General features: G+C 40.3%; 3 protein-coding genes and 1 long non-coding RNA gene across 8 annotated transcripts; 2 read left to right on the top strand and 2 right to left on the bottom strand.

The window, feature by feature from the left end:
* Positions 1-12,349: 12,349 nt before the first annotated feature.
* GARNL3 (GTPase activating Rap/RanGAP domain like 3) lies at positions 12,350-48,299 on the top strand. Of its 2 annotated transcripts, XM_021543758.2 has the most exons (29): positions 12,350-12,502; positions 14,614-14,683; positions 16,003-16,077; positions 16,893-16,992; positions 17,421-17,539; positions 18,174-18,238; positions 20,681-20,744; positions 20,986-21,012; positions 21,404-21,479; positions 22,069-22,167; positions 22,749-22,852; positions 24,049-24,157; positions 25,410-25,455; positions 27,881-27,987; positions 28,810-28,931; positions 29,595-29,699; positions 31,975-32,049; positions 32,964-33,075; positions 33,823-33,921; positions 34,839-34,955; positions 35,652-35,824; positions 36,136-36,294; positions 38,110-38,176; positions 38,942-39,049; positions 39,465-39,583; positions 39,810-39,945; positions 40,982-41,191; positions 41,492-41,603; positions 42,348-48,299. In XM_021543758.2, exons 1-29 carry the CDS (start codon positions 12,447-12,449, stop codon positions 42,499-42,501), a joined length of 2,985 nt encoding a protein of 994 aa, XP_021399433.1. In that variant the 5' UTR covers positions 12,350-12,446; the 3' UTR covers positions 42,502-48,299. The 2 variants fall into 2 exon arrangements, with proteins under 2 accessions (XP_021399433.1, XP_021399434.1); XM_021543759.2 differs by lacking the exons at positions 12,350-12,502; positions 14,614-14,683; positions 16,003-16,077; ... (1 more) ...; positions 17,421-17,539; positions 18,174-18,238 and adding an exon at positions 19,111-19,326.
* LOC110477696 (uncharacterized) lies at positions 38,166-49,550 on the bottom strand. 2 transcript variants are annotated; one of them, XR_004148996.2, is made up of 4 exons: positions 49,423-49,550; positions 49,098-49,243; positions 38,907-39,043; positions 38,166-38,392 (listed from the first exon to the last, which is right to left on the bottom strand). It is a non-coding gene; the product is annotated as an uncharacterized LOC110477696 (long non-coding RNA). The 2 variants fall into 2 exon arrangements; XR_002466623.3 differs by having other exon boundaries at positions 49,098-49,550.
* Positions 49,551-49,938: 388 nt separating this feature from the next.
* FBXW2 (F-box and WD repeat domain containing 2) lies at positions 49,939-57,889 on the top strand. 2 transcript variants are annotated; one of them, XM_021543756.3, is made up of 7 exons: positions 49,939-50,247; positions 51,720-52,229; positions 53,434-53,628; positions 54,406-54,539; positions 55,015-55,101; positions 55,749-55,918; positions 57,349-57,889. In XM_021543756.3, exons 2-7 carry the CDS (start codon positions 51,740-51,742, stop codon positions 57,635-57,637), a joined length of 1,365 nt encoding a protein of 454 aa, XP_021399431.1. In that variant the 5' UTR covers positions 49,939-50,247; positions 51,720-51,739; the 3' UTR covers positions 57,638-57,889. The 2 variants fall into 2 exon arrangements, with proteins under 2 accessions (XP_021399431.1, XP_077646780.1); XM_077790654.1 differs by having other exon boundaries at positions 50,131-50,247; positions 51,812-52,229.
* A 2,599-nt stretch (positions 57,890-60,488) lies between these two features.
* LOC110477693 (uncharacterized) lies at positions 60,489-67,833 on the bottom strand. 2 transcript variants are annotated; one of them, XM_021543754.3, is made up of 3 exons: positions 67,621-67,833; positions 67,025-67,175; positions 60,489-62,173 (listed from the first exon to the last, which is right to left on the bottom strand). In XM_021543754.3, the coding sequence occupies exon 3, from the start codon at positions 62,111-62,113 to the stop codon at positions 60,806-60,808; it is 1,308 nt and encodes a 435-aa protein (XP_021399429.1). In that variant the 5' UTR covers positions 62,114-62,173; positions 67,025-67,175; positions 67,621-67,833; the 3' UTR covers positions 60,489-60,805. The 2 variants fall into 2 exon arrangements, with proteins under 2 accessions (XP_021399429.1, XP_021399430.1); XM_021543755.3 differs by lacking the exon at positions 67,025-67,175.
* Between the last annotated feature and the right edge of the window lie 2,721 nt (positions 67,834-70,554).

Below are 70,554 nucleotides of genomic sequence, written 5' to 3'. Positions count from 1 at the left end.
ACAGAAGGTGGGGGCAGCTGAGAGGCAGCAGGGTCTGGAGGGGTAAAAAGGGGGCACAGGGACACTGAGAGGCTGTGGTGGGGAGCTGGAGGGGGACACAAGGAGGCTGAGGTGCAGAAGGGTCTGTAGGGGTAAAAGGGGGCTCCAGGGTGGCACAGGGACACTGAGAGGCTGTGGTGGGGACCCAGAGGGTGACACAAGGAGGCTGAGGGACAGAAGGAGTATTTAGGAGTAAAAAGGGTGGCACAGGAACACTGAGAGGCTGCAGTGGGGACCCAGAGGGTGACACAAGGAGGCTGAGAGGCTGAGGGTGCCTTGAGGACAAAGTGGGGGTGCCTGAGGGTGACAGGTGAGCCAGCCCTAAGCCCACCCCAAACAGCACCCCTGGAACAGCAGCTTTCCCCAGCAGCAGCTGCGGGCACCAATTAAAAGGTCGGGATGGTGTTTGCTGGTTAGAGAGCAACTTGTCTGGGTTGGGGAGTAAGCGCTTCTTTAGGTTTTTTTTTTGTGTTTTTAAAGGATATTTGAGGGGTTTTCTCACAGGAGCTTTTTAGGAACTTTCTGGGAATGTTTAGGCTACTTTTAGGGTTTTTTCAGGGTTTTTAAAAGATTTTTTTTAAGGTACTTTAAGGGCTTTCTTAGTACTAATAGAATTTTTAGGGGGCGTTTTTTGGGTGTTCCTGGGGCTTTTTTAGGATTATTTAAAAATTTTTAGGGTTTTTTTAGGACTATTGGAGGTATGTGGAGGACTCTTAGGACTAGGGTATTTTTAGGTGTTTTGAGGGAAGTTTTATGGTTTTTTAGGGTCTTAGTGTATTTTAAGGATTTTGGGGCTATTTTTAGGAATATTTGGGGATTTTTAAAGGTTCTATGGAGAATTTTAGGGGTGTTTTAGGGGCTTTTTAAAGCAGGGTAATTTTATTGTATTTTAAGGGCATTCTGAGGCTATTTTTATGTTTTTGTGGGGGTTTTAAGACATTTTGAAGTTGAGGGTTTTTTTTAGGGCATTTTTATGGGTTTTTAGGGTCTTTTCATGGCATAGAGGCTGAGGGGCAGCTTGAGGGGCACTGTGGGGCTTGAGGGTGACAGAGGCTGGGCCTGAGGGGGGAACAGGGGAGGGGACAGTGGGTGACACAGAGAGATGCTGAGGGGGGCAGGGGCAGCTGGAGGGTGACACAGAGAAGCTGGGGGCTGAGGGGCAGAGGAGAGGGATTAAGGGTGGCACACAGGAGCTGAGAGGCAGAGGAGAGGGATTAAGGGTGGCACACAGGAGCTGAGGGGCAGCTGAGAGGGGGCTTGAGGGGCAAGGGGGGCTCGAGGGTGACAGCCAGAGCCTGAGGCTGGGGGGCTGAGGGAGGGGTCAGGGGTGAAGGGAGAGGGTCTGAGGGCTGGACAGTCCAGTGGAGATCAGGGCTACAGGGTACAGCTTAGGAGGCAAGTTAGGGTACAGGTGCAGCACCCCTCACCCAGCCCTAACCTCACCCTAAGCAGCCTTTTCCCTTTTCCCCCCAACAACAGCAGCACAGCACAGCAAGCCTGACAGCGAGACCACACCGGAAGCCTCCCGCTGGGACAGGACTTATATAATAAAATATCCATATAGATATAATTATATAATTAAATATCCATATAGAGATGTATCATTAATACATGTGGATATATAAATATAAAAATTACAAAATAATAGGAATCAATATAGTACATAATGCATATTTTACTGTATATGTCTTATTACAACACATTACACGTCATATATATTATATATCGAAATATAGTATTTTGATATATTGTGATAGAATATATAAGTACTTGTAAAAAACAATAATAGAAATAAAGAAATATTTAAATATAGTTTAAAATAAAGGGGATTTTATTTTCTATTTGGTAGTAGGTAGGGGTTTTATTATAAAAATTATGAATAAAAATAAAATAGAATTAGAAATCTTTGTATAGAAATATATCCTATATACGTTAAGATCTATATAAAAATTCAAAGGTGAGTAAATATAAGTATTAGCAGTATGTACGAAATAGAATTTAAGTAAAAAATTATATATACATTTGTAAAGACATCAATATAAAGCAGAAATGCAAATGTGACTATAATGATGAAAAAATATATAAATATTCGAGTATCATTTATAGAAAGGGCTTTTTTTGTTGTTTTTATTTGGTTAGAGGCAGGGCTTTAATGGAAAAATATTGAATATACATTTTATTTTGATATCGTTCTAAATATGGAAATATATATATTCAATGTATACAGATATATATAAAAATATAAAATAGAAATAAAAATAAGTATTAGGAAGAGATAGACTATAAGTAACACCACACATCAATCTACATTTAAAATGTAAATTTGAATATAAATGTGAAAATGTAAAAATAAACTCTATTGAAATGCAGTTTAAGAGGAAAGGTTTTTTCTTTCGCTTCCTATCGGGTCCGAGGCAGGTTTTTTGTTCCGTTCTTTCCCGCGCGGATCTTTGGGGCATTCGCTGCTGACGGCGCAGTGCTGCCGCCGTGTGGGCAGAGAGCGGCACTGCAGCCCGCCGCCCGCGGCCGCCATCTTGGGAGGGGCTTGGCGCGGACTCGCTTGACCTTCTCGAGAGGGCGCGAAAACGAGGACGTTGAAATTCGAGGACCCGTGTCTGTTTTTCACACTGCCTGAATTGCCCGCACCGCCGGCGCCCCGCGACGGGATTTTCCGCGGCGGTTCCGGTGTCGTGCACACGGGCTGTGGGGTCAGCAGCGCCGCGAGCGTGCGGGTTTTTGGCGGGAGCCGACAGGCATCGGCAAAAACGCCTCTCTCCGTCAAGGTCCCCACGGGCCGCCATCTTGTCGCGGACTCACTTGACAAGTGCTGCCACCTTGTGGACACAGGGCGGTACTGCAGCCCCGCAGCCAGCGCGACCCCAAAACCACCGAGACGGGGAGGGAGGGGCGAGGGCGGCCCCAAAATTTTCAGGGTCTCAGGGGGTTTTTGGGAGGAAATTTGGGGGTCCCGAGTAGACTTCTGAGGGTCCTGGGGAGGGTTTGGGGTCCTGAAGGGAATTTTGGGGTCTCAGGGAGTTTTTGGGGGGGTCCCAGGAGGAATTTCGGGGACCCTGAAGGGAATTTTGGGAGTCCCAGGGGGGGGGTTGGAGTCCTGGGGAGAATTTTGAGGGTCTCAGGGAGTTCTGGGGAGGAATTCTGGGGGTCCCGAGTAGAATTCTGGGGGTCCCAGGGGGTGCTTGGGGGTCCTGAAGGGAGTTTTGGGGGTCTCAGTGGGGTTTTTGGGGTCCCAGGAGGAATTTCGGGGACCCTGATGAGAATTTTGGGCGTCCCAGGGGGGCTTGTGGAGTCCTGGGTAGAATTTTGGGGGTCTCAGGGGGTTTTTGGGAGGAATTTTGGGGGTCCCGAGTAGAATTTTGTGGATCCTGGGGAGGGTTTGGGGTCCTGAAGGAAATTTTGAGGGTCCCAAGGAGTTTTGGGGGGGTCCCAGAAGGAATTTTGGGGGTCCTGAAGGGAATTTTGGGGATCCCAGTGGGGTTTTTGGGGTCCCGAAGGGAATTTTGGGAGTCCCAGGGGGGTTTTGGAGTCCTGGGGAGAATTTTGGGGGTCTCAGGGGGTTTTTGGAAGGAATTTTGGGGGTCCCGAGTAGAATTTTGGGGGTCCTGAGGGAGGTTTTGGGGTCCTGAAGGAACTTTTGGGGGTCTCACGAAGTTTTTGGGAGGTCCCAGAAGGAATTTTGGGGACCCTGATGGGAATTTTGGGGGTCCCAGTGGGGTTTTTGGGGTCCCAAAAGGAATTTTGGGAGTCCCAGGGGGGGAGTTTGGGGTCCTGAAGGGAATTTTGGGAGTCCCGGGGGGGGGTTTGGAGTCCTGGGGAGAATTTTGAGGGTCTCAGGGAGTTCTGGGGAGGAATTTTGGGGGTCCCGAGTAGAATTTTGTGGGTCCTGGGGAGGGTTTGGGGTCCTGAAGGGAATTTTGTGGGTCTCATGGAATTTTTTGGGTGTCCCAGGAGGAATTTTGGGGGTCCCGAGTAGAATTTTTGGGGTCCCAGGTGGGATTTTTGGGGTTCTGAAGGGAATTGTGGGGGTCTCAGGGTGTTTTTGGGCATCCTAGGTGGAATTTTAGGTGTCCTGGGGATAATTTTGGGGTCCCATGGGGGATTTTGGGGGTCCCAGGCGGATTTCGGGGACCCTGATGGGAATTTTGGGCATCCCAGGAGGGTTTTTGGGGTCCTGAAGGGAATTTTGGGGGTCCCAAGGGGTTTTTGGGGTCCTGAAGGAAATTTTGGGGGTCCCAAGGGGTTTTGGGGGGTCCCAGAATAAATTTAGGGATCCTGAAGGGAAATTTGGGGCTCCTAGGGGGGGTTTTGGGGTCCTGAAGGGAATTTTGGGAGTCCCAGGGGGGGTTTTGGAGTCCTGGGGAGAATTTTGAGGATCTCAGTGGGTTTTTGGAAGGAATTTTGAGGGTCCCGAGTAGAATTTTTGGGGTCCTGAGGGAGGTTTCGGGGTCCTGTAGGAACTTTTGGGGTCTCACGAAGTTTTTGGGAGGTCCCAGAAGGAATTTTGGGGGTCCTGAAGGGAATTTTGGGGGTCCCAGTGGGGTTTTTGGGGTCCCGAAGGGAATTTTGGAAGTCCCAAGGGGGGTTTTGGAGTCCTGGGGAGAATTTTGGGGGTCTCAGGGGGTTTTTGGAAGGAATTTTGGGGGTCCCGAGTAGAATTTTGGGGGTCCTGGGGGGGGGGGGGTTGGGGTCCTGAAGGAAATTTTGAGGGTCTCAAGGAATTTGGGGGGGTCCCAGGCGGATTTCGGGGACCCTGATGGGAATTTTGGGCATCCCAGGAGGGTTTTTGGGGTCCTGAAGGGAATTTTGGGAGTCCCGGGGGGGTTTTGGAGTCCTGGGGAGAATTTTGAGGGTCTCAGGGAGTTCTGGGGAGGAATTCTGGGGGTCCCGAGTAGAATTCTGGGGGTCCCAGGGGGTGCTTGGGGGTCCTGAAGGGAGTTTTGGGGGTCCCAGGAGGAATTTCGGGGACCCTGATGAGAATTTTGGGCGTCCCAGGGGGGCTTGTGGAGTCCTGGGAAGAATTTTCAGGGTCTCAGGGGGTTTTTGGGAGGAATTTTGGGGGTCCCGAGTAGAATTTTGTGGGTCCTGGGGAGGGTTTGGGGTCCTGAAGGGAATTTTGTGGGTCTCATGGAATTTTTTGGGTGTCCCAGGAGGAATTTTGGGGGTCCCGAGTAGAATTTTTGGGGTCCCAGGTGGGATTTTGGGGTTCTGAAGGGAATTGTGGGGGTCTCAGGGTGTTTTTGGGCATCCTAGGTGGAATTTTAGGTGTCCTGGGGATAATTTTGGGGTCCCATGGGGGATTTTGGGGGTCCCAGGCGGATTTCGGGGACCCTGATGGGAATTTTGGGCATCCCAGGAGGGTTTTTGGGGTCCTGAAGGGAATTTTGGCGGTCTCATGGAGTTTTTGGGGGGGTCCCAGGATAAATTCCGGGGACCCTGAAGGGAATTTTTGGGGTCCCAGGGGGTGTTTTGTGGTCCCTGATGGGAATTTTGGGAGTCCCAGGGGGGGGTTTGGAGTCCTGGGGAGAATTTTGAGGATCTCAGGGCTTTTTTGGGAGGAATTTTGGGGGTCCCGAGTAGAATTTTGTGGGTCCTGGGGAGGGTTTGGGGTCCTGAAGTGAATTTTGGGGGTCTCTGGGGGTTTTGGGAGGTCCCAGGAGGAATTTTGGGGGTCCCGAGTAGAATTTTTGGGGTCCCAGGGGGTGTTTTGTGGTCCCTGAAGGGAATTTTGGGGGTGTCAGTGGGATTTTTGGGGTCCCAGGAGGAATTTCGGGGACCCTGATGGGAATTTTTGGGGTCCCAGGGGGGCTTGTGGAGTCCTGGGGAGAATTTTCAGGGTCTCAGGGGGTTTTTGGGAGGAATTTTGGGGGTCCCGAGTAGAATTTTTGGGGTCCCAGGGGGGATTTTGGGGTTCTGAAGGGAATTGTGGGGGTCTCAAGGGGTTTTTGGGCATCCTAGGTGGAATTTTAGGTGTCCTGGGGATAATTTTGGGGTCCCATGGGGGATTTCGGGGTCCCGGGTGGGTTTTTTTTGTGGTCCCGGGGGTGTTTTTGGGGGATCCCGCTGGGTTTTTTGGGGGGTCCCGGGGGTGTTTTTGGGGCCCCCCCCTCATCCGTCCATGGCCGGTTCCACTCCCCGGTTCCCGGTCAGCGCCAGCGCCTTCTCCCTGCGGGACCGGGGGGTCCCGGTTATTTTTGGTGGGTCCCGGTTATTTTTGGGGGTGTCCCGGTTATTTTTGGGGGGTCCCGGTTATTTTTTCGGGGGTCCCGGTTATTTTTGGTGGGTCCCGGTTATTTTTGGGGGTGTCCCGGTTATTTTTGGGGGGTCCCGGTTATTTTTTCGGGGGTCCCGGTTATTTTGGGGGGGTCCCGGTTATTTTTGGGGGGATCCCGGGGGGCGGCCGGCGCGGGACAGAAAGGCACAAAGAGTTCAGGTACGGACGGCGGCAGCCGCCCTCACTCGGACACCGCCCCGCTCGCCGCTCGCCGCCGCCCTCGCCCCTCCCGCCCCGTCCCGGTGGTTTTTGGGGCCGCTCTGGCCCCTCCCGCCCCGTCCCGGTGGTTTTTGGGGCCGCCCTCGCCCCTCCCGCCCCGTCCCGGTGGTTTCGGGGCCGCTCTGGCCCCTCCCGCCCCGTCCCGGTGGTTTTGGGGTCGCGCTGGCTGCGGGGCTGCAGTACCGCCCTGTGTCCACAAGGCGGCAGCACTTGTCAAGTGAGTCCGCGACAAGATGGCGGCCCGTGGGGACCTTGACGGAGAGAGGCGTTTTTGCCGATGCCTGTCGGCTCCCGCCAAAAACCCGCACGCTCGCGGCGCTGCTGACCCCACAGCCCGTGTGCACGACACCGGAACCGCCGCGGAAAATCCCGTCGCGGGGCGCCGGCGGTGCGGGCAATTCAGGCAGTGTGAAAAACAGACACGGGTCCTCGAATTTCAACGTCCTCGTTTTCGCGCCCTCTCGAGAAGGTCAAGCGAGTCCGCGCCAAGCCCCTCCCAAGATGGCGGCCGCGGGCGGCGGGCTGCAGTGCCGCTCTCTGCCCACACGGCGGCAGCACTGCGCCGTCAGCAGCGAATGCCCCAAAGATCCGCGCGGGAAAGAACGGAACAAAAAACCTGCCTCTGACCCGATAGGAAGCAAAAGAAAAAACCTTTCCTCTTAAACTGCATTTCAACAGAGTTTATTTTTATATTTTTCACATTTATATTCAAATTTACATTTTAAATGTAGATTGATGTGTGGTGTTATTTATAGTCTATCTCTTCCTAATACTTATTTTTATTTCTATTTTATATTTTTATATATATCTGTATACATTGAATATATATATTTCCATATTTAGAACGATATCAAAATAAAATGTATATTCAAATTTTTTCCATTAAAGCCCTGCCTCTAACCAAATAAAAACAACAAAAAAAGCCCCTTCTATAAATGATACTCGAATATTTATATATTTTTTCATCATTATAGTCACATTTGCATTTCTGCTTTATATTGATGTCTTTACAAATGTATATATAATTTTTTACTTAAATTCTATTTCGTACATACTGCTAATACTTATATTTACTCACCTTTGAATTTTTATATAGATCTTAACGTATATAGGATATATTTCTATACAAAGATTTCTAATTCTATTTTATTTTTATTCATAATTTTTATAATAAAACCCCTACCTACTACCAAATAGAAAATAAAATCCCCTTTATTTTAAACTATATTTAAATATTTCTTTATTTCTATTATTGTTTTTTACAAGTACTTATATATTCTATCACAATATATCGAAGTACTATATTTTGATATATAATATATATGACGTGTAATGTGTTGTAATAAGACATATACAGTAAAATATGCATTATGTACTATATTGATTCCTATTATTTTGTAATTTTTATATTTATATATCCACATGTATTAATGATACATCTCTATATGGATATTTAATTATATAATTATATCTATATGGATATTTTATTATATAAGTCCTGTCCCAGCGGGAGGCTTCCGGTGTGGTCTCGCTGTCAGGCTTGCTGTGCTGTGCTGCTGTTGTTGGGGGGAAAAGGGAAAAGGCTGCTTAGGGTGAGGTTAGGGCTGGGTGAGGGGTGCTGCACCTGTACCCTAACTTGCCTCCTAAGCTGTACCCTGTAGCCCTGATCTCCACTGGACTGTCCAGCCCTCAGACCCTCTCCCTTCACCCCTGACCCCTCCCTCAGCCCCCCAGCCTCAGGCTCTGGCTGTCACCCTCGAGCCCCCCTTGCCCCTCAAGCCCCCTCTCAGCTGCCCCTCAGCCCCTGTGTGCCACCCGTAATCCCTCTCCTCTGCCCCTCAGCTCCTGTGTGCCACCCTTAATCCCTCTCCTCTGCCCCTCAGCCCCCAGCTTCTCTGTGTCACCCTCCAGCTGCCCCTGCCCCCCTCAGCATCTCTCTGTGTCACCCACTGTCCCCTCCCCTGTTCCCCCCTCAGGCCCAGCCTCTGTCACCCTCAAGCCCCACAGTGCCCCTCAAGCTGCCCCTCAGCCTCGATGCCATGAAAAGACCCTAAAAACCCATAAAAATGCCCTAAAAAACCCCTCAACTTCAAAATGTCTTAAAACCCCCACAAAAACATAAAAATAGCCTCAGAATTCCCTTAAAATACAATGAAATTACCCTGCTTTAAAAAGCCCCTAAAAATCCCCATAGAACCTTTAAAAATCCCTAAATATTCCTAAAAATAGCCCCAAAATCCTTAAAATACACTAAGACCCTAAAAAAACATAAAACTTCCCTCAAAACACCTAAAAATACCCTAGTCCTAAGAGTCCTCCACATACCTCCAATAGTCCTAAAAAAACCCTAAGAATTTTTAAATACTCCTAAAAAAGCCCCAGGAACACCCAAAAAACGCCCCCTAAAAATTCTATTAGTACTAAGAAAGCCCTTAAAGTACCTTAAAAAAAAATCTTTTAAAAACCCTGAAAAAACCCTAAAAGTAGCCTAAACGTTCCCAGAAAGTTCCTAAAAAGCTCCTGTGAGAAAACCCCTCAAATATCCTTTAAAAACACTAAAAAAAAACCTAAAGAAGCGCTTACTCCCCAACCCAGACAAGTTGCTCTCTAACCAGCAAACACCATCCCGACCTTTTAATTGGTGCCCGCAGCTGCTGCTGGGGAAAGCTGCTGTTCCAGGGGTGCTGTTTGGGGTGGGCTTAGGGCTGGCTCACCTGTCACCCTCAGGCACCCCCACTTTGTCCTCAAGGCACCCTCAGCCTCTCAGCCTCCTTGTGTCACCCTCTGGGTCCCCACTGCAGCCTCTCAGTGTTCCTGTGCCACCCTTTTTACTCCTAAATACTCCTTCTGTCCCTCAGCCTCCTTGTGTCACCCTCTGGGTCCCCACCGCAGCCTCTCAGTGTCCCTGTGCCACCCTGGAGCCCCCTTTTACCCCTACAGACCCTTCTGCCCCTCAGCCTCCTTGTGTCCCCCTCCAGCTCCCCACCGCAGCCTCTCAGTGTCCCTGTGCCCCCTTTTTACCCCTCCAGACCCTGCTGCCTCTCAGCTGCCCCCACCCTCTGTGCCACCCTCCAGCCCCCTGCCCTCAGCCCCAGGTCCCTTTGTGACACCGTCTGGGAGTCCCGGGCACCCCTCTGGCTGCCCTGGCAGGTCTGGGACCCTGGCAGGGCTCAGGAACCCCCTGGACAGAGCCCCAGAGACACTGGCTGTGATCTCTGGCCATGGAAAAGAGTTTTCAATCTTACAGCATGAAGTACCAGCTCTGAGTGTTTGATATAAGAAATAATTAGTGTGGCACGGGTGCAAAAGTAGAATTTTAGGAATCTAGATTAGGGGTTCAAAGGAGGCAAGATGGAGGAAATTGGGTGTGCCTTGTCCTTTTTCTCCTTCTTCACGCCCTCCATGTCTCACTGTGGTGTTGGCATTTTTCTGTTCGTTCAGGCTGGGGACACACTGTCCAACGTAGGTGACAGATATTGGCACGTTCTTGTAAATCCAGCCCAGGGAGTTTCTGGTATTGAATGTTTGTTACATCCCACAGAGGGCAGAGCCCCACACGCTGCCCTGCAGGACAGAGCTGGGCAGGGCAGCAGAACATGTTAGAGATAAACAGAATAAACAAATTTGAAAACCAGCAGAGACTAATTATGACCCCTTCTTTGGCAGCGGGGCTCAGAGACTTTCTACGATCTTGGAATCATCAATGCCACAGATTCCCACAGCACCGTGCAGCCCACAGACGTCGTCCCTGCCTGTTTTATTTCGGTGCTGTCCTCCATCCAGGGCTGCAGTATCCGCACGAGTTCGGGCTCCCATGTGCGGCTGAAGGGAGCCAGAGGTGGGCGGTGGGGGCAGTGAGGGATGGGGCAGGGGCGGGATGGAGAGGAGTGACGGGTGGAGAGAGGGCAGGAGAGGGGCAAGGTGGGCTGGAAGAACAGACAGGGGTGAGAGGGGGAGACAGGGACCGAGAGGAACAGGACTGAGGAGAAGATGTAAATTTGGAGGGGGCACCACAGATCTCCAAAACCAGAGCTGCAGCAAAATATAATTCAGGTTGCCGGGGCAATGCCAACCACAGACATCAGGAACCTGGACTGGTGAGTTTTCTTTCCCAGGGAAAATGGAAAAAGGGGTTGCAGAGGGGCCCATGGCCCTGACTGCAAAAAATCCTTATATCGAAGGATGGACCCCACACCGAAGTTGTCCCCACCTCAAACTTGTGCTGCCCTGATAGACCCAAGGGAGCCCTACAAACTGACATCAGGAACCTGGACTGCTGAGTTTTCTTTCCCAGGGAAAATGGAAAAAGGATGTGCCCAGGGGCCCCTGGCCCTGACTGCAAAAAATCCTTATATCGAAGGATGGACCCCACACCGAAGATGTCCCCACCTCAAACTTGTGCTGCCCTGATAGATCCGGCACCGGAGCCGCCGCGGAAAATCCTGTCGGGGGGCGTCGGCGGTGCGGGCAGTTCAGGCAGTGTAAAAAACAGACACGGGTCCTCGAATTTCAATGTCCTCGTTTTCGCGCCATCTTGAGAAGGTCACGCGAGTCCGCGACAAGGCACTCCCAAAATGGCAGCCGCGGGCGGCTGGCTGCAGTACCGCTCTCTGGCCACAAAGTGGCAGCAGATGTCAAGCGAGTCAGCGACAAGATGGCGGCCCGTGGGGACCTTGATGGTGACAGGCGTTCTTGCCGATGCCTGTCGGCTCCCGCCAAAAACCCGCACGCTCGCGGTGCTGCTGGCCTTACAGACCGTGTACACGGCACCGGAGCCGCCGCGGAAAATCCTGTCGGGGTGCGTCGGCGGTGCGGGCAGTTCAGGCAGTGTAAAAAACAGCCACGGGTCCTCGAATTTCAATGTCTTCGTTTTCGGGCCATCTCGAGAAGGTCACGCGAGTCCGCGACAAGCCACTCCCAAAATGGCGGCCGCGGGCGGCGGGTTACAGTACCCCTCTCTGTCCACAAGGCGGCAGCACTGCCGCACGCCAGCGCCGGGGGCCGCCGCTCGCCCTGGGGCCGCGGGCGGGGCCGGCGGCAAAAACAACGGGCCCCGGCGGAACGTCCTCGGTAGCAAATGCCCCGAAACATCTCGCGCGGAAAAGAACGCCAACAAAAAAACCCCTGCCTCTAACCCAACACGAACCAAAAGAAAAAACCTTTTCTTTTAAACTGCATTTCAATGTATTTTATTTTTGTATTTTTCGTATTTATATTCACATTCGGATTTATAATTCGGATTTAAAGGCCGGCAGGGGAGGGAAGAGGGACGGGGCACAGAGGAGGGAGAGAGGGGGAATGCAACGGAGTAGCGGGGCAGGGACAGGATAGGAAGGAGCCGGGTTTGGGGGGGGACACGGAAACGGGGGAAAGAGAGGTAACTGAATACGGGCAGGAGCATGGAGCGGGAGAGAGAGGGACAGGTGATCCTCCCGGCGCCCCGGCTCCGCCCCGGCGCCCCGCCCTGCCCGGGATGCTGCGCTCGGCAGAGCTCGGCTCCGTTCGGCTGGACTCGGCTCCTCGATCAGTTTCGGCTACATTCAGAGCAGGAAGGAAGGGACCAGGCTTATCTTATCAGAGTCACAGGGGTCCCTGGAAATGGGGAAAAGGAAACAGCATATCCCGAGCGCACTGTAACACCCTCGCGGGACCGCAGCTCCGGGCGGCGGACGGGCCGGTGTCTCTCAACCCGAGACTACAACTCCCGGCAGGCGCAGCGCCTGACGCACGGCCGACGCACGGTCGAGGCGGCGTTTGAGTGGCTGGAGGGCCGGGGCGGGCGCGCGGGGCCGAGCGCGGGGCAGCGGGATGCGCGCGGGGCGCGCCCGGCCGCTCTCCCGCGCGGGACGGAGCCGCGGGAGCGGCGCGGCAGCGGGGAAGCCTCGGGCTGGCCGTCCGCATGGAGCTGAGCAGCGCGGAAGGGGCGTCCACCCGGTTCCTCGGCCTCACCCAGCGGTACCGGAGGCGGGGGCTCAACTCGGGCGGGGCGCTGCCGATGGCGGAGAGGGAGGCGGCGCTTTGCTCCCGCGGACCGGGAGCCGCAGGGGTCGCCCGGGCGAGCGGGACTGGAGCTCCCGGTTTGGGGCGGTGGGCCGCGGGGTAGCGGGGCAGCAGCAGTCCCCGAGCTGCGGCCGTCTCCCTCGGGCTGCTGCAGGTGCTGTGCGCGGAGTCGGGCGAGCGTCCTCAGAGTCGGTTTCGCGGCATATTCACCGCTGCAAGCAGATAGCGCTGGGATATCGCTGAAATTGCACCATTGCTGACTGTGTTGGTGCTCCTGACTTAAATGAGAACAGATGGAGCGATATTGACTAGTAAGCATATAGATGGCAAGGAGAATGGCAAGTCCGAGGGGCAAGCAGGCTCTGTCCTTCTGATCACACAGGTGCAATCTGCAAACTCACCCCCTTCTGCCACTACCTTCCCGACCCCCAAGTAAAATGCGTTCCAGTGTCGAGCTTCTGAAAGACAGAACATGTGATTTGACACTAGGATTCAAAAACCGTCTACATTTAGAATAGCAAATGCGTTTAATTGTGCTTCGTTGTTCAACTTTCAGGACTGTTTTGTAGGAGCTTCTGTTGAAAGGGGAGAAAGCTAGTCCTGTCCCCTCTTCATCATTACTGTTCATTTATACAACTGCACCTTTGTTTCCAGACAAATGGGAAAGGGAGGTGGAGTATACTGTGTAGATGCTGTACAAATGCATGTAGGCTGGTTAGTTATATTCATATGAATAAAGATGCATCTGTATTTACGTACTTTGCAATGTAAGTAAATTTTAAATTATTAAGCCCAACTATTCTGAAGCACTGATGAACTAATCTCAGTGGTGGCAGCTCATCTTAATAAGATGAAAACTATTCTAAAAGTGTCATAACTGGAGCAACAATTTTTGTTATATAGATCTGGACTGAGAGAGGATGTAAATCAATGCAGAAAATCAATATGAAAGTTGATTTTAGTCACAATGTATTTTTTAAATTAGCAGAGGTGATATGTTAGAGGGTTGAGTAGAAATCTTGGCGGTAACTAAGAATGGAGAGCCAATGAGGTATGCAAGTACAAGAATTCACTAGGGAGTATATGCACTTACGTAAATAGCATGATAACGTGAATCTTACCTGTGCCTAAATTGAAGCTCAGAGGCCTAATTTATGTGAGGTTGGTGTGAGAATCCGCTTTAGTTACAAGATATGAGGCAGGTGACATGTGAGATAAAGTAGTTAGTTTGAGAAGAAGCTCTTGGGAGATTTGCTCTTGGGTATAATTCTGATTTTTAAAAGGACTGCTAGCGTTTGAAATATAGGTATGTTTTAGGTAGTTTGAATTGGGACGCGAATGAGAATATTGGTATTAAAGCAGTCTTTGTTTAATCATTAGCTCATATATACTCCTGTTTTTTGAATTATTGAAAGTGCTGAAAAATGCTTTTGGTATGAAAGGGTGTGGTTTGTGGCAAGGTAGTTGGTCTTCAAATGATTGGAATGTAGTTTGTGAAGAGGTGCTGAGTAATGTGATACAATGGTATGAGGTTGGATTTTGAACTTCAGGTTCTAGAATTACTTTTGTTTGTATCTTTGTTAAGGTGATAGAGGGAAACCTCTGAAATGCTGTTGTTTTCTCATGCTCTTAAAGTACTGGTTTAATTTCTCATTGTAGGCTGAAAAAAAGATTGAAAAAATCAGTAGCAACCTACTAAATATGGTCTTACTGAGTTGTATAGTGCAGTTGTCCTCTTTGAGGTGTTCAAGTTTACATTTTGAATGTGGTTATGAGCCATGACCTGCTTGGGAATTCTGATTGCATCATGCCTAAGTATTTAATTTAATGAGAGCTTTTGCTTTCAGTCAGGATATAGATATTTGCTTTGGGAGTAATGTGAAAGCCAGACTGCAATGGCTGCTAGAGATTGTGCATGCTGTAAGAAGTGTTCCCTGCAGCAATGAGTTTATGTGCCGTGAACACGGTTCAGCAGAAATGATGTTTTTTCTAATGGCAGGGTATAGCACTGCAGGAAATGTAAGGTTAGTAAACTTATGTACACTGATGAAGCGTTTCTATTCCAGCTCCATCTCTGAAGATCTGGGTTGCAGGCGCGGAGAGTTTAGCAGAAAGCATTATGGATCTGTGGAGCTTGTAAGTATACATAGCCTGTCCTTCAGTTTATCAGCTTATGATGCAGAGCTCTAATCCTTTCATTTCCAAATAAAATAATTGGATCTAGTTTGTAAAATGTGCATTCTTAGCTAGAATTGAAAGTTATAATCTAATATAAAGCGGCTTCTGAATATATGTATATCAGACCTGTGATAGGAGATCTTTTTTACCTTATTAATTAATATTTCATTGTAACAAGAAAGGAAGCATTATATAAATAGTGGGTTCACCTCCAGGTGTAAATTGAACCTTTTTTTCCTCTTAGAAACTGAAGGTAGCAAAATATTAGGGTAGTATTTAAGGAAGTGCTAGCAATTATATAAGCTGTAAACTGTATACATGTGTATGTAATTTTATATATACATGACTCATAGTAGTGGGAGAAGGCTTAAAACTAAACAAACTAGTCAGAATTAGGATTTTGAAAATGGTTCCCTAGAATCTGTCAGTTATTCTGCATTTTCTTGAAATTCAGAGATTAAGTTGGCACTTTGTTTTTCTCATATATCTATTTCTTCTGCACTGTGAAAATATATCAGCAATTAAAACCGTGTCATTATGATTACAAGGTCATAATGAAATTAAATAAATTTGCTGTAGGATAACAGAAGTGGAGAGGAGTTAAGAAATTGAACTCCAGCTCTGTTACTGTGGGATGAAATCACAAGTTTTCTATGAGCTATAGTTGTATTTTTAAAGTTCTTGGGTAGCATATTTATTAACGTGTATGTAAATTGGGTGTGAAATGGTGGCCTAGTTGCTGGAAGTTGCATTGTGGGAACACCAGATATCTTTTCTTTCCATACATTCCACATAAAAGATGTGGTGTTTTAATGCAAAAATGCAAGTAAACTGTTTTCTGGTTAGAGACTCTGTCATTCCTAGTACTTAAAGTCTTTTGCTGGAAAATAACAAGTTGTTATAAATATTATTTCACAGTCAGTTCACACAAATGGTCTTCTTTCTTGGTTGTTTTTCTTAAAAATTCTGCTAGCATTTTATGAAAGTGTGTCAGTTTTGGAGCACAGATATTTAAAGGTTCTTGTTGCCCTTTCAAATTTGTAAATGTTTCATACTTAACTTTTCTTGCTTCATGTTTTCCACAGTAGCATCTCATTAGTGTCTCAGAGTTCTTACTGGGTCATTCAAAATCTTTAGTCAAATTGGTAATAGCTAGACTGGTCCCTTCTCTGTGGGGAGTCATGCTGCCTGGAACAAAAAGAAATGGTAGTAAGCTTTGATTGCTGGTCGTAAGGCTATTTTTGGAAATAGAACCTCTATGTTAAAATCTCTTATAGCTTATATCCAGTGATGCTGATGGAGCCATTCAAAGAGCTGGACGGTTCCGTGTGGAAAATGGCTCCTCTGGTGAGGTAAGTGCTCAAAAATACTCATAGAATGCTGAAGAAAATGATTCAGCTTCAGTTATTTTTCATCTATGAAGGATGCATTTGCAGTCATTTGCTAAGGAAGCGGATGTTGAAAATTCTGGCATTTTGTTTTATTTTGGTAACATTTTTGCTTACTCAATCCTGTTAGGAGAAAAATATCTCTGAATGATGCTTCCCAGTACCTAGTTCACCACTCTGTATAAATCCTGTCCTGTTGGTACTATGATGTTTAAGCTGACCTCTGTGCTTTAAAGTTTGCTCCTTGGCATGAAGAGGTTTAGCTTCATTTTTTTGACCCTTAGCTGTCTTTTGGCAGCTGTGCTTATCTTTAAATAAGAGAGAAAGAGATTGAGTGGAGCCTCAGAGATTAATTCCCTTCATCTTTCTTGCTGCCAATCTCGCAGTGTGATCCTGCAACTACTCCAGTGACAACTGGGGATTAACTTGGGAAGAACTGAGAAAATGAAAGCTGAAGGCATTAATTTATTTAAGTTTTAAAAATTTTTGTCTTCAAATTCCACATTGAAAGACCTTCTTTTCTCTGATATTCTAAGATATTATCCGTAAGAATGGTACAGCAGGACAACACTTATCTACTTAGAGAGAAATTAGAAAAAAGGGTACATGAGAGAGAAAAATTGTTATTTTAGCTGCACACCAACTAACTTCACAAAAATCCTTGTGTTTTAAGAAGCAGCGTACAGCTAAAATTTCAGTCTTTATTTGCTTTTGCCTATATTTTGTCCTTTTTTTTTTCACTTGGCATTTAATGTAACAGTCTCCCAATTCTATTTCAGAATACAGACTATGCTCCGGGTACATGGCACAGAACGGATGTGCATTTGGAAAACCCAGAGTATCATACAAGATGGTACTTCAAGTATTTTTTAGGGAAAGGTAAATATTTTTTTGCAGCTGGATTGGAATTAGCTGCTGCTGTTTCTGTAGTTTTGAATTGTTACTCTTTCAATATGAAAAAAGGTATGGTGTTAATTTAGTATTAAAACATTTTCTGTCCTGTACATGAAACAAGTCCTTGCTTCATGTGTTTTTAACCTGATAATAGAGAATGGGTGTGTGTAAGGAGTGAAACCCCTGCTACCAAAAAGGGATGTTTTGAAATCCTCCTTGGCTTTGAAGCTGTACCAATCTCTTTGGATGGTTTTTTTACACATTTGTATATAAGTATGTAGTTATTTATGCAGACAGTTATATACTTTTACATATGAATGCATATGTTTACAGGTGTCTCTGTGATTCTGCACAAGAGTGGGTGGGTGTGTCTTCCTTATGCTTGATGGTGATGCTTATTTTTCTTCCAACAGTTCATCAGAATTATGTGGGTATGGATGCAGAGAAGAACCCTTTCTTTCTGTCTGTTGTACTGTCTGACCAAAATAATCAGCGCATTCCTCAATACCATTCAATACTTTGGAGAAAAACAGTAAGAAACAAATACTTAACTGCTGTTCTGACTTTTGTTTGTTTGTTTTGGATATGTTTATCGTATGCTTTTTCCTCTTTCTCCAGAATTCCAGTATTTATTACATATTTTTATTTCATATAATAACATATAATTCTACCATAGTAGATAACACTTAACTAAATTAGCAGATAACATTATACTAAACTTTTTGACAGAAATCTGTAATGTCAGATATTTTTAAATTGTTCTAACAACTGCTTTTTTTTTAGAAATGATGCTTAAATTGTTCTTGGTTACGCCCTATGGTCAATTTAGGCAATGACTTCATATTGCTTTTAGGACTTTCTTGTACAGTGCTACGAAAATAGGCAGGTCTGATACTGGTTTCACTTTTTTCCACTTAACATTCCATGACAGTCTTTTATCCAAGCAATTGTTTTAAAACTCTTCTGTAGGCATGTATGGTTCGCTTTTTTTTATCTTTGCAGCACCCATGAGGTTTTTTTTTCTCTTTATTAGCAGTAAGTATAGCTAAGTAAAATTACCTTTGTTTTCTTCCTTCTTTTTTTAACTTATTTATTAATATTCCTATTTGAATATGCATAAAAAGTTGGTATGTCCTGAAATATATCCTAGCTTTTCTTGTTTACAGGGTACTCAGAAAATATGTCTCCCTTACAGTCCCACAAAAACACTATCAGTGAAATCTATATTAAGGTATGTATTTACAAATTAATTTATCAGTTTAGATATTTGTATGTGTACTTTTTCATGTAATTCAGAGCTTGTGTTCTGTGGTTTTCATGATAAATCTATAAAGACCGTAAAAATGGTTTTGCAAGTCTTAATCAGTGAAAACAGCAAAAAGTGTTTTTAAAGCCTGTTCTTGACCAGACAAAGTGAAAACTTAAAATGGAGAGAAATTCTTAGGACTTTTTCTTCAGCAGAGGGACAATTTCCAAGTTCATTGGAGAACAGGTACTAAATGGAGCTGCAATGTCAGAGAAGAAATATCTTTAAAAATTAGACAATAAAAGGAGCAGAGGAATAGCAGATTTTCACTGGTGGTTATTATGGTCCTAGTTAGGGGGAAGCAAGCAGTCAAGATGCCAAGAATTATTTCTTCAGCTGATAATCTTCATCTAAGTCTCACTATGGGTGTATTATGTACAATGAAGCATAGAGAATTTCTAATTTAACTAGAGTTTGTATGAGCATGCTTGTACTCTGCCCTGCCTCTTTTGTAGTAGAAGAGAATATAAAGTGAGCAGACCCAATGCTGTTTCCATTTCTTCAAACAATTTCATCAGCTGAAATGTCAGAGCACTGGTTTTCAAAGCATTCATTCAAATCTCATCTGCAGTTTTTACAATCTCATGGTGGTGTGTTTTCTCAAATCCCTCACAGAAAATGTCCTCGAATGGAACTTCTGTAGGGATTCTAGCTTCTCTAGGAACCCATTAAGAGTATCTTTTACTAAACAAATAGTGTGTACCAGACAATAGAGTGGTTTGCAGGTTTTTAAAACCTGTGATCTGTATAGAGGAGGTACAAATGTCTCTTATTTGATTGAAGCCAGGCCACCAGTTAACACCGCCAGTGCCTATGTGAAAGGAGAATTCTGGGTGCAGACCATGTGTTTTGGTGTGAAGTCAGTGCCAACAGATCTGGATGTTCCTGCTACTGCACGAGATTAATGAGAGGTCCCAGACTACTGAATTTGCCAGAGAGGCTATCAGGCCTTTGAGCCTCGCTTCTTAAATCTGATTTCCTGGTCTGGGGCTCTGTTTTGGCATGTCAAGATGGTGAGTTGAAAACACTTGAGATATCTTTCATCTTCTTCATCAAGTTGAGCTAGGTGCCCTCTGGGAACTTCTACTGTTTTGGCTTCAATAGTGTTCTTAATTGTCTGTACTGCATTCTTGACTTGCATAAGTACCTGATTTTTCATGTCTGTCCACCAGTCACTGAAGTCACTCTTCCTGACATCCCTTTGCAATGTAGCCTCTCTCTCCACTTCACCCACAAGTGGTTATTTTGTCAGGCATCCCAGGCTGGATAAACTGTCATCTGCTAGCTAGGGCTGTAATTCTATGGCACCCTATTGTGTTCCATCCTGTGATGCTCCAGTAGTCTACAGAGGAAAATGGTAGGCTTGTTTGCTTGTTTCAAACTTTGTTTCTCCCAAGGTCTGTGCCACATGTAGTCAGTTGCATAAGTGTCATCTCCTTTTGCCTGCTTCAGCTTGGACTGAAAACTCTCCCCTGATTTTCTTTTTTTTTTTTTTTTTTTTCCCTCTTTAACGCTCCTTGAGCCTCAGACTTGATTGATAGTCCTTTGACATTTCAACCTGTTCACACCTGATGTAAATATAGGTACACACTATCTCAAAGGATTTTGGTTGCATTAATAAATTTCCTTTTTCTAAATTCTTTGGAATGCTTTAGTATCTTTCAAAAGGAAGTAAAGAAAATCATCTCTGCACTGCAATCTAGCATAAGCAATGGTGGGAAGACTTCACCTCTATGTTAGTTCACTGTGCCCCAGGCAGATTGCATTCAGAGCTCTGTGACATGCTGCACAGTTCTATAATGCTTGGGGAGGGGAAAAGGGGCATAAAAACAATAGTAAATGCAGAGGTATATTTAAAAAAAAATGCTATGAATTAGATATTTCTGTTTATTGAGGCAGTTGATCTTGATTTTTATGTGAATATCTTTTCTGTTCTGCCTGTGAATCATTGCTGTGTGAATTTGATGCAGAACTTCTTATTTTACATTTGTCTTGAATTATTTAAGAAGAGAGAGAACCTAAAAAATAGAATTGGTTATTGAGCCCTCCTAAAATGCTCACAGTGATTATATTTAGAGCCTAAGTGATGTAATAGAGCTCTGTGCTTTATAAGGAAATACATTTAAACCTGATCTCCACACAGCGTCTTACTAATTTCTCTTTTTAAGATACAAAAGAAGTTTAGCAAGTGTTGGAAGTTAGTATTTTGGGAAAGAAATGGCAGTTCCACAAAACGTTCGATTTAACAGAGAATCTTCGAACAATTCATTTTGTAACCGTTGTAACTGCAATCAGTTGGGGGTTCAGCATTCAGCATTGAAACGTGTACTTGCCCTTCTATAAAGCACTATTTAATTTGCATTTCAGTGCTATGAGTCTTGATAAATTTGAGAAGAGCCCAAGAGAAATTTTTCATCCTGAGATACAAAAGGTAGGAAGTGACTTTTTTTGTTTGGTTCTTTTTCTTTATTATTTTCTGGAAATATAAGTAATTAAGTATAAATACTACTAGTTTGTTTCTTCCAGTAGCAGTTAATAATGATGATTGTACGTAATACTACCTAAACTGTCTTTATCCATTGAACTGGCCATTTCAAATCAAAACTTATAAAACCGTCATCCTTGTAGCCTCTTTAATATGAGTGTGCTAAAGATACTATTTTTGTTTACAGGATTTATTGGTTCTTGAAGAGCAAGAGGTAAATATAAACCTAACTACTTCTAGCTCACAGACCTGTCCAGTGAATACAGCTGTGGATTTTGATGTGCTTATGATGACTTTGAAATAAATTGCTGATTACAGTAAAAAAAATTAATGCTTTTTGAACATGACAACAAAAATAACTTTAAGCATCAACTTAATAATAATAGATCACCAATTTAAATTAATAATTTTTTGCTATACTGTAGAAGTTTAAAGGTAAATTATTATGTATTAGGAGATGGTATATAGGAGATGGTATAAAGTGTATGTTCTAATGTATAGGATGTATACAAAGATACATACATTAAAGTCCTTAGGGGAAACAAATTTTTAGGTCTTCTGTTTGAATGTCTGTTTATCATATAAAATTTGGTTTTATTTCTCAGGGATCGGTGAATTTTAAATTTGGAGTCCTTTATGCTAAGGATGGTCAGCTTACAGATGATGAAATGTTCAGTAATGGTGAGTTTTTAACCTTCTCCTTAATTGATTTGTTCATCTGAATTTAAAAAAAAAGCAAGGTAGTGCCTACAGCTGGAAGCAGGGTGGGAGGTAATGGTTATATGAACAGTCGTTTAGTTTGATTTCATGTGTTGGGTGAAAAATTGTCTCATAGGGCTTTCTATGTCTGTAAGAAGTTGCAGTAGGAAGCCTACTGTAACAGCTTGAAAGAGAGTGAAATCTCTCTTCTAGAAATAGGCTGTGACATGAACGTTTAGAAAAAAGAAGAATTTGAAGGAGGCCACTCACTAACTCACTGCTTGTAGTTCTTTCACTCTTTTACAGCATGATCACGTTCTCCTATGCATTTGAACAGCATTGGTGCTAGCAAAAGAGGTCACTGTTTAATGTCATGTGATAATGCCTATTCTGCACGGTTGGGGTATTGTTTCTGGAAAGGCAGTAGGCTTGGTAGCCAGGAAAGGAAACTAACTCAGCTGAAACTTGTGTCCCAGATGCAGGACCCATTTCCTGATTTTGGTAATTTTTAAGATATGTTCTATTAGTATGGGTGTGCTTTTTTGGTAACATTTCTCCCTTCCACATGTAGAAACTGGAAGTGAAAGCTTTCAACGATTTTTGCAACTCTTGGGTGACACAATTACTTTGAAAGGCTGGTCTGGCTACAGAGGAGGACTGGACACTAAAAGTAAGAACTCATCTGAAGCAATGAAATGGGGGTGGAGCTGCATTCTAAATGTTTCTTCTTATTTTTTTTCTTATTGTTTCATAACCACGATATATACAATATGTAAAATATGTAAAGTATTGTATATATCATGGTTATGAAACAATCCCAAAACGGGCTTCCTAGTATATGTACTAAATGCTCTACTTGACCAGGAAAGAGTCAGATCAGCTTAAGTCACTGGTATGGAAGGCAGTTATGTCAGGTATTATCAGGGCGAACTGTTTCATTTTAAGTTGGAATGAGGTGAACAATAACCTGGCATGTTACTTGCTTCATGATAGAAGGACATTGTGGCTTGAAGACCCGTGTGATTTCAGGAGGGTAGGTGAAAGGTGTTGCAGGTTTTAAATGTGAATATACCGATTAGTTGCAAACTTGGGTTTGGACTCACATGACCCATGCGGTGTGGATGTTTTCTAAAATGGATCAGACAAAAAAGGACAACCGAAGAAGATTCAGGAGAAAGACTTGAAGTATCTTTTGATCCTCAGAAAACTTACAGGAGATACTCCTTCTTAAAATGTTGCCTTCCCTTGCAGATGATACAACAGGAACCTGTTCCATCTATACAGTTTTTCAAGGGCATGAAATTATGTTCCATGTTTCAACCATGCTACCGTATTCTAGAGAAAACAAGCAGCAGGTACATGGTTCTCTCTTTTTTATTTCCATATTTATTTGTTAAATCACAAACTACAAAATTTTATAAGAAATAAAGGATTTCTTGTCTGTTAATATTTGAGAAATGTAAGCCTTGAGACTTCCGCACTTTTTTTCCTCAATATTCTACCTGATGCTGAAAATTTAATGATGTTTATTAGAGATAATGCGTCTTGTCATCTCCATTAGGTACAAAACATACTTATGAATAAGATCTAAGTTGCTTCACTGACAAGTGATTAAGTGTGATGGTCAGATGACTTGAAGAGCTTCACTGCTGTAATTGTTACCTCAAAGACTTTAGGAAAACTGAAAGTTAGCCTTGTGTGTGAATTGTAGGAATATTCACATGTTTAACACATTACTCCTGCTTGAGTAGCAATTAGTGTGGCTTGAAAGAAATTCCCCTTGTGAGCATGTTAATGTTGATAACCATAAAGAAGTGCCGTCACACTGCCATGGATTACCTAGGTGGGTTCTTGTTCAAATGTGCTGTCATTCATTGCTCAGACCTTTCTTTGTATTTATGATGAAAAAAATACTTTATAGGCATGTGTGTTTACTATACATCATACATCCATAATAATTTACCTAAATTACTTAAAAATTACTTGATTTAATATTTATTATGTATTCTTACAGTAATATTTTAGACCATATAATTGGAATGTACTTTTACTGTTTCCATGTCAGTTTTCTCATGCTTTTTGCTTGGACTGACAACAAGATCACAGAGGACAACGGAGGCCAATCAGGATTTTTTTTTTTTTTTTAAAGAATAATTAGCACCAGAGTTTTTTGTCCTTTTATTTCAAGCATTAGATTTCCTTTTTTTGGAATGTTAGAGTTTCCATGCCTGATTCATTAATATTAATTATGGAAACTATGAGTGCTTTTCTAAGCATATGCAATATCTATTTTTCTAGAACCTGCCTTGTTGTGTGCACCATGTCATTGCTAGGTTTACTTGCTTATAGTTAAGTAATGGTTTTATATTGCACTCAGTCATAATGACTGTAATTTTTCTGTTTGCAATTTAGGAATATTGTTTTATTATTCTGTCACAGAATTGCTAAGATATTTATTTATGTCTTGTAAGTCACTGTGTCTATATCTTTTTTTTTTTTTTTTTTGCCTCCTCTTTCTTTTTTTCCTTTTTTGTTTTCCTTTTTTTTCCAGGTAGAAAGGAAGCGACATATTGGAAATGACATTGTCACTATCATATTTCAGGAAGGTGAAGAGTCTTCTCCAGCATTCAAGCCGTCCATGATTCGCTCTCATTTTACACGTATCTTTTTCCTGACATTTTCTAATGCCTTTTTTTTTTTTTTAAGATCAATATTACTTTTAATTCTGACCTAATTCCTCCCTGTATGCTGTTTATGGAAGTGAAAATTATTTTACAAAGACAGTTTGATTCTTGCATTCTTCACCTTCTGCAACATCAAATTAAATTCGTTAGAAGATAAGGCAAAAGCAAGAATGTGAGTTTTAAATCATTTTATTGAAAGCATTTATTTGTATCATTTCACAAATCTAATTTTATACAATTTCAAAAAATACAAGTTCATAAATATATTTCTCTTAATATTGTAGATTATTTTGGCATTTTACTAAATATTGCCTTTCAATGTTTAGATGCTGTTTCTTTTAAATATTTATGTATTTTAGATCAGTATTTGTCAAAATTTTCAGACCATTTACCATATATTTTCCAGTTTTTTAACAGCCTGTGTTTTTCAGACTTTTGGTTGAAAACATTTTGAAGACTATATGATTGCAAAAACTAGCGGGCAATCTCTTGGAATTACCGTGGGATCACAATCGTAGCAATCTGCAGACCCCAACCTGTCATGTGTTAGACTAGATGGAATGGAATGAGGAAAACTGAATGAAAATAAGAAAACTCTTAATTTCTGTCCATACTCTGTTGCTGCGTTTTAAAAAATTATCACAACGCCTAAGACTTCCACACCTAGTTCTCAGGCAGGCTAAATGTTCCTAGACTGAATAAAGACTGGAAAAAAAAAATCTTTACATATCAAAGGAACCTAAATACTAAGAAAAATTGTTTACCACATCAATGTAACTCTACAATAGAGGATCAGCCTTAGTACTTGCACTTTAAGTCATTCTCTTATCTTTCCTATAATTCTGTTAGCTAAATTGTTTCATTGGAATATTTTCTTCAGTGGAAGCTTTGGTATGAACAGAATTCAGTATCAGTACTGCTTTATCAACTAAAAGAATTTTTAATCACAAATATATAAAAAAGACAAACTTCTATAGTATGTCTTATGCTGTGTCTGTGGGAGTAGCTTGATTTTTAAAACTGCTGATCAAGCAATAACATTTTTGTACAGAACCCTTTTTATAAACAGTAAAATCTGTATAGTCTAGAATTGTTTATATATTTACATTGACTTGATTAATATATTTTACCTTAATTAAATCTGCAATGTACTGCAGGAAAAGAAAAGTTTATTAAAATACACATGAGCTTTAGTAGAACTGGATTAACTTCCTTAACTGTATGACAGATATTTTTGCTTTAGTGAGATATAATAAGCAGAATGATAGTTACAGGTAGGTGCTGATTGTAATAAATAATTTCACAATGAATTACTGATTGTTTAGAGAAAATGGGAGAACATTTTGGCAATGGGAGAACTTTCTGGCATATAGACAGGTCCACCTGTCTGTATGACAGGAAGCCAAATGAGCTTTAGAAACTGAAGAGCAATATGGACCTTTATGCAGATGTCACTAAACTGGCTATAAGTAGCGGGTTGTTAACTATTGGAAAAATTAAATTCTGAAACAGGCATAAGCTAAGGGGGAAACCCAAAACTGGTTTTTAGATGAAGTATAAAAAGTGATGAAGGATACACTTGGAACTTTCAGACCCTGTGAGATCAATGGCATAGTAAATGACGTGGATGATGAAAGTTAATGCATATGCTGTTGTGATATCCACGGACTACAAGTCCTTACAAACCGCAGTTTAGCTGTAGTTGAGCAAACTAATTGATTTTTAGGGATTTTAATAGAGTACTTGTATAGTTGAATGTCACGTACTGAAAACCTAACAGAATTTTACATGTTACTATGTTTTTTCAGCATTCCATTAAATCTAACTCCAGAGAAGAATGATACTTCAGTTTGTGTATGTGGGTTTTTTTCCCCTGCTTCCTATTTACAGCTAAGGTTTCTTTTGGGTCATGTCTGTAATGGAGTTAAGCAAAGGAATAGTTTTATTTGCTTCAAGATCTTGTCAGCTTCTTCTTGCAAATTTGTTTAAATTGATTGTCCTCATAACTTCTGCTTTTCGGCATTCCTAGGTTTGTGAGAAACACAAAACATGTTAATGATTCCAATGTGCAATGAGAATGCAGTCACTTCTTTCTTCTCACTTTGGGACAGAAACCTGGGCATACGTCCCTCATTACCCTTTAATAAGTGATTGTTGTCCTGATTTTAAACTGATACAGTCTGTAGATGGGTTAGCCATAGTAAAATGCTTTTTATATGGCTCTTTATGTGGGAAAGGAAATGAGTTGCAGTATATAAGATAAATTTGTCTTTTTTGCATTAAGTAACTGGCAGCTTTTACTTAGATCGTCCATCTTAGTTGCTTCATTCTGCCAGTCTTTACATATCTTGCTGTAGTACATGTCACATAGTATTTTTTTCCTATATGAAAACCTTAGAACATTATATTTCAGCTTGCCCCAATTGCATTTCCTTCTGTCCTTTCATTATAGGCCTGAATAGAACTTGTTCCTTCTCTTACTTTTGTGTGTGTGTGAAGACAGTCTTCCAAGTGGCCAAAATTTCAGTCATAAAGGAGATGGGATGCTCTAGGCTTTTGAGGCAAATTTTCCTTGTTTCAAATGCAATACCACTATAAGTTCTGATACTGAATTTCTGCTTAGAATGCCTTTATATTTTATGTCACTCAGGAAGTCTATTTTTTAGTCAGTTTTGTTATGTCTTTCCCTGTCATAATTCATTCTGGTCTAGTCAAGGAACATGTCACACCTTTTGTAGTTATAATTGATTGCTTTTTTTACCTGGACATCATTAAATAGAGATAGGGCATCTATGAAACTGTGTCTCAAATATGTGAAACAAATATTAGGATGATCAATAGTCATGCAAACATAGTACTGCGATACTGTATGTAGTTCCTAAGCTTTCAAGAAAAAAGACTGTATGAAAGCATTGTGATCCATTAGACTCAATATCAGTCAGTCACTGCTGGTTTTTGGAGAAAGCAAATTCTGTCTGGTTTCTAAAATAGCAGATACGGGTTGAATCTATAATTTTGCTACTTAATTTGCTGTGAACTGTGTCATCTGTACATGCCGTTTGGAAGACTTGTCAGCGAACTATCACGTTAAATAGCCAAGAGTGATTACTAATCTTAAAGAAGCTATGTCCTGATGAACAAATAAACATGGGTTTTGTATCTGCCATTCAATATTGCTATGCTGGATTCCTTACGGATCAAAATAACTCAGCAGGTCCAGCTGTCACAGAAGTTATTCTGACTCTGTCTTCCTCAGTGAAAATGAATTTCCTGTTCCCAAGCTACAGATTCATATGTTGTAAGCCATTGTTACTTTGAAAGCATCAAATATTTCATGTGTGTGGTGAATACATAGGGAAAGTGGAAATCTGTAAGGAGAACATATTTTGTAGGTGATGACCTGTTCTTTTACAGTGTTTTTGAACAGGACCATATTTTGCTACTGCCACTGAAACTATTGCTGCATAAGTAGAACCGTGAAGTTCTGTTCCAATTCTATGTCCCAGTGTTAGTTTGTGTAAAAGAAACATGACTTTGTTCTGCTGAGTAATTCCAAGTGAGTCTTTTTTTGTTATGCCCTTTGAAAGACACCCAGATAACAGTTTCCATTTTTTTTTCTTTGGTTCTGAATAGTGTCTATAAAAAAGGTAGGGTTTGAATGTGACTTTCAATGTAAATAAAGATTTGTACTTTCAATAGGCTGAAAATATTTTCAGAAGAAAGTGTTCCTCTCTTTGGGCCTCCCCTTCCATCCCCACCTGTGTTTACAAATCACCAGGAATTCAGGGATTTTGTGTTGGTGAAATGTAAGTCAGTTTTTCTTTTGCTAGGAACACTCTTTTAATAATTGTGTTAACAAATTAAAATACATGGTGCTTAAAATGTATATGCATTTTCTTGTGTATTCTGCTGATCTATATGCAATTATTTTTTTCACATCTGTAGCATAGTTGGGATGTCAGTTCCATCAAACTGTTATGGTCAGATTAACAAAAACAATTCTTCTCAGGCTACTAGACAGAGGCTGACTTTTGCATTTGCAGAACATGCAGTCATATTTAGCTTTGCATTTTTGTAAAGGGCTTGGGAGATCTGAAAGGATTTATAATGCTGTTCATTATTTAGTAATAGAAGGTGTTAATTTAGTAGCTCTGAAAATGAGAAAATAGCATCTCTTCTGCATGTACTCTTAAAGGTGCTGAAGGACGCCAATGCAGCATATTTTAATTCTGTAATCATTCAGTTCCAGTTTTCATTGACCTGTATTTGCCTTTCTAAATCAGCAAGAAAGCAATCTTTGAAAATTGACCATGTGGATTGCAATTAGACCTGACAGGAGCTTGATGGCCCATTTTGCGTATTTAAATTATTTAGTACTTAAACTGACCAGCAGTTTGTCTTTAGCTTTTTTATTATTTAGGTATTTATTCTGATGCCTTGTGGAATTCTTCTATTACTAATTTTTCTCCTTTAACTTAAGGGAGAGTTGTTCACTTAAAAAAAGCAAAAAGGAGGCAATTCTAAATTAATAGGGGCAGAGCAGGTATTTTGGTACAGAGGCAAACTAGAGTTGGTGGAGATTCTTGAAGTTCATTTACATAATGTATCTTTCTTCTATAATCTTTTAGTAATAAATGGTGAAAAAGCTACCTTGGAAACACCAACATTTTCTCAGAAACGTCAACGCACTCTAGACATGCTGATCCGCTCTTTATACCAAGACATGATGCCTGACCTACACAAGGGAAATGTAAGTCAGCTGCATCCCTCACATAGGCTGTCCTGTTCTAACTAGTAGCTTCAATGTTCTGTCACTTTAAAGGACTGTAATCCTAATGAGCACTGAATTTCATATGATTAAGATAAATACCAATTATTGTATAACTTACTTTACAGTTATATGAAAGCCGCCAGTCCTTTCTGGACAGGACTCTTCACCAGGTGTAAGGAGAAGCATAAAAATGTAATACTTTGTGTAAACTTACCTGCAGCAAGGGAATAGGAAATTTAGACACTATAAATACAGGCATTAGTCTCATCACCATAAAATCTGCTTTTGTTCTGTTATGTGTAAATTTGGATGATTGTTACTCCTGGTTAGCTATGAGGTAACTTTATTTTGGATGATGAAGGCTTACTCCTGAGGTGATTCTTAACTAAGTAAAAATAAGTTCTGTACTCTAAAACTAACAAGGTGCTATTTTTTTTTGACCACTGTTTATTTCTTTTATCTATATAGATCTACTTAAACTTTTAATATATTCATGTCACATATTCATGTGGTGTGATTGTACAGAACATGACAGTGGTAAACTATGACAAGTTGTAAGGTAAAGCACTGAAGGATTGGAAGAGTTGCAGTTTCTCTTCTCTGAGAAGCTGTGCAGTTAGAAAGAAACTTTTTCTGTTTTAGAACATGCTTAATAGAAGATCCTTCAGTGATGTGTTACCAGAGTCCCCAAAAGCAACACGGAAAAAAGAGGAAGCTCGACAAGCAGAGTTTGTTCGGCTTGGTCAGGTAGGATCAGTTTAGAAGGTATGCAGCTATGTTTACAAAGGCTGTGTCACTCCTTTTGTTAGACTTTGATTACCTTGAAGTTATGTTGGAATTTAATGCAGTTTTCCATGACCAGAAATAGTTTTCTAGTACTGCATTATTGTAAGTTACACATTAAAATAAAACATAAATAGAAGTATTTATATGTAACTCCTGAGGTATACATGTACAAATATTTATATCGTACATGAGTTAAATTAAGGCTGTAAAAATTGTACCTTAGGATCAAACCTGAAAGGTCTTTCCCTGCTTTGTGCATTGGATGCTTTCTCCAAGTGGAAGAGTGCTTTTTCTGTGCTTTGGGAAAACAATCTTTCATGGATTTCCTCTGTATGTTTTTAAATATTGAATTTCTTAGAAAATTAGACTTCTTTAGTCAGAAAGAAATTATGATAGTCTTTGTCAAATCAGAGTTTGCCACACATCTTTGAGATTGCTGACTACAGTCTTCTATGGGATTACTAACTTTTTGATCCTGTGAAATGTACAACCTCCCGATGATATAGATTAGTCTGCTTTGATCTGACAGTTCATTGCAGCAAAAAAAAAGCCAACAGTACCTATGCTCATCAGCTCCCCTGTCCTTTCTCGCTTGTTTCTTCTTGATCCAGACTGGTCTAGTGGATCTGCAGCTTATCTTAAGAATACTTCTTTTCTGAGCTGATTTAACTCAGCAGGAGTTAACAAAGCAAAAACAAAGACAAAAAAAAAAAAAAAATCCAAAACAAACAAAAAGCCTAAACTCAACCAACCAAAAAAAACCCTCCACAAAACAAAACTGACCCCAACTACCCAACAAAATGCAATCAACCAAAAAAAAAAAACCCCAAAACCCGACTACCAACAAAACTCAATTATTTTCTCTCCCTTTTTTATCTTAGTAAGTTAAAGATTAGAAGAGTCTAAGTTCTAGATGTGGTTAAAGGTAGAGAATGGAGCTAGACAGATGAGAGCTAACAGATCTAGTTGAGACCCATTTGTTAAACAAGTCCTCCATCCTCAATATGGTCTTCATCAAAAGGAAACCTATTATGTGGGTTATAAATTTGTCAATACCTGTTAGTGTTTTTCTTGGAGGTTCTTTTAGCATTTAACCATTTCCCTACCCTAAAAGATCTTTCCTCTGAGTTACAAACCATAGGCCTGACCATATTTCGAGATACCTTCCAAGTAACTCAATCATTCTTGCCAGACTAGGAATGTATTTCCCCTTCAATTATAGCCAGTTGACTTTTTGGACAGTGGACAAAATTCACTGATAATTGATTCAGTTGTATATTTAAATAATTTTTTTATTGTCAAGGTGATCTTTTCTGACTGTTGATATGGAATTAAAATGTTCATACAATGAAGTATTTATGCATCTCTCTAAGCTGGCAGCCATGTTTAATGCAAATGTGTAAGTGATGCATGCAGGTGTTTGCTACCATTTTCAGAGAGCCATGCATCATGGTAGGCAAACTCTAGGGCAGTAAAACTGGTTTAGGTTAGTTCTAAACTTTGCATTAAGGTATGCTGTGACAATTCCACGTATCAAACTCTTCAAGGAATACTGCTGTGAAAGTTAGCAGTGAAGGAATATAGGCTACAGTAACAGAATTACTGTGTAAGTCAATGAAACTACGTATATACTATACTTCTGTGGAAGTTTTGCTCCTTTCAAAATCACCTTGCTTCTTCTAGTTAGTTCTAGTTGAAGTATTTGTGATCCAGTGACCAACTGTCCTTGGGATGCCTGGCAATATATGTAGACAGACATATATAGAGTTTGCCTTATTGTTAGGAAGGTTTGCAAGTCAAAGGTCAGTTGATATATATATACGTATATATATATATATATATATATATATATATATATAATATAATTGACAAGAGGATCCTATATCTGGGTAGATTATAAAGTAAACTGTGTAGATGGTTAGATTCTGTAGTTTGAGGTGGAGGTCTTTCTCTGTTACTACGTTTTACTCTTCTTTTCTGAGTTGCCATTTAGAAAGCAAGTAAACAAAAAAAATCTAACCAAGAAACAGCCAACATAGGTTTTGGCTGAGAAGATGCCTAGTAACTATCTGACATTGTTGAGGGTACAGAATTCTGCTTTTTTTCATTACTTAAAATGGCATAGAAATTCCAAACTGGAATTGCTTTCTAGTCCTAAATTGTCCTTTTAATATAGTCTTTAGTTTGGGTATTGCTGACAAAAACTCAGTTTAAGTAAAACATCTGTTTGTATTAGGCACTGAAATTGAAAACCACTGTGAAAGGGGATACCACAGCTAACTTGGCAACCACAAGCTTTTGTAAAAAGGAGGTGAGTGAAACCGTCAGAGAAGTTATGGAACATTAAACATTATCTAGTATGGTATATGCTTATTTACTTCTGTAATTAGATGCTGCAGCAGAAATGATGAAAGGTACAGTGTCAAAGTGATTCTGCAGTCACTATTAGATTAATAAAAGATGAGCCTGGGGGCAGAAGCACTTCTTAAGTAAAAGCAAGTGTGGACATTTTTATACCTGAGAAAATTCAATTAAGGTGACATCTTCCATATGCAATCATCTTTTATTTTCATTTCAGCATGTTTGAAACAAGATTGTGTTTTCATTTCCTTTCATTTCACTTAGATTTTGTTTGAAGTTATTAGGGAGTGAAATATGTCAGCTGCACTCTTCTGCATGTGTTTTATATACAGAAGCTTCAGAAGTGCTTCTAGAATTTCAGAGAGTCCAACTAATATATAAATTGGGAAAGGAGGGACAGGCTCTGGGAGGTAAGTACAGAGAATACAGGATGCAAGAACAATTTGGCAGAAAGGCAGTTTTAACTGTACCACTTGCTAGTCACTAAACACCACAAACTGAACCATAAAATGTAAGCAAACTGCATATGCATATTGGTACATACATTTTAAATATATAGGTTTGGGATTTTTAAATGAAAAAAAATATTGTGTGATGGTTGCACTGAGTTTCAGCTGCATGTGTTTTTAATTCTAGCATTTCAGGTATGTGTCTTACACTTACTAGTCTCCAAACCAGAATTGATGCAGAAAGTCCTCTGCAAGAAAATTCAGTTTTAATATTTCAAATTCCAACAATATACTGTTTGGAAATGTATCCTGTCAAAAGCATTTACATGTTATTGCCATTGTCCATCACATTCTGTGTCTGTATGATCTGTATTTTTTAGTGTACTTAATATGTATCCCTTATGTTACTTCATAGCCTTGGGAATCTCAGTCTTTCTGCAGTAATTTTCCTCATGAGGTTGTCTGTGCAGATTCTTGGGGCCAGTCCTTGCTGGTTTCTACAGATGCTGGCATCTTGTTAATAGATGGTTAGTAAATGATCTAGTGTTTTTGTGTCAATTTTTATGTATCTGACCATTTTCTTGAAAATGTGTGTTCATAAACTTTCTTTAGGTGTTAGTAAGTATTTATGTAGGGGGATAGTTACTAATCCAAGTAAATCTATTACATTTATGTAACCTAGTTGCGAAAATTCATTCTGCAGTAGAATCAAGCCATATTGGGGAGCTAGTGTTAATGCAGATTTCTGAATGTGTTCTTGTTTCAGATGTTGTTTTCTTGACCGTCTGAAAAGCTCTAGGAGGTTGCATCCAGGTTCAAGAGATGTCTAAATGGCTTGTCTGGTTTTCTTAGCCCTTGATAATAGTGCGCATGAAGCCAAGGGCTTATGTGACAATGAAATCCTACTTCTTCCCTTAGCAATGATATTGCTACTCTGACCTCTTATAATCCTCTGTGTGCTATGTAAGGCCAGCGGGACTGAGGGAATGAAATTAGTGCTTGGTCATAATTCTCAAACTTGCCAAAGGAATGTCACTTTTACGTTTCTGTCACTTAATCTGATTCATGACAATAATAAAAGTGTTCTCTGAGGAAATATTGACTATAATGCTGTGGCACATGTAGGAGCTTTGTGCGGTTCTTTTTGGGTTTTTTCCTCCTCTTTTTTGTAAGGAAAAAAAACCCAAGACTTTAATTAGAAGAAAGATACGGTTCAAAACCAGCATCTAGCAAGTTTTGGTGGGGTTTTGAATACATGTGTGTTTATTTTTTAGATGGTCAACCGTCAGTGCAAGTATTTGATAAAACTCTCCAAATAAAGCAGATGAATGTGTTGGAAGCTCTGGATCTTTTGATTGCCCGAACAGACAAAGGTAGGAAGAGGACCCTGTTCTTGGATTCTTGCATGACTCTGGGTATTGCTGGGTATATATGTCTTGTGACAATTTTGTCTCTTTTAGAAGGATTAAATGTGCATAAAGTGTGGACTTTTTTTGTAAGGTGGTTTTTACCCTATAAAAGAGTAGTCTGTCATTGAGTTTCATAAAGGGAACATACACAAAGCAAGATCAAGAACTTTATGTATAATTCAGGAAAGCATTACAGATATGGTTGGTTTATTATTTTTTACCCTGTTACGTCTGCTTTCCTCAGTATTTGCTGAAGTGCTTTGGGTAAAACATGGTTCCTTCTGTATCACTGGGAGTTGCCTGATTTGGTTGCATCTGGTGAAATTCACCCTGAAATCTTACAGAACTAGTTCAAACTACATGAGAGCCATTTGCAGTTCTCTCAAGCCTGGAGAATGGGTGACATTTTGAGGATGTGGGAAGTGTAGTTATGTCAAAGCTTAGTTTGTGAAATTTCTAGAGAAAGTTTTTCTATATCCTGAAGGGTTCAAACTCTATTGAAGAAGTTATCAGTTGCTCACCTGGATGGTTCCAGCTCTTAAAGTTAGCCCTTTTGCTCTTGCCCTGTAGATTATATCTATTGTATTTTTGTTATTTTGCAAGATTTTATGTATTTTCAAAATATTGTGCATTTCACTGTTTGCTTAGATCATTCTTTGGTGCAGCACCACCTAATGGGAAACTTGGCTACTGTACTGAAGGGGTTGGTTACTACAATTGTAAATCCTAGACAGTTCATAACTCTTCTGTCCCCAGAAAGGTATTATGCTTTGTTTACTTTTGTTCTGCTTGTTAGGTGCTGCTTCTTGTCAGAGGTATTAATTTCAAACTACCATGGTCTTTTTTTAACTTCTTTTTTCCTGGTTCTCTCCATATATCAGGGAAAGACTCTCGTATCCTTGTCTTCAGACTCAGTGCTGTCCAAAAAGATATGGAGACAAAAAAAAATATAAGAAGCAAATATGACTGCAGAGAGAATAAACTGGAGAGAACAAAAGGTGACATTGTTATCCTGTGTTAAAAACATCCACTCTGCTTTAATGCTGGTAGTTGCCAGGGCATTATTAGCTCTCTTTAGGCAGGTGTAGGTGTTCACTTTTAGTTTTTTCTCTGGGCAAGTCAATTCAAACTTTTTTAAGCTTATATTTGAAAATTGCTCTGGTACAGTCCAGCATGACATTTTTGAATGTTGTAAAAAAAAACCATGTTACTTGGAAATTGCTGATGACGAAAAGCTTTAAACAAAAAGAGGATTTCAGGGTTGGGAGATGATATGAGGAGAATTTTGTGGGGATGTTAGACTGAAATAAAGCACACTTTAAGTTGGACTGGAATACTGGCAGATCCCCTATTACACAGGAGTGCTTAGATTAGTCTGGGTGTTGCCCATTATTTTTGTAGAAATAAATGCTTCCTGGTCTTCAGAAGCAAGCTGCTTTGAAAAGCTGAAAGTTGCAGAATAGTGACAATCCATATACTTCAGATTAAAGGTAAAAGTAGATTTCAAAAGGGTCATAAGTTTTTTCTTTTCCTAGAAGTCGATGTAATCATATTGAGGAGTTTTTAATAAGTTTTTAATTCTGTATTGCCAAGTCATCCATCAGAGCCCTGTTGTACTAATCATCATACAAATACAGAACAAAAAAATTAGACCCTATCCCAACCACTTAGAGTCTAGAACATTATTTCCTCAGGCTGCCATTTGTATGCCATTAATACTCACCATGGAAGTGAACTGAGGATTGTTGCGGCTATTCGGAATAAGCTACTTCTCGTTACAAAGAAATATAATTCAGAAAACACTTCAACTAGCACCTCTCTGCTATCATCTCCTGAATCTCCAGTAGAGGAGTTCCAGTACATCCGGGTATGTGTACTCTAGTAACTAATTATCTTAACACACTGAGCAGCACTCAGCTAGTGTGGGGGATGTGGGGAAGGCAGAGTATGCATTATAATTTTCCTGAACCTACAGACAAATAAAAGTGAGAAGCCATATGGTGGAGTTAAATGATATATATATACTAAATAAAGCTTTCAGATTTTTTAAAGAATTTTTTCTGCTGCTTCTTTGTTATGCTTCTGTGCTTAGAAAACATCCCTTTAAAATCATAGAGTACTTGCAGCACCCACAGTAGGAGCTTGAAAAAGAGTGTAATTCTATTATTTACGTTATAGGAAATATGCCTTTCTGACCCTCCAGTGGTTATGGCGCTGGTGGATGGACCTACTGGAGACAGTGACAATATGATCTGTGTAGCATATCGGCATCAGTTTGATTTAGTCAACGAGAGTACAGGGGAGTCTTATAGATTGCATCATGTTGAAACAAACAGGGTAAGTTTTCATCATTAAAACTTTCTTGCAGACCCCCACTGAGCATAATTTGTTGCAGACTCAGTGCATGCTGTTCTGACCTCCTAGGAGTGTAATTTATGAAGAAGCTCATCTGTACTGCTTCTTACTTCTATAACCACTGCTTTAGGACACTCTGAGATATTCCTTTTGGGATACATGATGATAACTCCCAAGAGAGTAGTTATAAGATATGACATTGGGAAAAAGCCTGTGTTTCATGTTCTGGAATGTTGTTATTGTCAAAAAATTATTTTTCTTCCTTCTTAGCCAGTAGTTAGCTTTTTGCTTTATTTTTGTGGTATCAATATTTTATTGTTTAAAAAATTGCTTCAAAATAACTTTAGTGGTTGACCACCGGTATCTTATTCAGATTTGCCTATTTGCGTGTTGTTAAAATATTTACATAGAGTTTATAATTCTATTTAAGAAAATGCTGTCCAGTGAACTAATAACTGAATATCTATCTGTCTAGGACATAGGGATAAGATTTAGGTAATGTCTTTGTTTTCAGAAAAAAGTTCCAGTATAGTTTCTAAATAGGGATGTGGACATGTAGCTTTAGACAAAAAAAAAAAAAAATTATTTTGCACAGGTGATCTGTTGTTGTTGTTGTTAAGGAGATAAGGGACTACTTTTTTCATTTGATGGTTCGTGATAAGTTATTTTCTTTTTAAATCGTCTCTGTTTTTATTCGGATCTGGTGATGAAGAGGTTCTCCTGGCATTGTTGATCAAGTGGTAAACTTCACAGCACTGGGAATCAATATTGCCTGGATGAGGAGGAGCTAAAAGTAAAGAATGGGGATGGAGAAGTACATCACCATCGCCATCCACCAGTCCCTTTTCCACACTGGAGTCCTTATTTCCTTTTGGAAGACAAATAAAGCAGGAAATTAATATGAGCTGAGACAATGATTTTTATGTTGAAATGGGTTGCCTTCTTATTTCTCTGGACAACAGAGCAGCAATGGTTTTCAGTCACTACAAAAGATGGGTCAAAATGCATTTGGTATGGATGCATAAATGTTCAAGTTTTCTTAACAGTTCTTGACCTGCACAGTTATCTTAAATGAAGGAAAGTCAAAGAACTGCTGTTCTGGAATCAATATCTCAGCCTTCTCCCTGTCCAAGTAACCTTATGCATTTCACTAATAAGATGTCATTTCCTGAACAGATATCCTAATTTTTGTGGCTGTTTTGGTTTGTTTTTAATCTAAATGTAAAAGACAAAACCAAAGTTGAATTAAGGTAATTTATTTAGCCTAATATATTTTTAAAATACTGTGGTTTAACCAGCATTGCTTCTCAGTTTGTAAATTCAGACTGTTCAGTAATCCTTAGGTACATCCCTGTTGACCCCTGTAAATGTTAGTGGTTTTAAACCTGTAATTGTTGTATCTGATCTTTTTGCTAGTCATGATGTGCAGTTGAAGATCACTTTTTTAAAAGAATTGTTATCTTTACTGTACCATGTTGATTCACAGGTTTCTGAAATCATCCTATTTCCCAAAATTTGTATTGCTAAACAAGTTACATGTTTTTATTGCTTTACACTGTGGTATGGTATACAAAGGAAACAAATTTTCATCTTGACAGCATCCTGAAAATTACATCACAAAAGAAGCTATTTTTTTATAAATTTATTTATTTATTTATTTCTCTCCCCTTTTTTTTTTCCCTTTTACCTGTGGTTGTGCACGTTCCCAACTGATTGTATTGCTTGTTTGTCACAACCCAGTTGTAATAACCACAGTATCATCTGCCTGTTTGTTAATCTTTTCCATTATCATTGCAGGTTAATTTTGTTGCAGCTATTGATGTATATGAAGACGGTGAAGCTGGTCTACTGTTGTGTTATAACTGTAAGTGTTTTCGGAAGGCCAGAAATGGTAATAGCTCAATCTGCATATGTAGATCTTCTTTCATTGGAGTCTAGGTCTGTATCTGAAAATAATGGTAATAGCTCAATCTGCATATGTAGATCTTCTTTCATTGGAGTCTAGGTCTGTATCTGAAAATAATGGTAATAGCTCAATCTGCATATGTAGATCTTCTTTCATTGGAGTCTAGGTCTGTATCTGAAAATAAATTTTAGTGTTTCCTGAAAAGGTTGTCAAAATACATTCTTTGGAACATAAATGCAAATTGGAGAAATTAGACATACAAGTATTTTAGTTATACTAGTTGTTTTATAGATGTGCAGGTTATATGATTCATAAAATCTTGGTGTCTGTAATAAACCATGTGCATAACAGTCCTCAAAGAATGTAAATTACATTAACTATATATGGCTACTTGAAGGGCAGACAGGTACAATTCTGCAGACACTGCTTTTCTGAATTTTCCTTGCCTGTTTCTGTATCTATAGACAAGTTAGGGACCTGGTAACTGTTGAAACAGTAATACTTCAGGAACTATGACAGCTTATTAAAACATAGGTCTTCTATTTTGGTCTTTCCAATGTGTTCACAAAGAAAGCAAATTTTGCTTAGCTGTTTGGCTTTAGAGGGACTTTTACATGAATGTTTGATAGTGTGCATAATGTCCACCCTTCTGAAAAATCTCCATATAAAATGGGTGGTGGTCACTTACAGTGTAAAGTGCTTCTTTTTTCTGTTTTGCTGCAGATGTTTGTCAATACAGAAAGGTATACCCTTTCAATGGAGGTTCCTCACTGGTCCAGCCATCCGCTTATGACTTCCACTTCAGCTGGAATCAAGTTCCTTATGCTGTTGGTAAGAAAATATCTCTTTTTAGTAGATGTTTTTTTCACTACTATTTTCATGTGCACTTGGCTCTGGTGGAATTACAATATTCTGGGAATAAGCATGTTACATTTATGATGCCACTTGACTTGCCAAGTTTCTGAATATGATAATTTTGAAAAGTGGAGCCTTGGTAGCAAGTTCATCCTTTGTTGAACATTTCTTTTTTGTGTTTCTCATTTTCCATTCCCTCTATATTCTGCCAGGCATGAAGAGTGAAATTTTGTTCAAGCTCGATGTAGTTCAGTGTACATCAGTATGTTAGACAGCACTATTCATAGGAAAGGAACATGCCAGAAAAGGTCAAGAACAATTTTTGTGGGGCATCCAATAAACTTTTGCTTTAGCCATTTTCCTTTGCCAAATAACTTCTATTTCGTTGCAGTCTGTGCTTTCCCTTATGTTCTTGCCTTCACTACCGATTCCATCGAGATCCGATTAGTGGTGAATGGGAACTTAGTCCACACAGCAGTTGTGCCTGAGCTTCAACTTGTAGCATCAAGGGTAAGACAGAAAAATCATGTTTGAGTATTTCTGTGATATGTTGGGATCTAATTAACATAAAAAGTTGCTGCCACTAAAAATGTAACAAACAAAACTGAAATACATGTTTACTTTATCTGCAATAATTGTTCACCTGTTTGTTCTTAGTTTTTATCAAGGACAAAGAGAATCAGAAGATGGTTAAGAAAGTAACACCATACTAATGATGGGTTATTTGTCATTTCAGTCGGATATTTATTTTAAAGCTACTGCTGCAGTAAGTGGATCCTCTGACAGCAGCTCTAAGGAAATGAGTTCAAAGAATTCTCCTCAAACCCCAACAGCTTACGAAAAGCCAGAATTACCTCTTCCTTCTGTAGAAGGTAATGTGATTTCTAATTGTTCCAACAGCTATCACATCTTGGTGCATTTGATCTTAAGTAAAGATGGTAAAAAAATGTGAGTTCCTACCCAAAAGTGTGGAGGATAAGAGATTTTATGTTTTCCACACATATAAAGCACTTGGCTGAGCTTTTGCACTGTAGTATCTTTTCTGAATACATGGTAGCACTGTTCTGAAGAAATAAATTCTGTAGGAAGGGAGGAATTAAACCACAATATCTTGATGACTTTTCCACAATGTGACCAGGAGTCATAATGAAAAAGGACCATAAAATTGTGAGAAAGTTTGACATTTCACATACTCTATTCCTTTCGCCAAAGAAAAGCTGTATAACCACTGAAAGGCTGAAGCTCTTTTGCAAAATAAAAGTAAGAAGTCTTGAAAAGCTTTGCACAGACAATTTAGTGTAACATGATCTATGAACAGTTAGTCTATAGTGTAACAATAAAGGAGAAACAAGGGAACATCAACTAAATAATGCAAGATGTGTGTACATCTTTCTTCCTTAAATCTGCTGCTTTACTGTTAGCAGATAAGAAAAGGAGAAGGTAATCACAAATTTCTTATTTTATGGTAAGTTTGGGACTTCGATTTGTTTTTCTTCTAGGAATTAGGAAAACATGGTATTTTGCGTTACTTAAGAGGAGGAGTAATAATTTAAACCACTTGAGATCCAGGCTCCAATATGTTTGCAGTATTTTAAAACACATGGGAAATACTTCACAGAGTGCAGTGTAATAGTCAGAGTACCAGCTGCAGGTCATATAAATTCACTTCCTGGTTCCATTCCTGATTCATCGTGTTACCAAAAGTCAATCTTATTCTTTTCTCTAAGTCAAATTGCTTGTATTTCTTCCTTTTCCTAGCCTATTTGTATTGAAAGATCTCTAGAGCAAGAAAGATATTCGTCATTTCAGTTAAAAAGTGCCTAGCTCAACAAGTATAGTTTGTCTTTATAACTTTTCATTTGGAATTATTATGCAAATGTAACATTCTTTTTTCTTTTTGTGTTTCAGATGAAGCTCCATGCAAAAATCTGTACAAAATACCTCTCAGCAATCTGGTTGGACGAAGCATTGAACGACCTCTGAAGTCACCTTTGGCTCCCAAAGTCATCACTACTACAACATCAAGTGGCATTACCTCTCTTCCAGTTATGCACTCGCTACCTTTATCTCGTGTGGAAATTAAAGAAATTGCAAGCAGAACGCGTAAAGAATTGCTGGGTAAACTCTCCTTATTCCTCAGTGTTACATATCAATTCCCAGACACATACTTTCTAATCTTTGCACCGTCACAGGTAGGTTTGTAACATGCAGCTAGTATTAATAAATTATTAAAATAAAAAAAGGAAACAGTGAGGGAACATTATTTGCAAATAGTAAAGCCATTGTCTGATCATGTATAAGATGGCCATATTCTAAGCTAAGTAGAAATGGTTAATAATGGAAAATGGCAACAGATAACCTTTTCATGAATACTTTGCTTTCTGTTGAAAGTATTAAGTCTTTTATTCCTTTATTGAGGTCTTTTGGATGAGCCTATACCCAAGATAGAAAGTGCACAGAAGCTGAAAAAGGTTTCTCGAAGACAGTCAGACCCAAAGCAGGGAGCTGTAAGATCATCTAGTAGTGACAGGTAAATATACTTTAGAAAGGAGACTAAGTTAGACTGTAAATATTTTCAGAATCGATTGCTTATGCTTATCTCAGTTGGCATGAGGCTGACTGAAACCTTTGTATATCCATGAGCGTTTCATGTTTGTTAGAGTATCTGAATACCATAAGTACTGAAGCAGTTACACTTTTTGCTAAAGACATGTTAATGAGCAAGACAAGACTTAATGGCATTTTGTGGGGACTTGCTGCAGCGGAACCTGTTATAAAGATTTGGACTACTGCAGCTACACTGTGCAGATTCTCTTGTTTTCATTATATGCTCTTGTGTTGCTATTTTCAGAATAAATTTTGTGAAAAAATACTGCAGCATTTGTCTGTTTAGCACTCTCCCAGATTTGCCCTGAACCAGGACACCCCAATGCTATTCTCTTGTTTTCATTGTTTCCATAACCTATGTTTGTGTAGAGTACTGGCAGAATACAGAATACTGGCAAGATACAGGAGACTGAGAGTAAGAAAATTAAAAGTCTCTTGCAGTGTAAAACTATGTTTGATATATTTCCCTACTTGGAAATTATTTGGGTGAGGGGCTTCATTAATACTAACTTTTGATTATTTTTAGTAGAGTAAAACAGGAGGAAACTTAGTTGTAATGGTCTCTTGTCTGTCTTTAGGTTAACTTGATTGAATCTTGAAGTAGCCATTGTTCTTCCTGCCCTGACCTGTGTATTTTTTTTAGTAGCTTTTATTTTCCTCTTTGCAGGATATCAAGCTCATTTGAAGGCTATCCTGAAAGATGTCCTCTTTCCACTAGTTCAGATCCTGATACTTCAGCAAACAGGGAGGAGAGCTCACCATCTAGCTATCCATTTCAGCTGATTTCCTTATATGATGAAGACATCATTGACTTAAAATGAAGATACTTTTAAAACCCTTTTTCCTTACTTCACATTTTCTTACAGCTCTGTAAGCTCTATGGCAATGTCACAAACACTGTTTCTGGTAGTAAAATGTGGCTGGAAGTACTGGTGATAAATCCTTATGGAACCCATAGTCTGGTTAGCACAGCCTGATTTGGCAATGCTTGTATCTTTAACATAGGTATGTTTTCTCAGTAAAAGCATTACTTTTCATGGCATTCTAATAGTAGGTAATCAATGGAGGGTTTGGGCTGAAACTGAAGTAAACAGAAGTATTACTTGTTCTAAGCTTCTTATAATTTGACTTACCTAAATGACATGCAGCACAGTTAATTGCTGTAATTACTATCATGAGTTGTTTTACAATAATGTATGTCATGTTGGAAGAGGAATTTTGTAACACAGATCGCTACTTTTGCTTTTTTGGTCTTTAAAAAACAACAACAACAATAACAACAACAAAAAGGCTTGCAGGCAAGGTCATTTCAAACACTGGAGTGAGTCTCTAAATTCATGCATATGTATTATGTTCACTGAAGAATCAGGTGAGATACGAAGATGGCGTTTCCTTGGCTCCTTGTTTAGAGAAATTTGAAAACTCTTTTAGCATAAAGAATCCCTGAGCAGAGAACCTTTCTATAGGACACACAAACTTTCAGAGTATTTCTTGAAAATGGGAAACTAAAAAAACCTAAAAAACCCCATGAACAAACAAAAAAATGATGAAACAAAAACTCCAGTGCATCTACTAGAAAACTCTTATTGTAGTTCATCTGCAGATTTTTCCATTGCAGGCAGAAGAGCCAACCCAAATTACTGTGTTAAACGACAGGGGTTTATATTTAAAGTTTGATCTTTTTTAATCCTTTCCTCTAGAATAGCTTTGCAATGATTGTTTGTTGTTTTTTTTTTAATGCAAGCCTTTCTATATATGATGATTTTAGCTTTATTAGCAAGTGTTTCTTGTTCTAAATGTAGAAATAATTCTGTAGCCATGATTTTATTTCATAATACCATGATGTCATGATTTCACTTTTGTTCAAGCATGATAATCTGAAGATGCGTGCCTTTTGCTGCCATCTGTCTGAATGTACAACTGGTTTTGCGAAGTGATTTTTTAATCAGTTTATTGTATAATATGGCTGAATTGCTTTACTTAAGAAAATATGCAGAGTCTTACCTGGAAGCATAATTTTTTACTCTCAACTGGGGTGGCTAATCAACAGAAGCAATATTTTCAATAGTAATTAGCCTAGGAATAGAAGGCTGTTATTACTTTAGTGGATTTTGCACTCATAGATGTGTGGGGTGATAAGCATTTAAAAGGAAGTACTAGATTCAAGTATTTGCAAAAACTTGTAATTATTTTTTGAGAATGTTGTTTCCAGAGAGTGAGTGTGTTACTTTATTCTATCCTAACTTATTTGGACAGTTAAGGCTTAAAGAAAATCAATCTGAAAATACCACGTGGTACTTATTTTCCTGGAAGTTGTAAACACTTCTGAATCCACTTGTGGGGTCATTGCTGTCACTTATTTTTAAAAAGGAAAATAACCAGCCTTTTCCATGAACAGCTCTCTCAATGTAGTATTTGATTTCTGGTTTGTGGCTATTTTTGAAGACTGTACAAGTGTGTTCTAAAACTGGGGCTTTAGTTAAAATTTTAACTGGAAACTTTGCTTTACTTTGTGAGGATACTGGATTTTAAATATACTGCAGATGTTCACCTGTGCTGTCACAGCATAATTTAAAATGATTAACCATTGTTTGATAGCAGTTGAAGCAATATATGGAGATTTTTAAATTTGTTTTGAAGAATCTGAGCAAACGCATACTTGGGTGTCCTGAAAGACTAGCCTTAGAGATGGAGCACTAGGGAGAACAAGAATGAGAAGAGCTTGACAGAAAACTTGACGACTGCCTATGATGGCAGTCAGAATGCATTTAGATACAGCATTTGCATTATATCCTAAACGTGATTATAGAAGAAAGTACTATAAAGCAAGAGTTATTTTCTTGAACCAGGAGTGCAGCAGTGGCTGTAAAGTATTACCATTAATTAAGAGAGCGTTGGGGGTGTGTGTGTGTATGTGAGAGAAAGACCCTTTGAAGGTTTGCCTGTAATTACAGCATTGATGACATCTAGCAAATGAACTATAAAGAGTACAGATAGTGGATTAATGAAGCACAAAACCAGATCATATTGGCTTCATGGTACATACCTAGAACAGGATATTGGTATTATTTGAAGAGAGAAGCCCAGCAACTGCATCCCTGCCCACCTCCCACCTGCTTTTATGCTATAGCTTGACTTAATGGGTCTGGTACAAGCAAGTCACACTAGGAACTACTAGATCTTAACAGACCATTGCTGAATCCTGGAAAAAAAATTAATGTCTTCATTCTTAATATATCCAGTAAGTGTCTTGTTAAGTTTTTGCTTCTGTATTTAGAGTGTCATAGAGGAATAATACCTAATGTGGCAAAAGAAGTAGAGACTGGTACAACATTTTGTTTGGGTTATATGACAGTTAGAGTTGGTAGCTGAGGCTTTAGAGTCATGTATATTTAGTTTACTACCTACTTAGTGTATGAGAGCAGCCCAGAATGTAGGTAGAAGGCAAAGAAAATGGAAATAATATTTCAATTTTATTTGACACAAGCCACAGCAACCAAATTCTGTGAAGATCTTGATCACATTTATTGTATCAAAAGAAACAAATACCAACACAATCATGTGAAATTGCTGGTATACACAACCTTGTACAAGGATGTGGCTTTGAGTTTTTAGTAGTCTGAACAGACAACCATGATTTGTGTGTGTCTTCATGTGAAGAGAACTAACTTCTAGCCATTGTTTCTCTCAAAACATCATCCTTACTATTCAGACTGCTAATTAAAATCTAGAGGCAGTTGGTGGTATTGATACAGGTCTTGTGCATCATTTATAAAGGGCAAAGTTCTTACAAACCTGTGGAACCTCTCCTTAAGACTGGCATAAGATGACAAGGCTTTTGGAAGGCTGCTGGGACGGCTATAGTGTTGTTCACTCCGGCGTTGGAGCCATGTTATTTGCCCTCTGTTTTTTCTAGCATGTGCATGCATATGCTCTCTAAAACAGTAGTCTTAGGCAGAAATTGCAGCCTTGTCCGCTGTAAGCACAACCCTTTCTCCTTTCACATTGGGTGTTAAAGCTGCCTGTAGGCTGCATTCTTGATACTGGCTGACAATCTCATGGTTAGGAGAAAAGATAACCTTTGAATCTACAACTATGGAAGATGGGTGTTGTTCTGATAGGAAAACTGAAAGATGTTTCTACAGAGGGATGGAAGGAAGGAATTGTTTCCGTGAAGGAAGAATTGTTATCAGATTGAACGCTTGCTATCAGGCTAAGTTTAACTGAAGGCCCATTCTGGACTCTTGGCTAAGTTTCGGCAAGAAATACTTTCAATCCCAATGTGCTGGATTTGTAGGCAGCAGCAGGGCTCTTAACTCCTTCTGGCTAAATGGTGTTGGTCACCACTTCATCCCTGTGCCTTAGTCTGACTAAATTATAGGAATGTCATTTACACTGGTGCAAGCATGAGATTGTACAGGTAGTTAATTTAGAATGTACTTGTATGTTCTCACCAGCATGGTTAATGATGCATGGAATCACAAAATAGTTGAGGGTAGAAAGGACCACTGTGTTATCGTCTAGTGTAGTACACACACCTGTGCACTGTAATTCAGAAATCTGTTCAAATTGGATATACAACATTTTGTCCTGCATTTGAATTACTGCATGCATATAAACCATAACCACAACTTGAAGTGTGAGTAGGACTTAAGAACCCCCACACAAGAGCTAAATTAATTCACACACACAGAAGAATATGGAGCCCTTTAGGCTTTGATGAGCTGCTTGCAAGGTCCCTAAAGCCCAGTTTGGGCTTTAGAAACCAGTACAAATAGTCATTTTTGTCCAGTTTCTTATTCTAGTGGCAATACAGTACACATAAATATTTTGTATGTGTTTGAAAGTAACAAAACACTTCCTTCTAATAAGAAACAAAGACCCACATGAAATTTGAAGGAGATGTGGCTATTCATGGTAGCAAGAGAACTGCTTTCTAGGTTCAGTGAATGCACACATACATTCAGTTTCCTGGTTTGCAAAGAAGCAAGGCCTGCTCTAGTTATAGTCCTTTACGAGTTTGGTGGTGTGGGGGAGATTCCTGTTTGTTTTGGTTTTTGTGGTTTCTGGAGGCTGGTGGTGTGGGCAGGTTCTTTGTTGGTTTGTTGGTTTGTTGGTTGGGATTTTTTTCAGATTTTGGAGGGGTGGGGTTTGGTTGGTTGGGTTGGTTTTGGTTGTGGTTTTTTGTTGGTTTATTTTTTTGGTTTGTTGTTTGGTGGTGGTTTTTTTTTGTTTGTTTGTTTTTTTGGGATTTTTTTGTTGGTCTGCTGTTGTTTTTCAATGCATAACATACATGCAAGTATGCACCTGGAATGAACAGCTGGTTTGTTCTCTGCCTTCATGTGATTATTTCTATAAATGTGGACATATTTGTAATTGATAGATTCAAATTGAATTTTTTTAGTACTTGACAGTCAACTGAATAAATATTTAAACAGTAGTTAAGAGGGCAGGGAATGGGTAACGTTACTGCCTAACTAGTTATGTATGGTTAAGGTTGCTACTCCTGAGATATATTTTCTGCTGTTCTAAGTATATTTGACCAGTAATGGCTAGCTCGAACATGTTTTTCTAAAGGTGTGGGTCTGTAACTCGGCCTTGCAGATGCAGTGGCTTTTCCAGAGCTGTTGGCTTAGTCTGCATTTGAAATATATAACCCTTTTCATTTGGATTTGGTTTTCAATATATATATATATACATATATAGGTATATATATTTGTAACTTCTACTGTAAATTTTCAGGGATTAAAAATCCTGACTTATATATATATATATATATATATATATATAAATTTAAAGTAATGGGATCATAAAAGGCAGGGGAAGAGAAAATCCCATCAGCAAGTGATAAGATTTTTCAGAATAATTTCTGTTGGCTTCCGTGTATGAAAATGGGTATCGCGCTGTTTTCATTCTTCACAATTTGATGTCATGGTCCATATGCACAGCGCTTGCATATTCTGTTAAAGCACTGTTTTCTCAGATAGGCTTAATTTGTTCTTGTGAAGGACTATATTATACCTTGGGAACCTAATATTAAAAATATGGGAAGGCTCAAGAGATTATGCAGCAAACATCTGTACTTGCATGCAGGTTAGAAAGTATTTTTACTCTTATTACTTCAGCACAGCAACTTCACCAGCCTGTATACTGCTTAGCTGCTTCACTTTGTTGCTGACCTGTAAATGACTGACTCCTTTTTGCTACTGGAAATTGTACTAGCATCTGACTTGAAGAGAAAATGGAGACAATTTTCTGCATATTTACCTGGTCATATGGAAAATGTTATGTAAAGGTTTATGCAGAGCGTTACCAATCTAGAAAGTCAGTTTAATTGTCTTTGAATGGTAGCAGACTGCTTGTAATTTAATAATGGCATATTGCTAAGACTGTTGCTACGTTTGTGATCAAAGACTCTTTACCATTGGTCTTAAATGCTGATGTATTACCATTGTTTTTAATGTCATATGATAGCATGTATTGTTTGTATTTTAGATACAACATCCAAATAGAAACAGTCCTATCTCATCTGAAACTGTTTAAAGTGCTGTTTATCACCTTTGTGAAGAAGAAACATGATTTATTTCTTCGTCTGTAATAAACTATAAATTTGACCCCACCCATTTCTTTCACCTGTTTCACACAGACAGGAATAATGACTTCCAAATTTGCAAAGTCAAAAGACAAGAAATCAAAAAGACAGGATATAGCACAGATCACTGCTTTTTCCACTTGAGTTTTCTGAAGTGCTGTATCATACCTATGAGATTGTTGTTTTGTGTCGTAAGTTTTACCCGTCTTTGACACAAGCCATAACCTAGCTTTGGTTTATGTTTCCAGGCATCTTTAGACTTTTGGAGACCTAGTTGAGGATATTTACTCTGTAGACTAACAATACAAAATAGTTTTTCTCCCTTTCTGGGTAAATGTGTATTCTTACTGTGTCCAAGACCTTGCAATTCCTTTTGAAAAACTAATAATCTTTCCTGAAGTATCCAAGACATTCTCTTAAGAGCTACAACCCCTTTTGTGATTTAAATGCATTCCTAGCCACCTTGACAACAATAGGAAAAAACCCTTAAATCCATGAAAGTGGAGAATTCGTCTCCATTTGGGATTAAGACTTAATTCTGTGGTCAGAATTAACAGAAATAACAGCCACATCAAGTACTGCAGTCTGAAACTAACATTACCCAGACTGCGTTGTGAACTTCTTCACTGTAACATACACCATAAGGAAAAGGTAAAGTTAAGCAAGGAAATTTTATTCATTTATAAAATTAAATTTTATTTTACATCTTATTAAAAAAAGATACTGGCCCAATACAATTAATATTTTCACAGGGCCATTACAGTCAGTACAACAGGTTAAAAGAACACAGGAACTGAAGAAATAAGAGTAATTAACGATACTTACTATAAAACGCCGAAATTCTTTGTGTTCCTAAGAATGCCATAACCCAGTTCCTTAACACACCAGCAGCACTTGATATGCCTTTCGCTTTAATTAGGAGGATTTCAGATATCGGCAACCATGGAGCTGGACCCAGGCAAAGGCAAAACCTGCAATTAGAAAAAGTAAATTATGTCCAAATTAATCAAGTAAGGGGGATGCAGTTTTCAGTTATATTTGTGCATGGTTCCACCAACACCGTACGCAATTTTAAGTCAGTATGATAAACACTAGTACATTTTCATCATAATAATTACAGGAATATTCTTAACAAACAGAACTTGCAAACCCTCGGGTAGGAGTCGGAAGCGGCGGAACCCAGCAGGCAGCGACATTCCCCAGCAGCCACGTCTCGCCCGTGGGGCAGCGCCGGCGCGCCCGTCGCGCACAGCGGGAGCGGCCCGAGCGGCGCGCACAGCGGGAGCGGCCCGAGCGGCGCGCACAGCGGGAGCGGCCCGAGCGGCGCGCACAGCGGGAGCCGCCGGGCGGCGCGCACAGCGGGAGCCGCCGGGCGGCGCGCACAGCGGGAGCGGCCCGAGCGGCGCGCACAGCGGGAGCCGCCGGGCGGCGCGCACAGCGGGAGCCGCCGGGCGGCGCGCACAGCGGGAGCGGCCCGAGCGGCGCGCACAGCGGGAGCCGCCGGGCGGCGCGCACAGCGGGAGCGGCCCGAGCGGCGCGCACAGCGGGAGCCGCCGGGCGGCGCGCACAGCGGGAGCGGCCCGAGCGGCGCGGACAGCGGGAGCCGCCGGGCGGGGAGGCCGGGCGCGGCGGCGCGGGACGATGACGTAGGGATGCGCCGGAAGCCGCCGGATCGTGAGGGAGTCGGGTCGTGGAGCGCTTTCGCCCCGTGCCGAGGTTCGCCCAGCGCGGGCTTGGCCCAGCCCTCCTCTCCCTTCAGCGCCGGGCGGTCGTGAGGCCCTGGTCTCCTCCTGAGGCTGACCCCTCTGTCGTGGGAACCTGCAGATTGTGGTGCGGGCTGCGGAAGTGCTGAGAGCTGGTCTTGCCGTGGAGCGATGGCCGCAGGGAAGCACCCGGCCGTGCTGGGCTCCGGGAGTCCGCGCCAGCCGTGGCGACTGCCCGCCGACGGACACCCCGCCCCGGGCTGCTACCTGAGGTGAGGGGCGCGGAGCTGTCGGCGGCAGCGGCGCTGCTCTGCGGTCCCCGCTGTGCTTTTTGCGTGTGGAGGTGTATTGGGAGCGGGCGGGGGGAGCGGATGGGGCTGGCTGCGTAACACCTGGCAAAGAGGCTCGAGCACCGGCCTCACAACAGCTCTTAATTTCACTAATAGCTTCAGTATTGACTACAACAAACGCCTTGGGGCTCACAGAGTTTTTATTCGTAGCCGGCCTATTAGAAAATTTTACATGGCTTAAAGAGAACACATGCCTATTTCAACAGCAACTGTATTCACTGCTGTATGTGCTGAGGAAAGCTGGTAAGTGGTGTCTGCAGTAAAAGTTACTGTAATGAACTTGTGATTTAATAGGATCAGCTGCTTCTGTGCATTTGACATCCATAACCTTCTTGTGTGTTTTACCAACAATTGCATGCCATGTGCAGCCTTTTATCGTGATCACGGTACTTTTCTGTACTCCTATGCCAGTTAAGAATTGTACTCTATAAGATCTCATTCTCAATGGCAAAATGTCTGTAAATAAATAAACATGCTATTGAGTCCCACTCAGATACCTCAGTCCTTTCAGTTTGGGAGTGCTGTGAAATTCAGACACTTACCTAATGAATTAGACCCTCCAGAGAAAATAAATTTATGTCATTTTTAAACTGTTTACCTGATACTTATCTTCTTAATCAATGGTCCCAGGTCACTGAAGGAACTTGAGATGTCAGACGATAGTATAAGTGTGTTCAGGGGGTGGTATTCAATTTCACAGTTAAGTCTCAGTGGAAATAAACTGAGAAAATAGAAAAAAAACCAAAACAACAACAGGATTTTTTAAATGCATCTGGGTCAAAGTGGTGCAGGCATGTCAAAACGTACGCTAGACCAGCACAAGCTTAGGTCTTTACATGGGCCAAATAGAAAGAATAGAAAGACTAACGTATTCTTCGACCAGTTTGTCAGACATCTCTGTCTACTTTTTAAAATACTAACTAGTTACCTGCTTTGTATTTAAAATAGTTGAGGATGAAGGTATGAGTAAATATGTTAGTAACTAGCTTATGCTGCTTATGTGTTTTGTTTTTTTCCTTTTATCAGAATAATCCATGAGTAAACTCTAAGACTGTTTATTTGCTGTAATAGGTGTAAAACTTAAACTAACCCCTTTCTGATTGGACTCAGAATATGAAAGTGTTAATCTAAAATAAGAAATATGTTAACATTCATAATGAATGGTAACATTTGCTAGCTACATACAATTTACTTGTAAGTCTGCTGTGGGGCAAATGATAGTTCAGGGTGCATGCAAATGCTTAGTCCTAACCTAAAGAATATTTTAGAATGCATTTGGTCACTTCAATATATGTGTTAACATGCCATTTGGAATACTTATGTACCAATAGTAAAGATGTGATTCATACCTTATTTTGTGAACGGAACTAATACAGTATTTTGATGTATCACAGGTAAATTTTTCCATAGCCTTATGGAGAAAAAGGACTTTGAAGCATGGCTTGATAACATTTCTATTGCATTTCTTTCTCTGACGGACTTGCAGAAAAATGAAACTCTGGATCACCTGATTAGCTTGAGTGGAGCAGTCCAGCTCAGGCACCTCTCCAATAATCTAGAGATTCTGCTCAAGAGGGACTTCCTCAAACTTCTTCCATTGGAACTTAGTTTTTATCTGTTAAAATGGCTTGATCCACAGACCTTACTCACATGTTGCCTCGTCTCTAAGCAGTGGAACAAGGTTATAAGTGCCTGTACAGAGGTGTGGCAGACTGCGTGTAAGAATTTGGGTTGGCAGATAGATGACTCTGTTCAGGATCCTCTACATTGGAAGAAGGTTTACCTAAAAGCTATTTTAAGGATGAAGCAACTGAAGGACCATGAAGCCTTTGAGACATCCTCTTTAATTGGACACAGTGCCAGAGTATATGCACTTTACTATAGAGATGGACTTCTGTGTACAGGTAGGAAGGACAGACAACTTGGGAGTCTTAAAATTCTTTGTTTTCTCTTCCCCCTCACAAGATTAATGACAATTTGCTTTTCTTTTACTAGACACATTATTTTCATTGTGTGAATACAGATGATTCAAAATTACTTATTTTTTAAATTTTTGAAACACTTGGTGTACTAATAAACTCATTAGTCACTTTACTAAGAACACAAGGAGACCGATGTTTTTGTTGGATAAAGTACTAGTACCAGCAGACACCATTGTCCCTGCCGTTGGCGTGGTGGTTGGAACTAAATTATTTTTAAGGGCCCTTCCAATCCAGATTGTTCTATGATTTTGATCATGCTGTTACTGTAAGCCTATTTGAGAAGTACAGATACATTAGCTATCCTCTTAGACAATAGCTTTCAATTAAAAGGACTTTGGGCTGTGAGAGAACTTTAGTCTCCAAAAGTGTGGAAGAAAAAGCCATATCTTCTTTGAAATGAGGCTGTAAGCACTTTCAGTTCTTAACATAAGTGCTTTATGAAGTACTGTAAAACTAGATTTAACCTTGCTACTAGCATGACTTGCACATACTTTCAGCTTCATCCCTGAAGAGTAGAGACTTCAATATTTCAGTTTGACCTTAAGATAGACAGAATGTATATGAAGCTTTAGTATGAAAGAATAATAACAGAGTTACAATGAATCGCTGTCAGAGCATAGTCCAAGGATTTTCCAATCACTTAGAATGACAATGTTATACACCAAGTTGGGAATACGACTTCAGTTGGTCATTTGTTGGTACATTAGGATGCTTACTAGAAGCCAACAACTAGATTCTAGCCAGTCTTTCACTTACCTACTCAGCAGTGAATGTTATACACAGAAAACAGTATTGTCAAAACTTTCTGACAACTTTTGTACTGAAACCCCCAGGAGAAGCAGATGTAAAGAGCCCAGGGTTTTATTTTGCTCTACAAAGCTAGCAGTTGAAAAAAGAGGAGCTTCAGGTAGAGAAAAGAAAGTGGCAGGATATGAGGCCTGGTAGTCATCTATATTTCAAGGTTTAATGGAACACTTTCCTTCCTGAAAGAAACTAAAGCTTGCAGTATAGTCAGTGGCTCTGCAAACCTGAGTGATGTGTCACGTGAAACTTCCATGCATCTATCAGTCAGAGGTAGTGCCAGAATCTACCAATCTCACATTTATCCTGTTGTTTTATATTCTAGGATCAGATGACTTGTCTGCAAAACTGTGGGATGTAAGCACAGGTCAGTGCATATATGGTATCCAGACACACACTTGTGCTGCAGTGAAGTTTGATGAACAAAAGCTTGTAACAGGATCTTTCGATAACACAGTAGCCTGTTGGGAATGGAGCTCTGGGGCAAAGACACAGCATTTCAGAGGACATACTGGTGCAGGTATGTTGAAGTTTTAAAATTGTAATTTCACCAGTGAAGTAACATACATCATCAAAATAAACTTTAAGTTAGCTTTTTTGCATACTAGCTTTTTCAGTTTGTTCAGCCTCTGTTCTCTGTCACCTGAGTCCCCTTAGTTCCCCTGGACAGGGAAAGTGACCAGAACAGATACACACTTATCCTTGAATATGCCAAAGCTTAGCCATGTAGCATTTTGCAATTGCATGGAAGTAACAGTAAATGCCATGGTTATTTAGTAGTTTCAAAGAGGTGCCCATCTTAGGTAGCAGAACATACGTAGCCATGGCCATTCTTTCTATTCCCACATTGGACAGGAGCTTAAAGCAAAGAGCAAAATAGGACCTGGGAAAACATACTTGCATTGCCCTCATAATTAAATTCTCTGTCGTGTACTCAGAAATATCCTCAGCTTAGCTGTAGTTTTTTTTCCCTTGTATTTATAAAATATATTAATCCTGTGGAATTCTTACTAAAACTCTGGAAATAGGAACTAGCTTAAGTTACACTTTGCCACAATCCAGCCATAAAGGAACCACTGATATAAATGCTCTTAATTTGGGAAAAAAACCCCAGTAATTTCACAATGTAAACATAGTCATCCAGAGCAAAAATTCATTTATACAGTTTAAGAACAATTAAAGATATAGTAGCATATGAATTCAGAAGCTGCTAAATTAATCTAGATGTGTTAGTGCCTCACAGAAAATGCATGTGTAGAGATTGGTATTTCTTGTTTAGTTCCTTCTTTGCTTGAAGTTTTTAGTGTGGATTACAATGATGAACTTGATATTCTGGTCAGTGGCTCTGCAGACTTCACTGTGAAAGTGTGGGCCTTATCAACAGGAACGTGCCTGAATACCCTTACTGGACACACAGAATGGGTCACTAAGGTGAGAATATTGATTTATAATTAATCTCACACACTTATTTGCACGAAGTTTGTAACATGTTCCAAATTTTTATATCCTAATCCTAATTCTGCAGGTAGGTTTAGAATCTGAAGAACATCTAGAAATACTACAAAATAACATTCCAACAGAAAAAAATATAAGCTGTAATTAAACCTTTCACACCATTGAAGACATTTCAATTCCAAAGCAGCTGGGCTAATACATTTCAGAACTTGAAAGATGAAGGGTGTGAGTGTACAGGTGAAGTATGTATGTTTGCTTATTAGAACTGTAAATTGTCACTAGTAGGAACAAGAGGAGTGTAAACTGTAGTTTTCCTTTAGTTGCTAAAAAGTATTTGTACTGCCTTTATTCATGGGTACACTATGCAAGTGGTCAGTGAAATGAAAAATGCAAATGAAAATTTCTTTATTTGACAGCATCAACATACATCATTACTGTCCTTCAATTACAGGTCGTTTTGCAGAAATGCAAAGTCAAATCTCTTATGCATAGTCCTGGGGATTATATTCTCCTAAGTGCAGATAAGTATGAAATCAAGGTATGTACCATATATCATACATACATTATTTTGGTACATGGGGAAACAAAAAGCTTGAGTAATTTGCTGAAGTTTACAAACAATAGAAGGATTTAGTTTTTCCCCACATTTCCCACTTTAGAGGCTATGTGCAGAACATGAAACTCTTTGGAAGCTAATTTTTCAATGCTCGCCTTAGCATTTAGTTTTAAATGATAGCTCTACAACAGTGGTAATGTAAATAATCAGTGCTTCTAGGTCATGACAGTGAGGCAGGTAAATACAATTGCTGTTACAGTTGGGGACTTTGGGATTGGAGAGTGCTCTACGTTTATGGCTACAGAAGTGCTTCATAACTGAAACACTGTTCAATTTCTGTCCCAATTGGATGGTTGATTTTTCTTTTCTTTAAAGTACCCATTTTCACTGGGATTTTTTTAGGCTAGAAACAACTTGTGCTGCATCAATATTGTAAGACAAGTCACTTGAAGAATTGATGTTCCTCCATGAAAAAGATAAACATTTCTGAAAAAAACTCATGTGCACATTTACCTGATGCTTAAAAAGAGACTGTGAGGCATGCTCTATTTACGTAACAGTTTATAATGTGAATTTTTATGGGTTATAATGTGAATTTTTTATGGTCTTAAACTGTGTTTTAATTGTAGATTTGGCCTATTGGAAGGGAAATAAACTGCAAATGCTTAAGAACGCTGTCTGTTTCTGAAGACCGCAGCATCTCCCTACAGCCCAGGTTGCACTTTGATGGTAAATACATAGTGTGCAGTTCAGCACTAGGATTGTACCAGTGGGACTTTGCCAGCTATGATATTCTCAGGTAAACTGTTCAGTTTAGGATTCAGTCTTCAATAAATAAGAAGTAGCTTACCAGTTTTAATAACTTACCTTAGATGTAGACCAAAATAATCTTGAATAAAATCCTGCAAACATCTTGCTTTACACATATCAAGGTTTAATTCTAATTTTGTCATCTGATAATATGAATAGTTCCATTGCCATTTTGGTTTCTGGCCACATGCTAGTTCTCTTCCATATTTTCATTCTGTAAGCTGAAGTTTTTCAGTAAAGACTTAAACCAGACTACAGTGCTGTAGCTGTGAATGTGAAAATGTAGTGACACAGAGCTAATGTTACCATGGATACTGCTATACAGACAGCCAAGCAGGAATTTCTGGGGGTCTTGATGGGACAAGAAATTTTTAAAGAGATTCTTTTTCCTTAAAGCACTACTCATCTGTCACTCTTTCTAATGTTGTGGAATGACAGTGAAATCTATCAGACTGCAATTAAGGGACCGAACATGTTGGCATTCCATTTCCACATAAAGAATCAGGCTGTATGAGTTGGAAATGGTGGCATCAAAGAAAGTAACATATTAAAGAAAAAAATGCATTTTAGAACTGCTAGCAGACTCCTTAATTCAAATAGCCTGAATAACTGTGGATATTTGAAAGATCTCCAGAAGTGCTTCTTATCAGTAAGAATAACTGAGTAATTTCACCTCTTAGTTTACTCTCCCATCTTTCCAAACAGAAAGATGGTCTCTTACTGCTGAGAGCATATTTTCATCCCCACCCATTTTTCTGCCTCAGTTTTCTGCTTTATGTAATGCTGTGATCAAACATGCAGGCAGTTGTGGAAGACTGAACTCTTCAGTTTCTGTTCCAAGTTTTATTTATTAAGGGAAGACGTCATAAAGGTGTTGGGGAAATAAAAATACTTTTATTTCTCCTCGTGCTTAATTTAACATAAAACATCAGTAAAACAGCATTCTAAGGACCAGTCTTGGACTAACCTGCTTATCACAAGAAGGCACGTCTATGTTTTACTTCTGCCGTTTAGAGGGCTGATCAAAAGAATAATAACAGCTTCTACCTTAGTGTAAAGATATTGAGGCAAGAAATCCATATGGAAATTTACTGTAAAACACAAGTACATTTGTTCTTTTGTTTGTATGTGGAAATGGCTTTTTTTTCTTGTGCTCTGCAGAATCATCCCTTTCAAACCTTAGCCTTCATTTATGTTCAGATGGGTCTGTCTTGAATGCATAACATCAGAAGTGAAACCACAGGCCTGACTATAGCTAAGTGTTCAGCTGCTTAACTTGAAAGATTTGCATCCATTTCTTTCTAAATTACTTCAGAATGATTAGACACATTTTCTGTAGACACACAGGATTTGGTTTAGTAATTCAAGCTCACGACAACATTGTAAGGGAGATTCTAACACTGTTTTCTTATCTTCTAGGGTTATCAAACCTCCAGACTTCTCAAATGTGTCGTTGCTGGGCTTTGGAGAGATATTTGCTCTACTGTTTGACAACAGATACCTGTACATAATGGACTTGAGGACAGAAAAATTGATAAGCCGCTGGCCTTTACCAGAATATAGAAAGTCAAAGAGAGGCTCAAGCTTCTTGGCCGGTGAAATGTCTTGGTTAAATGGACTAAATGGCCAAAATGATACGGGGTTGGTTTTTGCTACCAGTATGCCAGATCATAGTATCCATTTGGTGTTATGGAAAGAACATGGCTGAAAGCTCTCACATACTGAATCTTCAGGAATTTATGGAATTTATGGCCTATCAGCAGTGTGTTCATAAAACGAGACTTTGCATGAACCAAAGTTGCACATCCAATGGTATCACCATGCAATGCACAATCATTTACTTTTATTTGGGCATTTGGGAATGGGTTGTTTTGGAAAGAATTCAATGCAGCATGCTAACAGTATTCACCACAAATTTTTGTCTATATACATGTTTAAATATACCTATTTGGGCTCTGAAGTATAGCTTGTAATGTTTAAACCATTCAAATCTGCTACCAAGTCTGAAATCAAGTTGTGCTTGACCTGACTGACCTTTTTTTGGTTGTTGAAACAGAAGGTGAAGCTGCTTTTTTAGAACCATAGGCTTTTGTCTAACAGCAAATATTTGTTGCAGTGCATGGCTGCTTAACAAAAATGAGAAAACAGCAAACCTTCTCTCTCTTCAGATCTTTCTCTTCAAAATGTTTTTCCGTATGATAGCTTTAAATACTTAGCCTTTGAAACAGAAGAATCAAACGAATCCTTTAACAAATACTTGTCCACCTATTTTTGTGCTATTTGACATGTACTTAAAAGCTGTATCGACATCACATGCTTTAGAAATGCTTTAGGTTGACCCTCCTTCCTGTCTTCCTTCCTTCCTCCCTCCCTCCTTCCTGCCTTAATGTCATTTGTTTTTACACAACTTGAAAACCTGCGTTTTCATGAAAATTGGCTCATGCTCTTGAAAAGACAAAACTGTCTAGCATTACTAGTGATTTTTTTCTTCCCGCTATTCAAGGAGACCTGATTTCATACTTAATCATGAAGGCCAAGATTCCCAAATGTATGTGGTATGAATTACACCAATGAAAGAGAGTTTTCATATGCAAGAATCAGTATTTGAGTGATGCTGTAGGAGTTTCTTAAAGTCACAGAGGAGCAGTCTCTTAAGTACAAGGCCAGACTCTTAAGCATTCAGTTTTTCCACCTTTACTCACATCAATTTCCTTTGAAAAATGTTATCTATACTCAAGGATCTTATCAACTGGAAGCCAAATTCACAACCCTCAATTCAAACTGCACTGTGTGGGGCATAAATGATGAGCTCACAAAAGTGAGATTTTGTTGTCTCACTCCTAAGTAAAAAAAGCTTCAGTGAAAAAGAATGTTTTCAATAACTTCAATAACTTGTCTTGAAACCCAGTTCTCAGCATTCTTGATGTGGGAGTAACATAACAGTATCATTATGATGTGCACTTCTGAAAGAACCACCTGTACAGCACTGCATTAACTTTGAAAGATTAAATAGAGGCATGCCAGAAATGTCCTTGTTTCCAAATCAGCAAATTGGGAAAACTCAGTTAACTACTTTTACTAGTGACCTTGATCATACAGAGTCCATAGAGAGGTGGAGCACAAGATGGCTGCGAAACAGACCCAAGCTGAGCCATCCAGAAAGAATGGTGGCAAAAGGGAAGGTGGTGGGCATGGGATGGGGAGGCACTGCTACTGTCTCCAGGTATAAGCTATAAAAAAAACCAGCATCAGACTCATTTCAGCATCTTGCAGCAAGACAATGGTCAATGGTTCCTGTGACAAGAGAAATTCTCCACAGTGAGTTTACCTTAAGAGTCAGATTTCCCAGCCTTCCTAGACAAAGCCCTGAGCACACCATGCTGTAAGCAGGGAGTTGGACTTTCAGATGCCCCTTCCAAACGATGAGTCCGAAATTCTAAATGGACCTGTTGCCACAAAAGAGTGTTATGACTAACAGCAGCAGGCATCTCGTATCCTAATATAGCTGCCAGTTTGTTGATACAGACTGGGAGATGCTGGAGTCACTGTGAAGGAAAAGTTCCCTTTGGACATTGGTAATGATACTAATCAACTAATGACAGAGCTCTTTAAGGGCACAGGTATGTGCCACTACTAAGTAGATAAAGGAATGAAAGTCTGACACTAATGTAGAAATTTTAAAAAGCACACTTGCTCTCACGCACACTTGTCTCTGCCAGACACCAGTCAGGCTATCGCTGCTTTCAGGTGTGCCTTCAGTAGGAAGGTTCTAATATATTGCCACAACATATGCCATGCATGTAGTTCTGGGGGCTTATCAAACAGAAACTGAAATTGTGGAACTGAAACTGTGAAACAGAAGTGAGCAAATGGTTTTTTGTTTCCTTTGGTTTCCATCTGGCCCTTCAGCAAAAGTCACTACTTACCACTATTTCCATATAGAGGCTGGAAAAAATGCAGCTTCTGTACCATTACACCTACCAAGGAAGCAACATAATTCAACTTACCCATCACATAAAGGACTAAAATCCAACTTGTGTCTTAAGTTTCAGAAAACATTTTCCTACGAGGCTTCAAGGTGCCAGAAAAAAAAAAAAACCTAACAAAATATTAAATAACAAAACTAAAAAAATATTAAATATTTATATTTCATAAAAGTTGTTTGGCCATCTATTTTTTCCTCCTTGAAATAGGTTCTTTTTGGTTCAGCAAAGTATCTTCCATTAAGATGAATCTCTATCCTTTGCCTCTATTAAAGTTTTTCAACACAACTGGGCACTTGCCACTTCAGTAATTCAAAACAGGTGTAATCACTCTTCTCAAACTTACATGTCTCCAAAACCCAGCTGAACAAGACATTTTTTATCAGCAAAACTCCACTGTGCTTAGCGTTACAATCCATCACATCTTTAACATATATTATTTCCAAGAACATAACGGGGTAATTTTTTTACAACTAAAAGGAAGATTGTACTCAATTATTTGTCTACCTTTTACTCAAATTGATGTATACAAATTCAGTACCCTGTGACATACAAACTGCGAGAATTAAGCATTGCTACCTTTAATACTAATGATTGTATTTGTAGATTTTGAACATAGGTTGAAAACTGTTTTGCATTATTTGAATCAATTGAAAAATACTGATTTTTATTATTACCTGAAAACAAATTGTACATTTCCCAGAACAGATACTGCAATCTGCATTGACCCTTGGTATCATTACATGATTCATGGCTTTGCTATAGATTCCCTAAATAATTGCAGAAAAATGTAAACTTCATGTGGAAATCAATGTAATGTGATCTTTAAATGATATCTTCTGTCTTCCCACAATACAGGTAGCCCTCCACTTTCACTCCTTATAACCAAGGTTTCAATTTTGAGTTTGCAGCATGGTTTGAGATAGAACCTTGTTAACATTCATGATTAATGATGAGTTATATCTCCACAGTGTTGTATCCCTGATGAGAGATTCTCTGGGAAGGTTTCCTTGAAGAGCCTCCCGACAGTGATAAATGAGGGCAACATCCATGGGAACATTCACGCTCTTCCCATAAGCACGTAGGACAGAATGGACTGAAGTCTGAATCACCTTTCGTGGATCAACTATCATTTTCCTGGGATTGATTACATGTTTCCTGTCAGGCTCTCTGTACACATGCTGCAATATGTTAACACCTGGCACAGTATTCCAAGATGAAATGTTGAACATGGGAGAAGATACAGTTTCTGGGAAGATATGGTTCTCAAAAAGAAAAACACTAGTCCCTGGGTTTTGCTCCTGAAGACTGTTCATCATTGTTTTCCAGTCTGGGTGTTTAAGGGGAAGAATTATTTCATCAGCATCATTAAGGACCACAAACTTGGTCCTTTCCATGTTGCGGTATATACAGTCATTTAGAGCTGTGATTTGTCCATAGTAGCCAATGTGTGTCCCATCTTCCATGAAGCGCCATTTAGAAGAAACCCTGAGGTGTGAGTCTATTGGCCAGGGAATTACCTCAACAGTTCCTTCTTCTATATAAAATTTCAAGACTTTCTCCATCAGATGGCTGCAGTTGTTCTTATAGATCACCACTTTCTGTACGCCAAGAATCTTATACATTTCCATACTCTGTATAAACTGCAAGACATTGTTGTAGTTTCCAAACATGGCAGAAATGCACACGGTGAAGTCAACAGAATAGGTCTCAGGCTTGCGATTTTTAATTTCAAACCTCGGCAGCTGGTCAATGTTTCCATATGGAGACTGATGAATTAATACATGTGTTGGATCACAATTTTTAGGTTCCAAACAGATTATATCTGCTGCACCATAAGGGAATCCAAATCTATCTGAGTGAACATCTATTTCTGCTTTTGATACATATATCTTTCCATTGGCCTGACAGCAGAACCAGCAGTACAGTTGTTTTACATCTTTATGGTGAACAATCCCAATCAGACGAGTGACTTTGTTTTCTCTGTCATCAAAGTATGGGGATATAATAAAAGTTTTGTTACCTTCCAATGCTGTTATTGTGCTAAGGGCAACTTTCCCTCTACATCTTCTACTTTCTTGAATTACTTTTGGCTGATGAGAAAGTCTCTGTAATCTCAGATAAGAAACCGCAAGCATTAAAGTTACAGTCATAATGCACACAGCAGCAGCAAAGTAAGATTTTTTCCCAGCACACAACATTTTGTATGTATCTAAATGTCCATGCGAATTTCTTTGTCCTTGAACTTGATGCAGCCTTATCTGCAGAAAAGAAAAGGCAGTATGAGAATATTGACCTATGGTCATTGCTAAAGAATTTCACAAACAAGATGGGGGTAAGTCTCTATCATGGTGCACTGACTTACTCAGAGACCCAGCTACTGTGCTTTTATGAAAAAACAGTCACAGAACACGCATTTAATATATGTATGATATGTGACACTCTGAATGCCTCTATTTGTCAGATGTGTGGAGCAGTTTCTCTACATGGAGGGTTCTGTAGAAGAATGTAATAGAGGTCTATATAGAGCAATACAAGGAGTATTTTTTTTCAAGAATCCAAATTTTAGAATATCCAATTTAATAACTAGGCAGTAATTCTTAAAGCAAAGCAAAACTTTTCTTTTTTTTTTCTGCCTAACACAGTGTGTATGTAAATTATGCTTAAAAAGAACAAACTCAACTAGACTTCTCACGGACAAGATAAATAAAATGTATATAGAATTAATCAATTTCATTATAAATATGCTAATTGCAGATTACACACGATGGTCCATATATAATCACTAATTTATGAATTCCCTAACTTGCAGATCACCACAGATGAGACCATACACACAGAGGAAAGTCAATACATACAATCCAGCAAAGGCAGATGAAATCTATGCAGGTATAAAACTCACTTTGCCACACTACCCTACATAACCCTCCCTGTATGAGAGAGGAGCTGCAGGAAAGGTCATCTCATATTAATGCTTACTAGAGATCTGGGCCTCTTCACACTGGATCAATGCTGGCTCAGCTCCTGGCATGATTTGGGGGTTAGGGCTTAAAACTCTTGCTGCTGCAGGAACAGGTAGGCAGTTCTGAGAGACTGGATGAGTGAAGTCTTCAGCAGCATTTTTGCTAGCAAGTGTTAATGCCTGAGTGGGAGTTTATGGCACTCTCAAGCACTAATTTCTGCAAGTGGAGCCTTAGATAAAAGTTTCCTCTACAAATTCATCTTTAGGTATTCAGATATGATCCATAAACAGAAAAGTGACAGCAAGTCTCCTCAAAGGCCTGCTTGTATCACAGAGATTCTTGGGGAAAAAAATGTCCCAGATTACTTAAATTCACGTCATATCAGAAAACTGCATTTGTAGAAGAGAATTTCCCCAACTGCCAGCAGGAAGTGTGGAGTAAAATGCCAAGATGGAATGAACTGATGCTATTGCATAAGATGATGAAAATGTTTCTAGCAGGCAAAAAATAAATACCTGTGCCCTCAAAATAATGTACCATATTTTCACAATTGCTATTTCATGAAAAAGTGAACTAGGGAGAACCACAGTCACAACACACCCCTGAAAATGTCCCATATGCCAAGGCTGATGTGACTTACAGCAGCCTTTGCTAGCTACCAAGAAATTGCTTTTCAGATGAGAATAGTCATAGGGACACCGAAAATCTCACCACATCACACTAGACACAAAGCAGAAAAGAAGCAGCAGAAAGGACTGACTCTTCTATCTCTGAAATGGAGATAGTATCCCCATAAGTCCTTAAAACTGAGAGCAGAACAGCAAATAAATAGTAAGAGTCTGCTATTGCCATAGGACTTCCAGCTGGAGATTGGTGACTGAATCAACTCAAACTTTTTAAGTCTTTTTATGATACATTCTAAAGTAGAGGTTTCGCCCAAGCATTCTTATTCCAAGGATGTTATATATTTTAGCATTCTTACACAGAGAAGGTCACATTGAACATTCTTCCCCTCAGTTTTATCTATTTATGACTTAAATTATTGACCTATCTTACAGAATATTTTTTAATTAAAGAAATATCAAACTACATCAACAGTAAATAACAAAATAAATTTATTACCTGTTCTTTCTTCTGCTTTTTCTAGCAACAAATAACTAATAGAAAAAGATCTATATTTTCAATTGCATTTTGAACAGCAAACACTGGAAAGGAAAAAGTACCTTTTAAAGTAGATAGCAGAGTGAGGTTCTGTTCAGTCATCCATTCATTTTTTGCTAAGTTATTTTGCTAAAATAAACTACCAATTTTTTATTTTAAACAGATAAAAACTTGAATACTTTTAAGGTAAATTACAATAATTGTTCAATACAGAACAATACTGTGAGGAGAAAAAGTGGTACAATACATAAGATACTTCCTGGTACATTTTATTTCACATAGCAGCAGCCACACCTACCAGAAAAACAAGTTTTCCTTCTCTTGAGCAAAGTACACAGTTGTGTTGTAAGAACTTAATTTAAATTACAAATGAGTATGGAGTTGTTGAAGATAATCAAACATTTTTCAGGGATTTTTTTAAGGCTACTTAAGTGTTCTTCTGAAAATTAATCTTGCATGTTGATATAAACCCAGTTTGCACCCATACTTAAAAAGAACCAGAAAAAATACACCATATATATATATATCTGCATTTCTTGGACAAACATTTTCTTCATAACATGCTATAAGGCCTAGTTAGAACATGTAAATACAAATTCTGATTAGGAACTGTAAGAGTGCTGAAATAACAGTGAGTTCCAGAAACTAAGAAAAAGAGCAAAATCAAGAGCTCAAAGGCACATCAGAACACTGAATCTTAAAGAAAAAAAGTACGAAGTTATTTGATGAGTGAAATTCATGGTTTCCTCAACACAACTCATTCATTTTGCTCTCCTGAAAGAAACAGCACAAATATGTAGTCATAAAATACATGAAGTCTGTGTAATTAAGAACACTACATTTATATTTCCTCACTATAGAAATGGTAAAATGGCAAGTTTTAATTTTAAAAGTATGCTTTCAGCATATTTAAATGCTCTTCTTTTATAGTAACAACTAATTTCGATTTTGCATTTTTTAATTCCAATTAATATGCAAGTAAACATGACAGAAATTATGCAGATTTGCTTTAATACTAAATTTAGCTAATGGTATCAATGGATACTTTGCAGTATTCCACTTAGGAATACAACAGGCTTTCTTCCTCCCCACCATCCTGACAGACTGCAGTAGTATCACCTTCTCATCTTCATGTTCATTACCTTTTCATTCAACAAAATAGTCATAAGAAACAGTCTTCCTTCACCAATTGTTTCTTGCAGTTGGCCCAGTTTCCATTACCCTCTAGTATGGGAGGCTAGAATGTCTGTACCTTATCCATTTGTATGTTGGATTTTTGTTGGAAATTTTCTTTATTAATGTATGCTAGGATTACATTTTGTGGAGATGCAACATATTGCACAGATACATCTGAGCTTGTCATCAGCCTACAATTGATACATCTGCCTGGTCAGTCAGGCAAGTGCAGTTACACAATGTTTTCTTCTGCAGCAAGGTCATAAGAAAGAGCTCTTGTCATGGTTAGAATCATGAAATGGCCTGGGTTGGAAAGGACTTTAAAATACCTAGTCCCAATCCCCTTGGTGTAGGTGAGATACCTTTCACTAGATTGTGAAAGATTTCACTGCTCTAATTAATTGTGTTTTTCCTTATTTCCTTGGTCACAGTCCTGCAAAAATTTACTCTAAAACCTTGTATGGGATCAAGAATACACTTACAAACTTTTATATATATAAATAATCTTTTTTTCCCCGTCCTAAACCAAAGAATCACTCATACTTTAGCCACACTGTACCACTACGCTCACAACACATTTATCAATCTCCCATTACAGGTTCTTCCAATAGCTTGTCTTTTTAGAATTTTGAAATTGAATATTTTTTTTCTATCACCTTCAAATTGGATGCTGTTTTTACCTTTGCTGGCCAGTTCTATTTTCTGATCTTTTTAAAACCCTCCACAACTAGCACTGTCCTTATTATAAGCTGATCCCAATTGCTAATTTAGTTCAATAGTCATTCCTGAGTAATAATAAATCTCCCTCACATGCCCTATGCATTGTAGCCTTCCTTTGTAATTTGTTTTGTTTGCATGGAGATGGCTGACAACTATTTATGCTGCTCATTTCAGTATCTTGACAATGTCTACATTGCATTAAGTTTTTCATAACTCTCATCTTGTTACTTTATCTCCCAATCTAGGGTAAGGATAGAGGGCAAGTGACCAGAGGTGACTGCAGAGTTTGACTTGCTAATGTGAAGTATTAGGTTCAGCAGTATAAGAACAATAAACAACCTGTTTTATCCAGGGTCTAACTAAAAACCCCCCACTAGAAAAACAGCCTTACAAAACTTACCATTTTTGAAAAAATTTATTCTCTATCCTTTAGTTTATGATTTTTGTCAAAAGCAGAACCACAGATCACTGTGTTATTAACAAATATGAACTATAATTTACCATCTTTATCTTTATTGCCTTTTGTTAATCTTTTGATAGCTTACTTTTTTCAGGAAGATTCTTTGACACATCAGGTGTCCCCCCTCTTTCGTAAGATCCAAAGTCCAAAGCATATTTTTTAAAGAATTAAACTGAAGGCAGTATTTTTCCACTAATAAAATACTGCTCTAAAAAAAAAAAAGTGCCTATTTCTATTCTAAATACAAAGACAGTATGCCAGAACAATACACAGTGTTGTCATACAACTGCCAATATACAGTTGCTGTATTTATTTTGTGCAATAAGAACTGACAAACCCCACACTTCCTGTATACACTCAGAAACTTCTCTTTTATAATCTGCTGTACATCCCTAAGCCAAACTCCTCCTATTGTAAACATTTAAACTATGTGTCCTTTGAAAATCAAACAGAGTTGGCAAAACAAAAACTGCACGACATTTAAAAGACCTATTTCAAATTTTTTCTTTCACACTGTACTTTAGTTGGGACCGAGTTATTTTCTTCCTAGTAGCTAGCAGGGTGTTCTATTTTGTGACCAAAGCAGGTGCTTCAAGCACAGTGATGCTTAGCTATCACTGAACAGTACTTACGCAGAGTCATGGCCATCTCTGTTTCTCCTGTGGCTCCTGTCCCAGGAGCTGGGTGGCACAAGAAGTTTGCATGGAACACAGCTGGGACTTCTGAACCAAACCAACCAAAGGCCTATTCCACACCACATGATGCCATGCTCAACCATCTAAGCTGAGGGAAGAAGGAGAAAGGAGGAAACACGCGACATGACAGCATATGGCTTCCCAAGTCGCTGCTAAACCTGATGAAGTGCTGCATTTCCGAAGGCCTGCATTTCCTGGAAATGGCTAGAAACATGCCTGCTAAGGGGACATAATGGATAGATTACACATTCTGTTTTGCATGCTGCTCTGCTTTACCTTTTCAACTGTCTTTATCTCAGGGAAAGCCCATAGGATTTCCCACGTTTGCCTTTCTGATTCTATCCCCGCCCCACTGCAAGAGGAAGGGTGAGGACTGAGCTGCCTGCGGAAGGGTGAGGACTGAGTTGCCTGCCCGGATTAACCCACAACTTTGGAGGAGCTTCAAATCTAAAGTTAACCTCCACCCTTAGTAAGAATTCAGACAGAGACTCAGAAAACCCGATTTGGACAATTAATGGGTACCTTTAACTTACCGTTAAGCGGTTAACCCCACTACTGAAAAACAATGCTACAGGCGATCACCATCCTCCTATTTCTTGAATGAAAATAAAATCCCGAATCTGTCGCGCCCCTCCTGCGAGCGCTGCCAGTCACAGGACCCCGAGCAGGTGCCGCTGCCCGACCTCCAGCCCGCTCCGGGCGGGTTTACCCAGCTCGCACACAGCCGGCAGCGCGCCCGGCTTCCTGTCCCGCGGGAACGCCCTCTCCGCGCCGCGGTGGGCAGAGCCGCTGCCGGCAGGGTCCCGAGCGAAAGCCGGGTCGGCGCTCCTGGAGCCCTCGCGTCTCGTACCTGGCTCCCTCTGCGGTACCGACAGCAGCAACCGCAACACGCCTCCACGGCCCGGGGCTGGCGGGGCCGCTCCGTCCCCTCACCTCCCGCCTGGGAGGGCGGCGGCGGCCGTGGCTGCGGAGACTCCGCGGCCCCCGCCCCGCCCGTAGCGCAGGTAGAGCCCCCGCCCGGCGTGGTCCGCCTGGGGCCGCTCCCGCTGGAGGCGGCTGCTCGTCGCTTCACGGTCCCTCCGCGCGGCTTGCTGCGCACGGCATCGGCACCGACGGTCGGGAGCGGCCCCGCCGGAGCGCGGCTCCAGGGTCTCGATAGGCGGGCGAAGGGGAGGCGGCGGAGGGACCCCCGGACGGAGGGACCCCCGGACGGAGGATCCCCGGACGGAGGGACCCCCGGACGGAGGATCCCCGGACGGAGGGACCCCCGGACGGAGGGACCCCCGGACGGAGGATCCCCGGACGGAGGGACCCCCGGACGGAGGACCCCCGGACCGAGGGACTCCCGGACCGAGGGACCCCCGGGGCGGGCCGCGGCCTCTCCCGCCACTTTCCCAGGTACCCCGGGGCATTGGTGCCGCGAACGGGCAGCGCGGGGCCCCGGGACGCCGATGCCGCCGGCCCGTGCCGGGGGCGGTCTGGGGAGCAGAGCCTGCCCGTCCCGCCGCAGAGCTAGACGCCAGGCTCCGGAGCGCTGATTACCCAGGTCCGCACGCTGTGCCCCGGGGGGAACGCTCCCACACACCACATCCTGGAAACGAACGGCATAGACGGTACAGTGCAAAAAAATGACCGCGGCAGTGGTGCACTGTTCTCGAGGAGGTCTCTGAATTCGACCCCGGCGCCTGTCAAATTAACTTGTGTAAAATGGAGAAACACAAACTAACCATTATATGTTCAAAATGCAAGTAAAAAAAAGTACAGGGAAATTTATAATTAATTATAATAATGAGAAAAATCCAGTAACTTACTGGAGTCCTGTCTACTTTTAGAGATAGACGTGATAGCAGAATCATTTCTACAATAAAATACAAGGTTGGCATTCATAGGAGTTCTGTGGTGGGATTTCCTTTTCTAGTGCCAAAGGCCGTTAAGTTACAGACCTTTGTTCCAGCTATAGAGATCTTACATATAGAATGTCTTTATTTCTGGGAAGAACACAGGAATAAAATGCTTATTACAATGAAATGCTTTAAATTTCATTATTGCATTTAAAATTGTAGCATACCCAACACAGTTCTCTATCAGAGCCAAAGCTGTGTATCTCTAAAGGGATGTATCCTTGATAAGAGGTATGTCACGCCAGTTTCCTGCAAGGACATGTAAACGGTGCTATTAGGTGCTTCCCAACCTTGTGCAAATACCTGTAGAAAATAGTAGACTCAGGCCTCAACCACCCCATGTGGACAAAATAATTTTTTCCAATTTGAAAGTGTCTTTCGTAGACACATTGATCCAGTTCACAAGTCAAATGCATTTACTCATTTACTCTTGTGCAGTATGTAAAAGGGCTGCTGCCCTAAATTTCTGCCAAACACAAACTTGTGTAGAAATAATTTTAATGTGATCTTTAAATTATATCCTCTTCCCACAATACAGGTAGTAGTCCACTTTCTTTCCTTATAAACAAGGTTTCACTCTTGAGCTTGCAGTAGGATTTGAGATAGCCACATAATGTCAACATACATGCAATAATGAATCAGAAAAATTAACAGTCGTCTATAGCATTAATAGATTTGTTTGTTAGTCTTGCAAACTGCATTTGTCTGCTTTATGAACTATTTAGAGAGAAAATCTCTCTCTTATTAGGGCTTGAGGGGAAGAAGACAGCTAGTTGCGTAGAGGCTGCAGCAACCAGGACCCCATGCCTCAGTACTGTGACAAAGCAAGCAGGGTTGGCCCATGGCCAGGGCCAACTCCCTCTCCCGCTAGTATCTGAGAGAACCCAGCAAGTCTGTGGGATGAGACAGGTTTAAAGCTGAAAGCAGGGAAAAGTGCAGAGCACGACAAGTCCAGCGGCTTCAGGGTACCAAGGAGGCAATGCTGGACCACAGCTGAGGCTACCTGCAGTAAAGGCCTGGACTACAAAGTCTGTTAGATCTGAGCCTGCAAGGGCAGAGCTCAGGCAGGGGCTGGGGGCCTGGAGCAGAGCTGAAATGGACTACCGAGCCCACAGTGGGGTGGCAGGTGGGCTGGTCGGGGTCATAGTACCCACAGGGCTTTTAGAAGGTACTTCCTTTTTAACTGAGGTACAAGAACTCAACATACATGTTTATAGGCCAGTTACTTACGGAAAAAATGAAAACCACCAAAACTGCACCAACCCCATGACAAACCAAAAAATTGTTAGAAAAAGTCTTTCACTTAAAGACTTCAGGTTTGCTTTCATAAACCTGTCCCACAACGCCACAGCTGTATCAATTTGCCCTGGTGAGTGTGGATTTTCCAGAGGGCTTGTACTCATGCCTGGAGTCCTCTTCTCCTTTTCTAAAGCAGCTGTGTCACCTAATAGATTCAGAAAAGAACTGTGTCCATGGTCTATGTATGCCCCCTATCACCTCTCCTTTCCATAAATATATACGGGGCAGGGGGCGGGGGGGAAAGTCAGTAAAAACTCACAGCAGGAT

The sequence above is a fragment of the Lonchura striata genome, unplaced genomic scaffold (assembly GCF_046129695.1).
Source record: "Lonchura striata isolate bLonStr1 unplaced genomic scaffold, bLonStr1.mat Scaffold_169, whole genome shotgun sequence".
NCBI lineage: Eukaryota > Metazoa > Chordata > Aves > Passeriformes > Estrildidae > Lonchura > Lonchura striata.
This window is presented reverse-complemented; position numbering and strand designations above follow the sequence as displayed.

What these genes read in the sequence shown, in the direction of transcription:
- GARNL3 (XM_021543758.2), top strand. Translation starts at nt 12,447, where the DNA reads ATGGAGCTGAGCAGCGCGGAAGGGGCGTCCACCCGGTTCCTCGGCCTC. An exon ending in ATCATGTTGAAACAAACAGG is followed by an intron (nt 36,295 to 38,109) that starts GTAAGTTTTCAT and finishes TTATCATTGCAG; the next exon opens with GTTAATTTTGTTGCAGCTAT. An exon ending in TTCAACTTGTAGCATCAAGG is followed by an intron (nt 39,584 to 39,809) that starts GTAAGACAGAAA and finishes TTGTCATTTCAG; the next exon opens with TCGGATATTTATTTTAAAGC.
- FBXW2 (XM_021543756.3), top strand. Translation starts at nt 51,740, where the DNA reads ATGGAGAAAAAGGACTTTGAAGCATGGCTTGATAACATTTCTATTGCA. An exon ending in ACACAGAATGGGTCACTAAG is followed by an intron (nt 54,540 to 55,014) that starts GTGAGAATATTG and finishes CTTCAATTACAG; the next exon opens with GTCGTTTTGCAGAAATGCAA. An exon ending in GCCAGCTATGATATTCTCAG is followed by an intron (nt 55,919 to 57,348) that starts GTAAACTGTTCA and finishes CTTATCTTCTAG; the next exon opens with GGTTATCAAACCTCCAGACT.
- LOC110477693 (XM_021543754.3), bottom strand. Translation starts at nt 62,113, where the DNA reads ATGTTGTGTGCTGGGAAAAAATCTTACTTTGCTGCTGCTGTGTGCATT.